This window comes from Mesoplodon bidens (genome assembly GCF_964165515.1).
Source record: "Mesoplodon bidens genome assembly, chromosome: 10".
Classification (NCBI taxonomy): domain Eukaryota; kingdom Metazoa; phylum Chordata; class Mammalia; order Artiodactyla; family Ziphiidae; genus Mesoplodon; species Mesoplodon bidens.
The window spans coordinates 49,054,138-49,115,085 of NC_138172.1; the positions used below are offsets into that span (position 1 = coordinate 49,054,138).

Here is a 60,948-nt window from a genome sequence, read left to right on the forward strand (position 1 = left end):
CCTGGGAGTGGCTCCTGGCCCAAGTTGGGTGCCCTGTCTGGTCTTAGATGGCAATACCAGACCAAGTCCCTGTGCCCCAGAAACTAACACAGGATTTACTAATTGATCCGTATAGGCAGGGACAGTCCTGAGCCCCAGCGTCAGGAATTGGGGCTGAATAGGAACAGAAGGTGATGAAGGGGTAGATATATTGGTATGGCGGCCAGAGCAGCTGGCACAGCCAGCTCAGCTGGAGGAGTGAAGGCTTGAAGCAATATAATCTCACTCTCATTCCCTTTTCTTATTTTCTCTGAGAATAGTACAAACGCTTGCACATAAAAGATTTCATCTTTCTTCCCTGCTTCTTCACAAAATAGCTGTAGTCATCCAAAAGCCACTGTAAAACCATAAATAGCAATTGATCATCTCTAACCATTAAAAGGATGCCTTTTGGAATTAATATTGTTAACAACAATCATTGTTCCATAATCTAGATTTATAAAGAAATTAGAATCCATTAAAAAAAACTAGAAATGTTGTCAAAAAAAAAGTGATGCCTTTTTGCTTTGGCATCAACCCAGTGGCATTACACTGTAACTGTACTTGATTACTGCTGTGACACAACAATTTAAGATAATTAATAAAATTATGACTGATATCATTTACCAAGATATGCAAGAATTTTAGGAGTTCCATATAATTTCTAAAATGTGTATGTTAATGACATTTACCCATATGATACAATCTAAGAAATTTTACCGCCACTTATTTGACAATGCTTCCCATGTAATTCAACATACCAAATAAGCCTAATTAGTTTACTATTTCTGAGATGGAGAGAGCACAAATAATTTGAGGGCTTCCAGGGACCCTTTGAAAAGCCTCAATATTAGCTAGAGGTCAAATGAACTTCATTTAGAGTTTGATCTTTGGGAATTTTGTCAGAAATATCAAAAAGCTTTAACCAGTGATAAAAGATCAATGACAAATACAGATCACTTAAAGAAACTTAATTACCAAACACAGTTCAGTATTTCAAGAAAACTGTCTTCTTAGAGAACCAAATTCAGGTTCTGTACTACTTTACCTTTAAAATTCATTTTCTTAATTAAGTTCAATCTCATCTTAGCCAATCCCAACCATGTACAAGACTCTTTCAGTGTTCCTCCTCCACAAACCTTCCACAATTTTCTGTGTCCATATTAATCTGCCCCTCACTTTCTTTTCCATTCAGAAACAACCAGCTCTAGGACAAAACCAGGTTTTTCCCTTTAACAAAATGCATTTTCATTCCTCATGCTCTTTGCTGAAAACAGACATCGTGCTGAAAACAGACATCGTACATCTTTGCATACTGAAATGTTTCCCTCATAATTCTTAACCTTGAAACCTTAATCTCTAGTGAAAATCAAGAAGCAAACAATCGTAAACTGTTTATCATACCTGCATTTCCTGACTAACAAGCTTATGCTTTAGTCTTCCTCTCCTGAGAAGGCAAAGGTAGGTAAACTTAGACCTGCCCAGCAAGTAATGTTCCAATATTTTATCCTATTTGAAATGACCCAGATAGTCAATGAATTCTCTTCATTTAGCTTACTTTAAAGTTAGGAAAATCTAGAGAGACTATTTTAGATAGACATTCCCAAAACATAATTATTCCTATACAGTTTACCTAAAACTCTTACCTCATTTACCTCTTTTATTTACTTAAAGTCTTTGTCATGGGACTTCTCTGGTGGTCCAGAGGGTAAGACTCCGTGCTCCCAAAGCAGGCGGTCCGGGTTGGATCCCTGGTCAGGAAACTAGATCCCACATGCATGCTGCAACTAAGGAATCTGTATGCCACAACTAAACATGCTGCAACGAAGATCCCACATGCTGCAACTAAGACCCACTGCAGCCAAAATAAATAAATAAATATATTTTAAAAATATTTTCATATTGTTATTTTCCTTGCTGACAAACTTTTTAACAGGAATAATAAAGTTTTTCTTTGATTTCTAGTAAACTTAGGTACAATGAAAGTACGATACTTAATGCTGATGACTCTAAAGACATATCTGGGGCTTCCCTGGTGGCGCAGTGGTTGACAGTCCGCCTGCCGATGCAGGGGACACGGGTTTGTGCCCCGGTCCAGGAAGATCCCACGTGCCACGGAGCGGATGGGCCCGTGGGCCATGGCCACTGAGCCTGCGTGTCCGGAGCCTGTGCTCTGCAACGGGAGAGGCCACAACAGTGAGAGGCCCCCGTACCGCAAAAAAAAAAAAAAAAGACATATCTGTATTAAACCAACAAGTTTCAGCTAACTTTAACTCCAGATATTAAAGCAATACTGAATATTTCTTAGATCACGTGAACCCAAAAGTCATTCTGGTCGGTCTCTTCCATGTTTGAGTATGAATATAAGCACATAATTTCCCTCAAGCCAATCAAAAAGAGCCCCCCAAAATCAATTTTGGCAATGTCATACATCTATAATTCACATACAAACTCAAACACAGGGACCTCACAATTCCCATTCCAAAATATCAGCCATGAATCAGGTGCAGCAATGTAAAACCCACCAGTTACAAAAGAGGTTGGATTCAAACAGGGTTTCTGGCAGATGGGACAAATCAAGGTCACCTGTTCAGATGGCTAAACCCTTTTTACTAATATTTACGGAAAAGATACTTCTATTTGTAGCATTTGGTGACTTTAGGAACCAAGTAGAACCTTTCTCTTCTTCCTGGGAATGTCCCGTTCTTGGACAAGAACAGATAGGTTTTTGGTTTTTTCGTCTGTTTCTTTCCTCCATTTGACATCAGTAAAAGTTTAAAATATCACAAAGCTGATTTGGCTGTAAATGGAGAAATAGTACCAAACAAAACGAAACAAAATCCTAAATGAACCCTCAAGTTTGGTCTTGGGTTTTACATATGCCGATGACACAGGAGACCATGAACGACGTAACTGACACAGCAAGGGTACATGGTGCATAGGGTCCCAAGGTAACCCTGCCTAAATCCCTTGTGGAGATTCTAACAGGTACTATGGCCACACATGGTTACAATGATATAAAGTATTATCTTCCTCTCACCCATGGGTTCATAGCCGTAATCAGATCACTTATCCAAAACACACCTCAGAGGACTTTCTTTAGGGATAGTTGAAACATTCCTTGTTTTTCAAGACAAATAAAACACAAACAGCACATACAAATGCTAGCATCCAAAGAAACAAACGAACAAGTTCACAAATTGCGTAAAAGTCCAACTCTTTCCTTTCTCCAGCAAGGTACATGAACAAATTGGCTTCTTCTGGAGAAAAATCTCCAAATGGAGAGGAAATAAAGTTCCTGGCTGTATACGCCAGCACAACTTACCCTGCTGTATCAAGCCCATCAGCTACCAAATGTGGATTCCTTGCCCCAACTGGCAAGAGCTGGGGCAGCTGGTACCACTTTGGAGAATTCTGAAGGGAAAATACTCAGGACAAGTGGTCCCAGTAGCTGCTAGGGCCTTACCTGAAAATTTCCCCACCAGGGCCAGCTGGCCACGAGTAGAAAGGCTCCTGGCTGGCTGGCTTGCCAAAATTTGTTACGGAGTCCAAGCTTGTACTGCTCACTGCACGACAGGCCAGTAAATCGAGAGACGAGTTATTGGAGCAAGGAATAGTGCCTTTATTAGGAAAGCCAGCAGACCAACAAGAGAGTGGACTCATACACCCCAAGAACCATCTTACCTGAGTTAGAATTCAAGCTTCTTTGATACTAAAAGGGGAGGGAGTAAAGGTAAACATTTCCTGGTTCCTGTCAGCCTCCGGAGGGGATGTGTTAATTTCTTCCTCCCTGCAGTCATTCACAGGTGGGCCTGGTCAGGATGTTTTCTGCGAGTTAAACAAGGGTATTTTAGCTTAACACTCATTACCTGGGAGGCAGGGTTCCCAGAGATGGGCCATTATGTATAATTTAAACTTACAGGCAACATCCCTTTCATGATTACCTTGTAATAGGATACAAAGGTTCTTCCCTATTACACTTTCACTTAGCCTAATTATTTTGAGTTTTATCCATTCTGTTGCATGTATCAGCAGGTCATTCCTTTTTATTGCTGAAGAGTATTCATTGGATGGACCTACCACAATTTTTTTCTACACTCACCAATTTAGGGACATTCAGATTGTTTCCACTTGGAGGCTACTACAAATAGAGCGCCTGTGAATATTTGTGTACAAGTGTGTGTGTGTGGACATATGCTCTAATTTCTCTTGTAAATACCTAGGAGTGGAATAGCTGGATTATATGGTAGGTATATGTTTAACTTTTGAAGGAACTACCAAATTGTCCTCCAAAAAAGGAATACCATTTTTACATCCCCAACAGCAATGTACAAGAGTTCCGGTTGCTCCAAATCCCCACCAATACAGGGCAGTGTCAATCTTTTTACTTTAGCCAATTAATTTTAGCCATTCTAATAGCTGTGTACTAATATTTCATTGTGGGTTTGACTTGCATTTCTCTAGTGACTAATAATGGAGCTACAACATTTAAAAAGTGGAAGACTAAACCTACTCAGAAGACCCAAAGTTGTAAAAAGAGATGTAGGGGGAAAACCAGGAAAACGCATGACTTACGGAAGCCAACTGGAGAAATGATTCAAAGAGAGAGGTCAGTAGAATCAAATGATGCCCTATGAGGTCTGAAAATTCTCTTTTGGATTTAGTGCCTTTGGTGACACTATCAAAAGATGTTCCAGTAGCAATTGGTTCCAGCTTCCAGCCTCTTTCCCCATTTCCAGAATGAGTCCTACTGTACTGCCTGTGGACAGCACCCCCTCCTCAGGTGTCTGGGTCCCAGCTCCATGGGGCCCCTCCTCGGACCCATGAGATCAAAGCACCAGCTCGTACCTCTTTGCAGTCGTTCTAAGTTCCTAGGGGGTGTCCCAGGCTCTGTTCCCTGGGAAGCCAACTCTGAGATGGAGATTAGCATGCAGAAGTTTCATTAGGGAGTGATCTCAGGGCCATCACGCCTGGAAGAGAAGGGAAAGCGGCAGGACTGGGCAAAGGGCTCAGCCAACCCCCACGGGGAGCTGTGAAGCTGGATGGCCCTTCAGTGTTGTCTGGCCGAGCCCTATATAGACCCATCATTGGATGCAGCCTATTCCCAGGAGGGGCATGTGATCCTGGGTGAGGTGACTCCTGCCAGCTAAGGGCAGTTCCTGTCCCTGGTGATTGCTGAGGGCTATCAGCCAGCATCACCCTGCAGCTCATTCCCTTCAGCCTTGAGGGGGGATCTGGGTGGCATAGTCAGAATGTGCTGCAAGGGTTTCTCCTCCAAGCTTCTACATTCGAATCGCCCCAGTCTCTTCCCTTGGCTCCTCATCTAGGAGTTACCATCTCTGAATTATTTCCTGTGTGCTTTCTGCATTTTCCAACACCTGTTCCAGCAATTCCTTATACTAAACTCTCATGCTATTCCTGTTTCCTGTCGGATGCACTTCCTCCACTGAGATGACACCTACACTGTGAGGGAAGGGATGGGAGGGGTGAGAAACCTGCACTTTGGGGCTGATTCTGTGTCCCATTGACCAGGTTACATATAACCTAGAAAGGTCAAGCTGGGAAATATCAGGATGATGTTTTGCTTCAGCTCATACATACTCCCAGGGTCATCTGTTTGTACAGAAGTCCGGAGTGAAATAACCAACATGTCCTATGCCCTCCACAGTCTGCCCTGCAGATAGGAACATGCCTGAACATTCTGAGCTCCTTCCAGCCCGGGTGTAACACATCGACTGTGTTTCCGACATAGTAATGCACTAGATGGCTCCCTTGTGATCTGAAAATGTTAACACAGTCACACCTGAGTGCCTAACTTCACATAGACGGGACTCAGACTCAAGGATCATCGGCTGAAACGCAGTCTAAATGGGTCCTGAAGGGGTGGGAATAAATCAATGATTTCTTTTTTTTTTTTTTTGGCATGCAGGATATTAGTTCCCTGACCAGAAGGCGAACCCGTGCCCCCAGCAGTGGAAGCACGGCATCTTAACCACTGGACCGTCAGGGAATTCCCAATGATTTCTTCTTTCCATTTCAGGCTGTACCAAATCTGATTTTCAGTAAGGCTAAAATGCTAGAGACCAAGACCAGCACAACCTAAACAGACCTGGCCAGTTCATCAAGGGTCCATCAGCACATTTATATGTAGTCACAGTGGTTTCGGGAGGCATGTCTGAATTGTAACTCCCTGGCTCTCATCACCAGCATTAAGAAGTAATCAGAATACAGTTACTTCAGTCATCCAGAGTACATTTTATTAACACAGAAGGACCACGATTCAGCTTATTATTCTCACAGGGGGAGTTTAGACCCTGGTAAGCACCACTCATGTAGTATACTATGAACTTGATTACAAGGAGGAAGCAAATCACATCATTATTTCCAAAAATTCCTCACTGAGAACAAGTCTCCCCCTCACCCCCCAAAAATGTATTAAAGGCTTCAAATCTAAAAATATGTTACAACATTTAACATTAAGACTCAAGTTTATTTTTTAAAATAAGCTTTAAAATATACTGAGTGTCTTCTCTCCTTCCCCTGATTCTCCAATTATGGGAGGAAGGCTTTTTCACTGTTTTTCTCCTTGACATCTATTCTTTTCTCTGTCCCCGAGCAGAACCAAGGGCTGAGCAAATGCTGAGGCCGTGACTATGATGCCTGCTCTGCAGCCCTCGAGTGCTGGCTCCGGAAGTGGTTCTCGCTGCTGGAGGGGCCCTCCTTTTGTAGCTTTGCCCTTCTGGTCTTTCCAGCAGTTTCAATCCAGGGATGCTGAAGAACCTGGTGGGCCGTGTAGCGCTTTTTGGGGTCTACCACCAGCAACCGGCTCACCAGATCTTTGGCAGCTGTTGGAATGAGAGAAGGACGGAAAAAATGAGATGCATGCAGGTGGTTTGGAGTTTTCCTTCCCCATACAGGAAATAAGGACAAACTTTCCCATTAGCACCATGGCTGGATCAGAGAACTTTCTGCCACGGTGGAAACTTTCCATATCTGCGCTACCCGCTTGGGACTACTGAGCATTTGAAATATGGCTGGTGCAACTGATGAACTGAACTTTTTTTTTTTTTGGCCGTACCGAGCAGCTTGCGGGATGTTAGCCCCCTGACCAGGGATTGAATCCGGGCCCTGGGAAGTGAGAGCACAGAGTCCTATCCACTGGACCACCAGGGAATTCCCTGAACTGAATTCTGATTGCATTTACTTTTAATTAATTTACAGTTACATTCAAATAGCCACATGCAGCTAAGGGCTACCATGTTAGACACAGAGTCATGAGGTCAGGCCTGCAACTAACACCCATGGCACTGCCCAGCCCAAGAGGACACATGGAGGCCACATAGCATACGTCTACACTTTTTTTTTTTTTTCCAGTACGCGGGCCTCTCACCATTGTGGCCTCTCCCGCTGCGGAGCACAGGCTCCGGACGCGCAGGCTCAGCGGCCATGGCTCACGGGCCCAGCCGCTCCGCGGCATGTGGGATCCTCCCAGACTGGGGCACGAACCCGTGTCCCCTGCATCGGCAGGTGGACTCTCAACCACTGCGCCACCAGGGAAGTTCCCGCCTACATATTTTAAAATTTGTAAATCAAACTATCAAGTTGTTAAATAAAATATGTCCAATCTTCTTCCTAAATTGATAAATATACCTCCAGATTGACAAAACTGAAAAACATGGGCAAAGAGATCTAAGTAGTAAATAGTGCAAATTCAAAATGCATTTCATTTTTTGCTCAAGACCATAACTGATTCTAGAGAGATGTGGTGACAGCTGGTGGATCAGGTGGCAGACGGGGAGGAGAAGAGATTTCTCCTTGGCTCGCTGGCTCTCCCAGGCTGGCTCCCTGAGCCTCTTAACCAATTACTCAAGAATACATGGGAGGGAATTCCCTGGCGGCCCAGTGGTTAGGACTCCGTGTTTCCACTGCAGGGGGGCATGGGTTCAATCCCTGGTCAGGGAACCAAGGTCCCTGCAAGCTGTGCAACATGGCCAAAAAAAAAAAAAAACTGATGTAATAAAGGCATGAATGTATATATATTTTTTTAAAAAAAGAATGCATGGGGAAAAAGATACCCATGTTTATTTACCTTTATTGGGGGATGCCTCTTGTTCAAGGCCAGCTGTTCACCCACCAATTGCCCCGCTTCTATGGCCACTGTCCAGCCACCTCTTGAGCATGGAGACCACAGGATTTCTCCTACCCCACCCCGTTCAAACTGGGCAGATTCCGCCCACAATGTACCCCTTCCCCATTCATCCCAGCATCACTCCTTCAAGGTCCTCGGAGGACTCAGTGGGTAGAAGCCCAGGTTTAAACGGAATTCTCAGTCTCACGTGCCTGTGTGTGGACAGTTGGACACCCCACCAATATGTCTGTGCTCCCCCTACGCCCCCCAAACAGCTGCTCCTTGGCAGCCTAGGGCACTGTGGGGAGGGGTTGGGAAAAGAGGTCTCACAAGCCTTGGAAGTGGGCTTGGGCCATTTGTGCAGGAAATTCTAGGGTCCTGGTTAAGTGGTCTAGAAGGGGGAGCCTGGGCTCTGGTGGGGGGCACAGCCTCTTGTCCCCAGAGTCTCCTCACTTCTGGGGAGACATGTAACCAGAGCAGACCCTCTAAGGCATGGGACTCAGGGCAGGGGCCACCATAACCAAATCTAAGAACAGTGTTGCATAGAACTTTCTAAAATGATTTTTAGTCCTTCAATTCCCAAATTGCCACTGCCTTGATCAGCTCAAGACCCTTACCCTACGGGCAGCAAGCTACCCTCTTCCCACCTTATTTAAGTGGAAAAAAATGAAGCTCTTCCCTTCCCTCAAGCCCCAACCCCAGATGAGGAGCCAGAGCTGAGGACAAGGGCAGATGAATAACTTATCTTAGATGATGTATTTAGGGGAAATTGGGGAAAAGTTATCACTCCTATTCGACTTTTTCAGCTAAAGACTCAAAAGACTCAAAACCCCCAATGATCTAGTTCTCAATTTTACAAGGGCAGTGGGTAGTACATATAAATCAGTAGAAACAAGGGGGGAAAATTCCACTTGAAAGGGCCAAAAAGGAGGAGGACCACACATGCTTCTGCTCCACTAAAAAGTACCTGAGACCTTCTCCCTTGACCTTCCAGAGCCCCTGTGCCCCAAGTATGCCCCCATAGGACCCTGATTATTCACAGGTAAAATAAGCATCTCCAGTCTGTCCAATTCCCAAACTCTTCTGTATATGAGATGGCAGATGGCTTTTTTTTTTTTGGCTGTACTGCACGCCTTGTGGGATGTTAATTCCCCAACCGGGGATTGAACCTGGGCCCTCGGCAGAGAGAGCGCCGAGTCCTAACCACTGGACTGCCAGGGAATTCCCTATGAGATGGCTTTGATCTTTCCAAATGAGGATTACACGTTTCTGATATTTTTCAGTTTATTTTTCAGTTCTGAGGTTCTTTAATTGGCTTCAGGAAAAGTATTTGGTGACTACAACTGGTGGTGAGAATCTTTCGTTATATCTCAAAGCAAGTCGTGTTTGGAATGCTATGGAAATCTACACCAATCTAGCAGGAAATAAAGGATGAAGCACAAGATGCTGACAGCCCAGGTACCATAGCGGGTTCTCTGGGTGGCGTTTTACGCATCTGACCTGATCCCCAGAGGGGCTCCGTCTCTCCATCCCCTTCCCTCCTGCCTGGGAAGCCCCAGGTCTCACCGTCAGAGATGTCGTCCCAGTAAGGAGCCAGGAACTCGAAGTGGCCCAGCTGGATGATGTTAAAAAGCTCATCCTGGTCCCTCTCTGGGCTGCGGAATGGGGGGAAGCCGCACAGGAGGATGTAGAGGATAACGCCCGCAGCCCACATGTCCACCTCCAGCCCATAACCTGTGCAGCAGAGGCAGAGACGCATTATCTCACCACTTTGGCTGCCATCTCTGTATCGAGGGGTCTCAAAAGCACACGTTCAGCCAACCAGACAACTCTGTGTATCCATCTTAATATCTCTACAGAGTCAGTGTGTTCAAAGTCTAACTCACCCCATCCCCATCTCCCAAAAGAGCTTACCTTTCCAACTCCCTGTGTTAGTTGGTGCGAGCCCTACCATCCTGACTTCCCAGAGTTCATGTAGACTATTTGCTTTCATTCCTCTCTTATCCAGCTCAGTAATGCCTCCATTAAAATGTCTATAGTCGCTCAGTACTCTCTTGTCCCACTGTCACCACATTACCACAGCTACTATGATGGCCACACCGAGTCCAAACTCACTTGTGGGGAATCCAGACTCAACCTACCCATCCAACTGCAATTCCCTCTGCTCCACTGAGGCCGGTCTTCTCAATGTCTCTACCACCCAACCTCCATGCATAGCCTAGTCTCTGCATGTTGGCTTCCCCGATGCTTCTGCTGCTGGGACAAAATCTCTCCCTCCTCCCTACCCCCAGACCTACAACCCATCCAGAGCCTTCCCATCTTTAGCTATCATAGGGTGGCTAAACTGATTTCTCCTGGAGTGCAAGGATGGCTAAATAGGCATTCACATACTTGGAGCCATATAATAATGATAATAATAATAATAATAATGATTTCCTTGTATATCCTTTACAGAGTGTGTCACTAAAATAGTCCATTGGACCCTCATACAATATACGAGCCTGTAATAAATATTATTCATTGGGTTTGAGATGGGACCTCCTTTTCCTTTAAATGCAAGGTTGGTAAAGGAATTTTTAAGCCAATTACCATAAGAACCGTTCCAATTGTCTCCATTAGAGGTAACCTTGGGTGAGTGGCCAAATGGCCTTGCTTGCTTGCGTTCCCCACCCAATACTCCACCATCTTCCATCTCACCATCCTGCCAACACATGTGCATGCGTGCGCGCACGCGTGCGCGCACACACACACACACACACACACCACAATCCCTTCTCGGTGATAAGGGCAGCCCTGGTGAGGAAAAAGTGCTTGTGCTTTGGTCAAGAAGACCTATTTCAAATATTTCCATTAACATCCAAGTACAAGCTTAGTGCCAACTCTCTGAGACTTTCGACTGCTCCATGTTGAAAAATGTAAAATTTAAATATTAAAAGTTAAACCTTGGTTAGTAAGTGAGCTGGAGTCCCACGGAGCAATGTGTAACCCTTACCTTTCTCAGAAAGAATTTCAGGAGCTACATAAGTTGGAGTCCCACACACAGTAAATATAGGTCTCACCACATGCTTTGCAAGACCAAAATCAGCCAGTTTCAAGGTGGTAGATTTGTCCTCATTTCGCTGAACCTGTAAGAAATCAAAATCCCCAAATGACCAAAATTGTGATGAGAACAAAGAAGGAAAACTAATAGGACAACAACCATGCAAGTTCAGGATAAGCGAACAATAAAACATAGGAGCTTATAGATTGACCCAACACTGACAAATCCAACTTGATCTCAGTGACATGTGCTCACTAAAGAACCAATGAGTTAGATTTTCTCTGCTGTCCAATATGGTAGCACCATATTGCCACAGATGGCTATTTATTTTAAATTAATTAAATTAAAATCTAATTAAATTAAAAATTCAGATGCACTAGCCACATTTCAAGTGTTCAATAACCATCCATGGCTAAGGGCTATTATATTGGATCATGCAAACCTACAACATTTCCATCAGTAGAGAAGAATCCACTGGGCAGCACTGAGTTAGAACAAGGTTCAGTGATATTTTTGAGCACAGACTAGCTTTAATGAGAACTAGAAAATGCCTGTGGGTAATGCAAAGTCAGAGCAGAGGAAAAAAAGAAAGGAAAAAGAAGTGGGAATTAGAATGAAAAAGTAGACAAATAAGCAGTGGAGGCTAAAATTATATAATTTACCTAGCAAACACTTCTGTTGTGCTTCTTTGATGCCAGGCGCTGTTTATAACATCTTACAAAATATTAATTCATTTAATCGTCATTGCAGTCCTGTAAGGCCATGCACATTCGCATTTTACAGATAAGGAAATGGAGGCACAGTTACATAGTAAATGGTGAGCTAGAGTTTGAACCCTGACACTTGGGCTTTAGAGTCGGTGCTTGTAACTGGTGTATGATGCCGAATCTTCCAGCAAAGGGTTATTTCTGTTGCAGGAGGCTGAGGAGGTCTCATCCAAAGGCCCCCAAAGAATCGTAAGCAGGTGGACCAGAGGCAAACCTCCACCATCACAGGGCACAGCCAGCCATTCTCAACCCTGAGTTTTACCATGTTGTTACCAAAAGGGCTTTTGCAGTAAATCCCTCAGGCTGTGCTGGGCCCAGGAGTGGTCCCTCCTGGGGGAGAGATGGCCGTGTCCCTGGGAGCATTTCTGCTGTGCGGCCAAGACCTCCAGAGCATCTGCTGGGCTGTCTGGGTTTCAAGATTAAATGAATTAATATCATAATTTTACCCTCCACAATAGTTCACCTCTGCAGAGCAGGACTGACTTCACGCAAAATAGGAAGTATTGATACAGAAAGTCAGCCTTGCTATCTTCCTCCTCCCCTTTTAGGATCTCCTCATCCAAACCAAGAGCCTCCTTCCCAGGCATGGCCCTGGTCCAACCTCTGCTGTCAAGGCTCCATCCTCCTCCCCTGCTTTACTGGGCCCGCATCTCATGGTAGAAGCTGATGGCTCAGGCCAAGGTGAGCTGAGTGGTTAATTTCAGCGCTATGGGAAACTCACTGGGATTAGCCTGGGTGATCTCATCCAAGTGAGACTCAATGGAGCCAACAGGGCTACAGGAGAAATTATCAACCTGTCTGCAGGCACAAGCCCTTGCATCCTGACTAGAACAGGGGCCAAGGTTCCCAATGCACCGACCAGCACTTGGGGGGCTGGAGGGCATTAGGCAGGGCTCCGGTTCTCCCTGTGCGGCATCAGACCCACACCTGAAAATGCAGGGCGGGCAGCCACTCCCCGATCTCCTCAGCCAAAGGTAAGTGCTCCAAACCTGCTTTTGTTCCTGCCAGAGAGTTTACATCTCTGTAAGCAGAATGTGTCTTAACTACTGAGCCCAAGTCACTGGGCAATCTAATCAATTTCTTCATAATTAACCTAACCTAATGGAAATCATAGATGTAGAACTAAAACACACTTCTGCTTTGGTCTGTGTATCGAGACAGATACAGCTCTAAAGGAGACTGGAGAGGTAATCATTAGAATAATTTACACTAGAAAATCTACTTTGGAAGGCAAGGACAAAAAAAAATGTGTGCTGCCTTAAGTTTCCAGATGGACCATCTACATGAGTCCCACTTGCTGGGTGACTGCTGAAAAAATCTGTCCCTCACAAATATTTGTAAATATTCCCAACCAAATGATGAGCATTAAAAGCATTTGGCTGATTGAATACACCAAAATTAACTATGAATCCCTATGCAAAAGGATGAGCATTTCCTTCCTCAACCCCCCCCATCCCCCCAACCCCCCATTCCAAAACCCGACTCCACTGAGTCAGGAGCAGATGAAACATGATCGAGACTTGGTCTTCTATGTATTTTGAAGTTTTTCATGATATTTATTTTGAAAATGTATTATGTTAAATGTCCAGATGCTGATGGATACATTTTCAAATACCAAATCTGTTTTTAAAAATTATTTGATGGCCTTCCTAAAATAATATTATGCTGCTTCTTGTCTGCATAGCTTTCCTCTTTGAGTCTCAGGATGATGAGACCCATAGCAGAACCCGAGGGTGGTTAGGATCCACAGAGTCATTTGTTCCTTCCAGAAAGTGAGAATGTTCTGTGTTTTTAATTCTTCTGTCTCCAGCCTCTGCTGTCAGGAGTTATGTAACATTTTAAAAATTTTATTTTATCTTTTAATTGATTTTATGTATTTGGTTGCGCCAGGTCTTAGTTGCAACAGGCGGGCTCCTTAGTTGCATCATGTGTGCTCCATAGTTGTGGCAGGTGGGCTCCTTAGTTGTAGCATGTGTGCTCCTTAGTTGCGGCAGGTGGGCTCCTTAGTTGTGCATTGCGAACTCTTAGTTGCGGCCTGCATGTGGGATGGAGCTCCCCAAGCAGGGATCGAACCCGGGCCCCCTGCACTGGGAGTGTGGAGTCCTAACCACTGCACCACCAGGGAAGTCCCAGGATTTATGTAACATTTTTCAGAGCTGTCAGTGTGCCTTGAGATTTATTTACTTCGCCTACATAGGCAGCTTAACTACATTTAGGGTCACACACTGACAGTGTGAATTTTGTTTTTGGTTTTTTTGGTTTTTTGTTTTCCAGCAGGCGCCTCACATTCTTGGCTTCAGAACAGTTCTTATCTTAATCCTTGAATTCAAGTGACTGACATCCTCCTGGAATAACTCTTCCTTCTGGTATTTGTGCAACTTTTTTTTTTAATTTAAGTATAGTTGATTGACAATGTTGTGTTAGATTCTGGTGTACAGCAAAGTGATTCAGTTATATATATATATATATATATATATATATATATTCTTTTTCATATTCTTTTCCATTATAGTTCATTGCAAGATTTTGAATATAGTTCCCTGTGTAGGACCTTGTTGGTTGTCTATTTTATATATAGTAGTGTGTATCTGTTAATCCCAAACTCCTAATTTATCCCCCCCCCACCCTTTCCCTTTTGGTAACCATAAGTTTGTTTTCTAAGTCTGTGAGTCTGTTTCTGTTTTATAAATAAGTCCATTTGTATCATATTTTCAATTCTGCACGTAAGTGATATCATATGATGTTTGTCTTTCTCTGTCTGAATTTCTTCACTTAGCATGATCATCTCTAGGTCCGTCCATGTTGCTGCAAATGGCATTATTTCAGCCTTTTTTATGGCTGAGTAATATTCCATTGTGTATATGTACCACATCTTCTTTATCCATTCATCTGTCAATGGACATTTAGGTTGCTTCTTGGCTACTGTAAATAGTGCTGCTATGAACTTTGGGGTGCATGTATCTTTTCAAATTAGAGAATTCATCTTTTCTGGATCTACACCCAGGAGTGGGATTGCTGGATCATATGGTAGTTCTATTTTTAGTTTTTTAAGGAACCTCCATACGGTTCTCCATAGTGGCTGTACCGATTTACATTGTGTGGGACTTCTGAAACCATCAAAGTCTCCACCCAAACAGGAAGCTTGTCTACAACATCTTCCCATCAGACTATCGTTCACCTCTGGTTGAAATCTCAAGATGGAAAAGATCCCATAGCTTCACATGGCAGACCATCCAGATCATAGTCAGATTAACTTGTGAGGAGGTTCACCCCACGTTGATCCAGAATTCCACCTCCACCCCTTTTTCTAAATCTGCCCTCTGGGAAGGACACACCACTTCCAAAGATGGGAAACAAGTACCAGGATTCCCCCCAGGGTGCTTCTGGTTTCTCTAACAGGCTCCCAGGTGGTACCAATGCTGCTTCTCTAAGTTCACATCCGAGAATCCTCAAGCTTATCCTTATAGGATCAGGTCTCCTGACCCATCATCCCCTTCTCGCTCCTCCCTACGCTAAGTACGGCTCTTGAACCAGCAGCACAAGCATCACTTGTGAGCTTGATGGAGACCTCAGGCTACCCCAGATCCACTGAACAGAACTGCATCTCTATGAGACCCCAGGGCGATTCTTGTGCACTGTAAAGTTCTAGATAATCCCTATTTCATTGACGCCTCTTTTAACAAAGAATGCCCAGAAATGAACACCATATACCATGTATGATTTGAACAAATCAGTGAGCCTCAGTACCCTCAGCTGTCTAGGCACTGGGTGGCCATCAAGGCAAAGACCCCAGTAAATGACCCACTTCGTCGCCACGGCCCCAGGGCACACATCTGACCTTGCCCTCACCCCACATCTCTGTTTCCCTATCTACAGGTTTATCTAAATTCACTGCTCTGGGTCACATTCATTCTGGGGCTCGTTTTCAATTGCCCTCTAACTGAAAGGGTGTTAGAGATTAATTCACATGGTACTTTAATGACTCTTGGTCCATCTGCATCCATCATCCCCTTTTCTAGCCACATCAAAGTCCCCTGCTTTGAATCCAGACAATCTACATTTACATAAGCAGCCAGATCACATCTGGACAGTCTCAAAGCTTCAAAAGGAATCTTTCCTTTTCTGAGCCATTAACAGCCTCTTCTTCAAGGGCACATCAATTTAAATGTGATCTTTCAATGATCATTTCTGAACAGCAGATGGAAGCAGAGTACAGACCAAACAGCAAGCGGCTCCCCCTAAGAAAAGGGGTAGAGCTTATTTATCTTTGTCGACTTCTTACTTGATCCTTCATACTTCCTCTGGCCTTCTCCCTCCAAGTTTCCATTTCCAACTGGCCATGAGGACGGAAATGATCTTAGAAACCAATTCACATGGAAATGCCAATGCCTAAAATCAATTTACATTTCAACAGCAAAAGATAGCGTAATACAAAGAATGACTGAAAAAATCAGTGGGGACAAAGTTTTCCCAGGACCTGTCACATTACTGGCCTGTGACATGCCTTTGGTGTCTACACATCATCACCTCTCTGGCTCCTGTTTGCTTTTCCAGGGCCCAGTCAACACCACACAGCACATTCCAACCTCTCCAAGGGAGCACATGCTGGCAGAAGAAGCAATTAACACTGATATTTCTTCAAGCTGGAAATTCTCATAATTTAAATTTTTTTTTGCAAGATTTCAGGAGTCTAAATAGCCCTAAAGGAAGAGGGGAGCTAGCATCTTATCAGGAAATGTGATCACTAGAAATAGATAAGCTCAGTAATACAGGCCTAAAATTTTACTCTAGGGCCCAATTATCAGATATAAATATTTCTGCTGGTGAAAACAACATGGTAAGCTTGCTAGATCCATTAAGAGCTCCTAGCACATTCTGGAAGTCTCTAAAAGCAGCCACAATCAGCCATGTAATCAAAAGTTAGTTCTAACATCATCCGTCTCCTAAGTTTAGCAAAGTATTGATACAGACAGTAGCCATCCATTAAAGGAAGAAACAATTATTTTGATAATACAAAAGTCAGCACAAGAGCGGAACACTAAATTAAAGTCAACTAAAGAACATTAATTGATGGACAGTAGTCACCATGGTGATATTTACTAATATTAACTCTCAGAAGACCAGCCAATTTGCAACATAATTATCCTAACAACAGGTTTAGAGATGACACCTTTCTAAACTCAGACAATGAGTCTATTGTCAAATCCAACACTCCCCAGATCTTTGTCTGAAAAACCACCAAGAACTGATGTTAGGTAGCATTTAAAGTCTGACATAACAATATATTCAACTTTACTCATCTGGAAAAAGGACAGACACGATTTAGAAATGTGACAGGCCCACTCATTCTGAAAAACACCAGCTGACAGATTATCCACAAGACAGAAAAGATGTTACCCTATGCCACCAAAGATGGCTCAGATCTGTAGCTTTTTGCAGCTTCTGAAGGAGACTTACCACCACGAAGTAAAGTTTTTTATTTAAAAAAACAAAAAGTAGGCTTTCTTGCTTGGTGCTTTGTGACCACCTAGAGGGGTGGGATAGGGAGGGTGGGAGGGAGACGCAAGAGGGAGGGATATGGGGATATATGTATACATATAGCTGATTCACTTTGTTATAAAGCAGAAACTAACACAACATTGTAAAGCAATTAAACTCCAATAAAGATGTAAAAAAAATGATACAATAAAAAAAGTGGGCTTTCTTTAAAATCAGAAAAAAAGGGTCGAAATATCAATTACAATTAACACCAATAAACAACTCATGTATTAGACTGAAAAATTATAGCTCCGCTGCAGTTTTTCCTCTCTCTCAGGACACAAACACACATACACACACACACTTCACTGCCTTTAAGGGCACTAAAACACATATGAACTGACATTTAAATCCATTAAGGTGTCGCCAAATGACTTCTCAGAGGCAGCTAGCTTGTCCACACTAAATGTATACCTTGCAATTTTTTATTTCCTGAAGCAAATCTCTCCATGCCACCTGCAAGTGCTGACTTTCTCCATTTTAAAAACTGCTGACAAGTCAGTCCCTTAACACAAGTGAGAGTCTCTATTGCCCAAGAGATGGGCCAGCTCGACAGATTGGTTCCAGGACCTTGTGGAGAAAATGCAAGCTCAGATGACTGTCCGCAAAAGAAAATGATCCTATAGGGTATAGGATCTCACTCCACATCCTCGAGAACGTGTATCACTGTTCTGATGCTTTATTAAGCACAGGCCCAAAATGTTCTGTTCATGGGACCCACCCAGGCCTCTAGTTAGAATTCCTCCTGCTTACGCAATTTGGTGAAAACATCAGAGGATCCGTAAAGAACACTGGTCTGTCACGATTCCAAAGTGCCATTGTAAACAGGGTCCGGCACATCACACATGGGGAAAACTTGGGCTCAGATCCAAAAGACAGAAACAAAAAGCAAGTGAAAAAAGGATGAGGACACTTAGCTCATGCAAAAATGGAATTCTTGGGCTTCCCTGGTGGCACAGTGGCTAAGAATCTGCCTGCCAATGCAGGGGATAAGGGTTCGAGCCCTGGTCTGAGAAGATCCCACATGCCGCGGAGCAACTAAGCCCGTGCTCCACAACTAAGCCCGTGCTCCACAACTAAGCCCGTGCTCCACGACTACTGAGCCTGCACTCTAGAGCCCGTGAGCTACAACTACTGGGCCCGAGTGCCACAACTACTGAAGCCTGAGCACCTACAGCCTGTGCTCCACATCAAGAGAAGCCACCACAACAAGAAGGCCGTGCACCACAATGAAGAGTAGCCCCCGCTCGCCGCAACTAGAGAAAAGCCTGCGCGCAGCAACGAAGACCCAACAGAGCCAAAAATAAATTTTAAAAAATTGTTTTTAAATATGATTTAAAAATGGAATTCTTAGGGAATTCCCTGGTGGTCCAGTGCTTAGGACTCGGCACTTTCACTGCCGTGGGCCTGGGTTCAATCCCTGGTCGGGGAACTAAGATCCTGCAAGCTGCGCAGTGCAGCCAAAAAACCCAAAAAACAAAAATGAAATTCTTCAAAGGGAGATTTATTTCCTGGTAATTCAGACCATTCAGGCAACCAGTCAATGATCTGCAATTCTATGAATCTGGACAAAAACAAGGCTGCTTGATTTAGGGGTCAATGTAGACCTCACTTCACCAGATAATTAGCTTGACTCACTCAGAAATCATTCTGCTTGTGGGAGCAGCTTACAGGCTGATGAATGTACTGGGATGATATTTCCAGGCTGGCTCTACAGCCATGAAATTAAAGGAAACAGGTTAACTCCTTTCCCCTCCACCGCCTACCCCCTCAAAAAAAAAAAAAAAAAACTGGCTCATGAAGATCACTGTCTCCATTTACCTCGGCTTCATGTGCAGCAATCTGGCTTTGGATTCTTCCTCGTGATGTCCACCTTAATATCAGACTCATTCCTAACATAGTAATAATGAGAGTAGCTGCCACTGATGGAATGCTTGCTATTTGCCAGGCAGCACGCTAGGGTCTGTATTCATTCTTTCATCCAACTGATATTTATTGAATCTCCACTATGTGACAGAACTGATGTAGTTTTCAAGGTACAGTCTGAATAAAACAATGTTCCTGGGGTCATAGAACTTTCCAGGAGGAGGAAAAAGAAAATAGAAGAATAAATATCAGGTGGTGATTGGGGCTACAAAGAAGAAAGTGGGACAAGGGGGCCAGAGAGTGAACACGTGAAGTGCACTGTCCTAACAAAGCCCACCAGGAACACACTTGAAATTCAGGAACACACTGGGTTGACTGACTCATTGCAACAAGGGAGATCCCCAACACCTTGGGGATCCAGGCATCTAAGTGAGAGGGTGTTCAATGAACTTGTAAGAGGTGGATTGTGTTAGGTGATTTGGGAGAGGGTTCTTGAAAGCAGGATTTTGCTCTGAACTGGATACTGTCAGGAAGTGAGGGTAATTCTATGATTGGGCATCTTGGTAATTCTTATCTAGAAAGTGGGAGGAAGGTGGGGCAGTGAATCATAGTCACCCAAAAGGGAAAATGTAGTCCCATTTGTGGTCTGGACAATCTTGTTCTTATCTGGATTTGGACATGATGATGAAGAGGTCTTGCTTTTGTCTGGACCCATCATGGTCCTAGAGTGTCCTTAGTTGATGTTGGTGCTTCGAGAGATTGTTTACATCCAAAAACAGAACAGCTGAGCTGTGTGTGCCAGGCCAGCTCCCGTGCTCAATTCTCCCTCAACCTTCTAAGACAGGTACTATTACTATTTCTCTTTTATAAGTGAGGAAACAAAGGCCCAGAGAGGTGAAAGGACTGATGCTAGAGGCTTTCGGGATCTTAGTTCCCCGGCCAGGGATTAAACCCAGGCCCCCTGCAGTGGAAGCTTGGAGTCCTAACCACTGGAGCGACTGGGAATTCCTACTGAGCCTTTTGAATTCCTGCGGCAAGACCTCTTCTGCAAAAGGGCCAGGGGGACTTTTGGTGGGAGGGTGGGCTCAAAGCCTGCAGGGGGAGCTGCTACCAGCAGACACCCCTAGCACCTAGGCCAGAGGATGTGCAAATGCCCCAGAAATGAAGTCCACCTGATCACTGTCAAGATGAAAATATTTTTCTCCCAGGCATGAGGAAACAGCTTCCATTTTGTTTAAATAGGAAGGCTTCTTTCTCAATAACTTAATCAAAACCTATTTATCTCTGCAATTTATGAACTACAACCAAAGTTTTAAATACTGAAACGAGCATGATAAAAAAAAAAAAAAAAAAAAAAAAAGAACCATAAAGGTAATGCTCTAGCGCACAAGGGTACCAGAGTAGGAGCCCGTTCCGACTTCCTGTATCCCATGTTTTATAACCTCCCTCTTCCACCGCAGCCAGGGCGGGGCTTACCAGCAGGTTTTCCGGCTTGAGGTCCCGGTGGACGATGCTCTTGTCGTGCATGTGCACGAGCGCCTTGCACAAGTCCATGAGCATGAGGGCAGCGTCGCGCTCCGGGAACTTCACACTTTCTATAATGGCATCGAAAAGGTCCCCTCCCTGCACGTACTCCATGATCAGGTAGATCTCCGCGTCCGTTTCATACACTTGATGCAGTTTCACGATGTTGGGGTGAGAGAGGCTCTGGATGATCAAGATCTCGCTATCGACCATGTCCTCCTTCCCTTTGAGCTTGGACTTGTCTATGATCTTCATGGCGTAGGCCTGCTGGGTGCCGCGGTGCCTGCACTCCTTCACCACCGCGAAGTTCCCGTCCCCGATCACGCGGCCCGGCTCGTACTGCTTGCGCACGTCGGCCGCCAGGATGCCCGCGGGCCGCCGCCTCCTGCCGCCCAGCCGCTCCGCCTTGCTCTCCTCCGGCCTCGTCTTGGGCTCCTTTTCTACCCTGGCCGGCGGCTCATCTCGGGAAACCATCCTCCTCCCTCCGGACGCACCCGGCTTTTTCTCCTTTTCCGCCTCCTGCGCATCCCCTCTGGTCCTGGGGAGCTTCTCTGGGTCGAGGTCGGCAGGATGCTCCCTCCGGAGCCAGCCTCCCTGTTTGGTCCTGCCTACGGTCCTGCTGTCTTTCTCCTCTCTTATGGGCTGGGTTTCCCCGACAACGTCCCTCTTGGCCTTGGCTGCTGCTGGGCCATGACCTTCCTGGCCTCCTGGGTCTCGGGCCTCTTTCTTGTCGGTGCTTTTGCTGGGTCTCCTCGGCTCCTGAGGCGGGTGCCCGGGACTGCTCCGGGTGCCCTCCTTCCAGCCTTCCTCCCCATCCTGGGGCTTCTCCTCAGGGGACCTCCTGCAGCTCCTGGTCCTCACCAGCCTCTCTACGTCATAGCTGGGGCACCTGCCCAGGTCCAGCTCGCTGGTGCCCAGAGAGAGCTGCTCCCTCTGCAGGCTCTGCTGGAGCTCTCTTTCCCGCTTACACTTCTCACACCTGATTATTTCCCCCGACGTCTTTTCAATCTCCACCCCCAGGTGCTTCTCTCCGCTAGCATGCCTCTCCAGGGTGGCATCCCTGGGCACCTTGCTGCTGGGTTCAGGCTCCCACTTCCCCCTCACCCACTTCTTCTGGGCCCTCACCCTGTCCTCCACGGGGGTCCTCCCCTGATGTCTGACGACAGCCTGGGACCTGGCAGCCTCACCACAGCTCTTGGTGGTCTCGGTCTCCCCACAGTGGTGACCCCCTTTCAGAGCCTTGCTATAAAGCCTGCTTCTCAGCCTTGGAGAGGGGACCCGGCTGTGCTGGGTCAAGGTCAGGGCCCGGGCTTTGCTGGGGTACAGTTCCTCTATAGCCACCTGGATGTTCTTCAGCGTCAGTGGCTCTTTGCCCACGGCTATGAAAGCATCCCCTTCCCTGAAGAAATCGGACACACTCCTGATTTCCCTGCCCTTGAGGTTGAACAGCTTCCTCACGCGGTCACTCTTCCATCTGGGAAAGCCCAGGGCCTCTGAGACGTCGGCCAAGAGCTGCTCGAAGGTCTGCACCGACCGTCTGTTGAGGAGCAGCGTGATCTTGCGGAGGGGTTGCCCACCCAGCTTGACCACGGTCACGACCCTGGGCTTCAGCAGGCTGCTGTCAGCGTGGACAGGGTGAAGGCCACCCTGGGGGCTGAACATGGGCACCAAGGAGCCTCGAGGCCCCAGGAATGGTTTCTCCAGGCTCCCTCGGCCAGCAGGCAGCCACGTGCCCTGCAGCTTCCGCTCCGTGATTCTCGAGCTTAAACATTTTAGAGAATGTTCACAGAGACCTCGATGTCCTGCAGGGGAAAAAGGACAATACAGTATTAGTCCAAGGGGTTCAAAGAGCCTTCTGGGGGCTTCCCTGGTGGCGCAGTGGTTGGGAGTCCGCCTGCCGATGCAGGGGACACGGGTTCTTGCCCCGGTCCGGGAAGATCCCACATGCCACGGAGCGGCTGCGCCTGTGAGCCATGGCCGTTGGGCCTGCGCGTCCGGAGCCTGTGCTCCGCAACGGGAGAGGCCACAACAGTGAGAGGCCCGTGTACCGCAAAAAAAAAAAAAAAAAAGAAAAACAAAAGAGCCTTCTGACCTTCCCCAAACCTTTACTAAAGATGACTGATGCTGTTACAAGTTAAAAGTGTGCTCTTTGAGGATCTGCTTGAAACAGGGGAGCCTTTACCAGTTAGGCCAAGAGAGACCAGGAGTGCAGAATGGAGTTGGCACTGGGCCCGAGGTGCCTCCTCAGGCCTTATGGGGAGCAGGGCGGACCACGCCTCGGGGGCCCCTTCCAGGCAAGGCCTAACCCTGGATGCAACTCCCGCTACCCTAAAGTAGGCTGAGCTTCAAGAATCTACAGCTGAGATAAAAGGTCCAACATTTGCTGCCCAGGAAATACCAACAAGAGGTCAGAACTTTCTGGAACTTTAAAAAACCCAAATCTTTTTGTTTCTCCTGCTAAGTCAATAAGCCTTTATTTTTTCCATTTTTAAAAAATTAAAGTATAGTTAATCCACAATGTTGTGTTAGTTTCAGGTACACAGTAAAGTGACCCAGGCACACGCACATATACGTATCTATTCCCTTCCAGATTCCCCCTCACCACTAAAGAATCCAAATCTTACCCACTTCTTTGCCAAGAACAGTTTTCTCAGCTTGACTTTCCACCCACTCAGGGTGAGGCAAGATGTGAAGAGGTTATGATCGCAGAATTTGGGACAGATCTGGATTTGAATCCTGGCATGGCCACTGATTCTTTGCGTGAACTTGGACAAATTACCCACGTTCTGGTTTTTTTTTTTTTTCATCTATGAAGTGAGAATGATAACACCTTCCTCCCAGGATTTTTGTGAAGAGTAAATGACAAAATGATTACGATTCACTTGAAGGAGTACTTGACACACAGAAAGGGCACAGTGATAGCCAGTTATTAATATTGCCCTTATGATTTTTTTAAATATAGATTTTATTCCTACAGTTCAAATTTATTTCCCGTTTTTTTTTTTTGCAATTACTTTATGTCAAATTTTTTGCCACATGGCACGTCGGATCCTAGTTCCTCAAACCAGGGATCAAACCCACGCCCCCTGCATTGGAAGCATGGGGTCTTAACCAGTGGACCACTAGGGAAGTCCCCTGTCCTTATGATCTTAATATCTCTTTTGTATGATCATTTCATTTTGGTAGCAAAGGAACTCATGGGCCAACATGACAAGGTGGTCTTCTCCAAATGGTTTTTCCTCTTGGTATTAAAAATAGGAAAGAAAGAAACCAAGGTCATATTAATATTAATATTATATTAATAATGAGAATGTGCTCATTCTCATGGTGTTCCCTGATAAACAGAATAAATGAATAAAACAAGACTGTATTTCCTGGTCAAATGTACCCAGCCTTACCTCATTTTATTGTGTTTCACTTTATTATGCTTTGAAGATATTGCATTTTTTATCAGCTGAAGGTTTGTGGCAACCCTGGGTCAAGCAAGTCTATTGGCTATTTTTCCAAATAGCATTTGCTCCTTTCGTGTCTCTACGTCACATTTTGGTAACTCTCACAATATTTCAAATTTGGTCATTATTGTTATACTTGTGATGGTGATCTGTGATCAGGGATCTTACATGTTACTCCTATGACTCACTGAAAGCTCAGATGATAGTTAGCATTTTTTACCAAAAAGGTATTTTTATATTAATGTATGTACATTGTCCTTTTCCCCAATTTATACTTTCTTTTTTAAAATTAATTTTTGTTGGAGTATAGTTGCTTTACAATGTTGTGTTAGTTTCTACTGTACAGCAAAATGAATCAGCTATAGTTATACATATATCCCCACTTTTCTGGATTTCCTTCCCATTTAGGTCACCACAAGTGCATTAAGTAGAGTTCCCTGTCTATTTTATACATAGTATCAATAGTGTATAGGTGTCAATCCCAATCTCCCAATTCCTCCCACCCCACCACTTTCCCCCCTTGGTATCCATACATTTATTCTCTACGTCTGTGTCTCTATTTCTGTTTTGCAAATAAGATCATCTATATCATTTTCCTAGATTCCACATATATGTGTTAACATATGGTACTTGTTTTTCTCTTTCTGACTTACTTAACTCTGTACAGCACTCTCTAGGTCCATCTGTACATTGTTTTTTTAAGACATAATGCTATTGCACACTTAATAGACTATGGTAGAGTGTAAACAAAACTTTTATATGCACTGCAAAATCAAAAAATTTGTGTAACTTGCTTTATTGGGATATTCGCTTTATTGCAGTGCTCAGGAACAAAACCCGTGACAGCTCCAAGGTGTGACTGTACTTGAGACAAAAGTGGTTCAATTTCCTTTTTTGTCCAGGTCAGGAAAGGAAACAGGAAAATGACAGAATGTGGAATTCAGTTAAACCATGAGAGTAGTTACTTATTAAAGTTGCCCCACAGGATCCGTATGTCATATCCTACATGCAGCAATCTGCCATTTATGCTTCCTTTAAAAAGAAGTTAAAAATGATAATTTTTTTAACATCTTTATTGGAGTATAACTGCTTTACAATGGTGTGTTAGTTTCTGCTTTATAACAAAGTGAATCAGTTATACATATACATATGTCCCCATATCTCCTCCCTCTTGCATCTCCCTTCCACCCTCCCTATCCCACCCCTCTAGGTGGTCACAAAGCACCCAGATGATCTCCTTGTGTTATGCAGCTGCTTCCCACTAGCTATCTATTTTACATGGTAGTGTATATATGTCCATGCCACTCTCTCACTTCGTCCCAGCTTACCCTTCCCCCTCCCCGTTTCCTCAAGTCCATTCTCTACGTCTGCATCTTTATTCCTATCCTGCCCCTAGGTTCTTCAGAACCAATTTTTTTTTTTGATTCCATATATATGTGTTAGCATATGGTATTTGTTTTTCTCTTTCTGACTTCACTCTGTATGACAGACTCTAGGTCCACCCACCTCATTAAAATAACAATTTCATTTCTTTTTATGGCTGAGTAGTATTCCATTGTATGTATGTGCCACATCTTCTTTATCCATTCAACTGTCGATGGACATTTAGGTTGCTTCCATGTCCTGGCTATTGTAAATAGAGCTGCAATGAACATTTTGGTACATGACTCTTTTTGAATTATGGTTTTCTCAGGGTATATGCCCAGTAGTGGGATTGCTGGGTCATATGGTAGTTCTATTTTTAGTTTTTTAAGGAACCTCCATACTGTTCTCCATAGTGGTTGTATCAATTTACATTCCCAAGAACAGTGCAAGAGGGTTCCCTTTTCACCACACCCTGTCCAGCATTTATTGTTTGTAGATTTTTTTGATGATGGCCATTCTGACTGGTGTGAGGTGATACCTCATTGTAGTTTTGATTTGCATTTCTCTAATGATTAGTGATGTTGAGCATCCTTTCATGTGTTTATTGGCAATTTGTATATCTTCTTTAGAGAAATGTCTATTTAGGTCTTCTGCCCATTTTTGGATTGGGTTGTTTGTTTTTCTGATATTGAGCTGCATGAGCTACTTGTAAATTTTGGAGATTAATCCTTTGTCAGTTGCTTCATTTGCAAATATTTTCTCCCATTCTGAAGGTTGTCTTTTCATCTTGTTTGTGGTTTCCTTTGCTGTGCAAAAGCTTTGAAGTTTCATTAGGTCCCATGTGTTTATTTTTGTTTTTATTTCCATTTCTCTAGGAGGTGGGTCAAAAAGGATCTTGCTGTGATTTATGTCATAGAGTGTCCTGCCTATGTTTTCCTCTGAGAGTTTTATAGTGTCTGGCCTTATATTTAGGTCTTTAATCCATTTTGAGTTTATTTTTCTGTATGGTGTTAGGAAGTGTTCTAATTTCATTCTTTTACATGTAGCTGTCCAGTTTATCCAGCACCACTTATTGAAGAGGCTACCTTTTCTCCATTGTATATTCTTGCCTCCTTTATCCAAAATAAGGTGACCATATGTGCGTGGGTTTACCTCTGGGCATTCTATACTGTTCCAATGATGTATATCTCTGTTTTTGTGCCAGTACCATACTGTCTTGATTGATGTAGCTTTGTAGTATAGTCTGAATTCCAGGAGCCTGATTCCTCCAGCCCCATTTTTCTCTCAAGATTGCTTTGGCTATTCAGGGTCTTTTGTGTTTCCAAACAAATTGTGCAATTTTTTTTCTACTTCTGTAAAAAAATGTCATTAGTAGTTTGACAGGGATTGCATTGAATCTGTAGATTGCTTTGGGTAGTACAGTCATTTTCACAAAGTTGATTCTTCCAATCCAAGAACATGGCATATCTCTCCATCTGTTTGTATCATCTTTAATTTCTTTCATCAGTGTCTTATAGTTTTCTGCATACAGGTTTTTTGTCTCCTTAGGTAGGTTTATTCCTAGGTATTTTATTCTTTTTGTTGCAATGGTAAATGGGAGTGTTTCCTTAATTTCTCTTTCAGATTTTTCATCATTAGTGTATAGGAATGCAAGAGATTTCTGTGCATTAATTTTGTATCCTGCTACTTTACCAAATTCATTGATTAGCTCTAGTAGTTTTCTTTAGGATTCTCTCTGTAGAGTATCATGTTATCTGCAAACAGTGACAGCTTTACTTCTTCTTTTCTGATTTGGATGTCTTTTATTTCTTTCTCTTCTCTGATTGCTGTGGCTGAAACTTCCAAAACTATGTTGAATAACAGTGGTGAGAGTGGACAACCTTGTCTTCTTTCTGATGTCAGAGAAAATGGTTTCAGTTTTTCACCATTGAGAATGATGTTGGCTGTGGGTTTATCATATATGGCCTTTATTATGTTGAGGTGAGTTCCCTTTTTGCCTACTTTCTGGAGAGTTTTTATCACAAATCGGTGTTGAATTTAGTTGAAAGCTTTTTCTGTATCTATTGTGATGATCATACGGTTTTTCTCCTTCAATTTGTTAATATGGTGCATCACGTTGATTGATTTGCGTATATTGAAGAATCTTTGCATTCCTGGGATAAACCCCACTTGATCATGGTGTATGATCCTTTTAATGTGCTGTTGGTATTTTGTTGAGGATTTTTGCATCTATGTTCATCAGTGATATTGGCCTGTTGTTTTCTTTCTTTGTGACATCTTTATCTCATTTTGGTATCAGGGTGATGGTGGCCTTGTAGAATGAGTTTGGGAGTGTTCCTCCCTCTGCTATATTTTGGAAGAGTTTGAGAAGGCTAGGTTTTAGCTCTTCTCTAAATGTTTGATAGAATTCGCCTGTGAAGCCATCTGGTCCTGGGCTTTTGTTTGTTGGAAGAGTTTTAATCACAGTCTCAATTTCAGTGCTTGTGATTGGTCTGTTTATATTTTCTATTTCTTCCTAGTTCAGTCTCGGAAAGTTGTGCTTTTCTAAGAATTTGTCCATTTCTTCCAGGTTGTCCATTTTATGGGCATAGAGTTGCTTGTAGTAGTCTCTCATGATCCTTTGTATTTCTGCAGTGTCAGTTGTTACTTCTCCTAATTCATTTCTAATTCTATTGGTGTGAGCGTTCTCCCTTTTTTTCCTAATGAGTCTGGCTAATGGTTTATCAATTTTGTTTATCTTCTCAAAGAACCAGCTTTTAGTTGTATTGATCTTGGCTATTGCTTTGTTCATTTCTTTTTTGTTTATTTCTGAACTGATCTTTATGATTTCTTTCCTTCTGCTAACTTTGGGAGCTTTTTGTTCTTCTTTCTCTAATTGCTTCAGGGTAAGGTTAGGTCGTTTATTTGAGATGTTTCTTGTTTCTTGAGGTGGGATTGTATTGCTATAAACTTCCCTCTTAGAACTGCTTTTGCTGCATCCCATAGGTTTTGGGTCATCGTGTTTTCACTGTCATTTGTTTCTAGGTATTTTTTGATTTCCTCTGTGATTTCATCAGTGATCTCTTGGTTATTTAGTAGTGTATTGTTTAGCCTCCATGTGTTCGTATTTTTTAGAGATATTTTCCTGTAATTGATATCTAGTCTCATAGCGGTGTGGTCAGAAAAGATACTTGATATGATTTCAATTTTCTTAAATTTACCAAGACTTGATTTGTGACCCAAGATATGATCTATCCAGAGAATGTTCCATGAGCACTTGAGAAGAAAGTGTATTCTGTTGTTTTTGAATGGAATGTTCTATAAATACCAATTAAGTTTATCTTGTTTAATGAATCATTTAAAGCTTGTGTTTCCTTATTTATTTTCATTTTGGATGATCTTTAGCACCCCACTAAAGTGCCCTACTATGATTGTGTTACTGTCAATCTCCTCTTTTATGGCTGTTAGCATTTGCCTTATGTAATGAGGTGCTCCTATGTTGGATGCATAAATATTTACAATTGTTATATCTTCTTCTTGGATTGATCCCTTGATCATTATGTAGTGTCCTTCTCTGTCTCTTGTAATAGTCTTTATTTTAAAGTCTATTTTGTCTGATATGAGAATTGCTACTCCAGCTTTCTTTTGGTTTCCATTTGCATGGAATATCTTTTTCCATCCCCTCACTTGCAGTCTGTATGTGTCCCTAGGTCTGAAGTGGGTCTCTTGTAGACAGCATATATACAGGTCTTGTTTTTGTATCCATTCAGCCAGTCTACGTCTTTTGGTTGGAGAATTTAATCCATTTACATTTAAGGTAGTTATCAATATGTATGTTCCTATTACCATTTTCTTAATCGTTTTGGGTTTGTTATTGTAGGTCTTTTCCTCCTCTTGTGTTTCCTGCCTAGAGAAATTCCTTTAGCATTTGTTGTAAGGCTGGTTTGGTGGTGCTGAATTCTCTTAGCTTTTGCTTGTCTGTAAAGGTTTTAATTTCTCCGTTGAATCTGAATGAGATCCTTCCTGGGTAGAGTAATCTTGGTTGTAGGTTTTTCCCTTTCATCACTTTAAATATGTGCTGCCACACCCTTCTGGCTTGCAGTGTTTCTGCTGAAAGATCAGCTGTTAACCTTATGGGGATTCCCTTGTATGTTATTTGTTGTTTTTCCCTTGCTGCTTTTAATATTTTTTCTTTGTATTTAATTTTTGATAGTTTGATTAATATGTGTCTTGGCATATTTCTCCTTGGATTTATCCTGTATGGGACTCTCTGTGCTTCTTGGACTTGACTATTTCCTTTCCCATATTAGGGAAGTTTTCAATTTAATCTCTTCAAATATTTTCTCAGTCCCTTTCTTTTTCTCCTCTTCTTCTGGGACCCCTATAATTCTAACGTTGGTGCGTTTAATGTTGTCCCAGAGGTCTCTGAGACTGTCCTGAATTCTTTTCACTCTTTTTTGTTTATTCTGCTCTGTGGTAGTTATTTCCACTATTTTATCTTCCAGATCACTTATGCATTCTTCTGCCCCAGTTATTCTGCTACTGATTCCTTCTAGAGAATTTTTAATTTCATTTATTGTGTTGTTCATCATTGTTTGTTTGCTGTTTAGTTCTTCTAGGTCTTTGTTAAACATTTCTTGTATTTTCTCCATTCTATTTTCGAGATTTTGGATCATCTTTACTATCATTACTCTAAATTCTTTTTCAGGTAGACTGCCTATTTCCTCTTCATTTGTTCGGTCTGGTGGGTTTTTACCTTGCTCCTTCATCTGCTGTGTGTTTTCTGTCTTCTCATTTTGCTTAACTTACTGTGTTTGGGATCTCCTTTTCGCAGGTTGCAGTTTCGTAGTTACCATTGTTTTTGGTGTCTGCCCCCAGTGGGTAAGGTTGGGTCAGTGGCTTGTGAAGGCCTCCTGGTGGAGGAGACTGGTGCCTCCACCAGTGTTCTGGTGGATGAGGCTAGATCTTGTCTTTCTGGTGGGCAGGACAGTGTCCGGTTGTGTGTTTTGGGGTGTCTGTGACCTTATTATGATTTTAGGCAGCCTCTGTGCTAATGGGTGGGGTTGTGTTCCTGTCTTGCTAGTTGTTTGGCATAGGGTGTCCAAGCACTGTAGCTTGCTGGTCATTGAGTGGAACTGGGTCTTAGTGTTGAGATGGAGATCTCTGGGAGAGCTTCTGCCGTTTGATATTGCATGGGGTTGGGAGGTATCTGGTGGACCAATGTCCTGAACTCGGCTCTTGCACCTCAGAGGCACAGGCCTGACACCCCACTGGAGCACCAAGACCCTGTCAGCCACATGGCTCAGAAGAAAAAGGAGAAGAAAAAGAAAGAAAGATAAAAATAAAATAAAGTTATTAAAATTAAAAAAATTTAATTATTAAAAATAAAAAATTAAAGTAATTAAAAAAAGAAAGAAGAGAGCAACCAAACCAAAAAAGAAATCCACCAATGATAACCAGCACTAAAAACTATACTAAAAAACAAAAACAAAAACAAAAAACGGATGGACAGACCCTAGAACAATAACTGTAAATACTAAACTAAGATAAACATAAAACCAAAAACAAATTAGATGCAGAAAGCAAACCCCAAGTCTATAGTTGCTCTCAAAGTCCACCACCTCAATTTTGGGATGATTCGTTGTCTATTCAGGTATTCCTGAATAGATTTGCAGGGTACATCAAGTTGATTATGGAGATTTAATCCGCTGCTCCTGAGGCTGCTGGGAGAGATTTCCCTTTCTCTTGTTTGTTTGCACAGCTCCTGGGGTTCAGCTTTTGATTTGGTCCCGCCTCTGCATGTAGGTCGCCTGAGGGCATCTGTTCTTTGCTCAGACAGAACAGGGTTAAAGCAGCAGCTGATTACGGGGCTCTGGCTCACTCAGGCCGGGGGGAGGGAGGGGTATGGAATACGGGGCGAGCCTGTGGCGGCAGAAGCCGGCATGACATTGCAACAGCCTGTGCGCCAAGTGTTCTCTCCAGGAAGTTGTCCCTGGATCACAGGACCCTGGCAGTGGTGGGCTGCACAGGCTCCCAGGAGGGGAGGTGTGGATGGTGACCTGTGGTTGCACACAGGCTTCTTGGTGGCTGCAGCAGCAGCCTTAGAGTTTCATGCCCCGTCTCTGGGGTCCGCGCTGATAGCTGCGGCTCGCGCCCATCTCTAGAGCTCCTTTAAGCGGCACTCTGAATCCCCTCTCCTCGCGCACCACGAAACAAAGCGGCAAGAAGAAGTCTCTTGCCTCTTCGGCAGTTCCAGACTTTTCCCGGACTGCCTCCTGGCTGGCTGTGGCGCACTAGCCCCCTTCAGCCTGTGTTCATGCAGCCAACCCCAGTCCTCTCCCTGGGATCTGACCTCCGAGGCTCGAGCCTCAGCTCCCAGCCCCCACCCGTCCTGGTGGGTGAGCAGACAAGCCTCTCAGGCTGGTGAGTGCTGGTCGGCACCGATCCTCTGTGCGGGAATCTCTCCACTTTGCCCTCTGCATCCCTGTTGCTGCGCTCTCCTCCGTGGCTCCGAAGCTTCCCCCTGGCAACTTCCACCCCTGTCTCCGCCAGTGAAGGGGCTTCCTAGTGTGGAAACTTTTCCTCTTTCACAGCTCCCTCCCTGAGATGCAGGTCCCATCCCTATTCTTTTATCTCTGTTTTTTCTTTTTTCTTTTGCCCTACCCAGGTACGTGGGGAGTTTCTTGCCTTTTGGAAAGTCTGAAGTCTTCTGCCAGCGTTCAGTAGGTGTTCTGTAGGAGTTGTTCCACATGTAGATGTATTTCTGATGTATTTGTGGGGAGGAAGGTGATCTCCACATCTTACTCCTCCACCATCTTGAAGGTCTCTCCCAAAATGATCATTTTTAAGTGCATTTGAATTGTAGCAGAAAGTCCAGTTGTGCCAGCATGGGCAATTTGGCCCAGCATATTGACACAGAATGTTTTTTCGTTTTTAATTATAACATACAATCTGTTCTGAGATGATTTCCATCTAGACACAGGTGTCCGATTAGATGACAAGTGGTGGCTGGTACTGATCTTCCCACATGCCGAGGATTTATGAGCTTACCAGTCATGTTTACAGTTAAACTATTTATTTATGTACATCTGTTGTTCCTTTCTTCTCATAGTCTCTCTGATCTGCCTCCATTTTTGGCTGAGAGGGCTGATGCTGAGAGAGGAGAAGAGAGGTCTCCAGCAGTCACACTAGTTCATGTTTCCTCAGGAAACAGGAAGGATGCCAAGGAAGGTAACCTTCAGATGCATGTGTGCAAAGGGACTAAGTCTTCTCATTTGTTTTCCTTAGGGTGCTTCTCACAGAGTGAGACCCTCAATACATATTTGTCAGGCTAAGGAAAGGGAAAATAATTCTCTATTCCAGGGAAGGTTCAGGGGAGAACCAGGAGGACAAAGGAACATTCTGTGAATAACCTAGGGATGCAGGGGAGTTTAGCATGGAAGGGGGCTCAGGAGGGGCCCAGAGGAGGTCCAAGATGGGATGTCAGGAGACACACATCAGTACTCTTGGAACAGGACAGACACTGTGGGTCACATGTTGAGTGGTGACTTAGGACAAAAGAGGCAAGTCGTGATGAGACCTCAGGGTCCCAAATAGTGAAACTGCGCAGTTTGACTGTAATGACAGATGACTAGGCCCTGTGGTACCCAGAGTCTGAGGGCAGTGGTGGGGGGGAGGGATGGGCACGCTCTGGGATGCTTGTGCCCAGCCAGTTTCTGCAGACCCTAGCTCAGAAGCTGTCCTCATTCCCGGCGGTTAGGAGAGCACTCTGGGCACACTCCATCCCTGATCCAGGAGAGGCTCCACAGGAGTGGCCCCATCCCAGGGTGTGGACACAAAGGATCTGAAGACAGTGCAGCTCAGCCTCTATCACCACTGTCACGCATGCGCAGCCCACACTGCCCAGGCATTCTCAAACTCACTTAAAGCCTCTGTAATCTGGGGCCAGAGTGAGAACTCGGTCCCTCTCCTTCCCAACATAATTAGGAGCTACAGGAATGGCACTTCTGGCTCTGTCTGCATTGTGCTACTGGGGAGTCGTGGGAAAACACAACCTCAAGATGCAATTATTATTATTATTATTATTATTTTGGCCACGCCATGGGGCCTGTGGGATCTTCGTTCTGCGACCAGGGATCCAACCGCACACCCTGCAGTGGAAGTGCAAAGTCTTAATCCCTGGACCACCAGGGAAGTCCCAAGATGCAATTATTTTTATCCTCTCTTCTACAATCCTCCTTCCTCCTTTAAAGTTCTTGGTCCAGAGCAAATTTTTCTCCTTTAGAAAAAAAATCAGGAGATTCTGAATGCCTGGTCCATAGGCAGGGAGAGCAAATATTAGGGAGAGGAAGAGCCTGGCACGTCCCTGGGGCCCTGGGCTCAGTCTCCAGGAACAGTCCCATCTCCCAAGGAAAACAGCACCCTCAAGGCCTTTGGGGCTGGCTGTAAGCAGCACTATCCCAGGACCTACCCAGATAACCTGACTGTGTCCACTCGTCTCCAACAACAACTTACAAAATCAATTAAGTGGAACCATATGAAATTACCAGTAGTTCTACCAATTACCCCAAAATGGAAATTTCATAGGGCTCAACCTAACATGATCTAGGATAATAACTCCTCCTGTGTCCCTACACCAAAAATAAATAGTTAATTGAGGTATAGACAGTAAAAATTAAACATCCTAGTTCCCAGTCCTCAGCCACTAGGCAGCAGCTTCCAGGAAAGGGTACAGAAAAAGGTGCTTTTGGGCTTCCCTGGTGGCGCAGTGGTTGGGAGTCTGCCTGCCGATGCAGGGGACACGGGTTCGTGCCCTGGTCTGGGAAGATCCCACATGCCGCGGAGCGGCTGGGCCCATGAGCCATGGCCGCTGAGCCTGCGCGTCCGGAGCCTGTGCTCCACAATGGGAGAGGCCACAGCAGTGAGAGGCCCGCGTACTGCAAAAATAAATAAATAAATAATAAAATAGGTGCTCTCGTAGCATCATTTTTTGGTTAATTTCGCACAGCAACATAAATTGACTCAACTTGACAATACTGCTGGTTTTGCCTCAAACGCCCCCAATACAAATGTCTACAGGGTTTTTCCCAGCACCCATCAAGCCCGTGCATGCAGCAGAACTTTCACGAAGCCACTCCTCTGCTCAAGAGCCTATGGTGGCTCCTTATTAACAGCTTTGAGGGCCAAACCCTTGACATGGAAGGTGCTCCCTCATCCAGCAGCCCCTCACCCATCCCAGCCCGACTCCACTGTCACTCTCCCACCCATCCAAGCCTCACCATCATGTAAGACCTGAGACCCATGTCCACCACCAAACCTTCCCTGACTTCACAAGTTCACAGTCAGAGCTCCCTCGTCTGACTCTCTGTTCATTCATTAAACATTTCATTTGAATGCTTGAGACCCTTCCTTTTGCACACCTCAGCTCACTGTTACTTTATCTTCAAAGGTGTAAGTATTCTCAACCAAATTCAGGCTCTCCAAAGGCAGAGACTATGGATTATGCAAACTCTCTTCCTCTGTCCTAGTACATATTGATAAGCACATGAGATTTGGGAAACCTATTTTCAGTCCTAACATCAGCACATATATCATGTCTCAGGCTTCTGGCTCTCCTTGTAAATAATTGAGTGTCATTAGTTTCCACATTGGTAGACATCCCACAACAGACCTTAACTAGATGAAACAAGTAACGTTGACAGAAAACACGATCACAGATATCCACTGACTGCCAGTAAATGTACCAAGGTAGCATTTGTCAAGAACAGCTAATACAGGCAGGGAAGAGCAGTGTATTTCTTCAGAGTTTTGTGAAAGCTTCATTTTAGAGTTGCACAAAGAATGTGAACATGGGGTCAGAAGCTCTAATTTAAATCCTGGTCCTAAAAGGCTCTAAGTAGCTGTGTGACCTTGGGAACATTATGTGATATTTCTGAGCCTCAGTTTCTACATGGGCTAAATTTGGTACCTCACCCCTGCCTGCTGCTTAGCATAGAGTGGGCACTCAGACTGTGTTTATTTTCTTCCCTCTCCCTCTCCAACCTCTTGTAACCTTGGGTTTCCCCCAAATCCACATACATGTCAAGGGCAAAGAGTACACGATGCTAAATGTGACTCAGCAGGGTGTATTTGTCATTTATGTAGTGACTGAAATAGAAAACCGGATATTAAGAGAAACACTTGGGCAGATCTAAGCGTATGGCTCTTGTGGGGAGAGAAACTTCACGTTCACTGATCCTAGAATTACCTGACTGGTGTGAGCCAATAAGCTCAGTTACTGAATAAGCATTTTGCTGTTATTACCTCTAATGGGTTTGGCTCCTAGCAACTGTGCCTCCTGATACCACAATTCAGATGAATTAACATAACCCAGTTTCACGACGGTCATCTCTATGTTTTTCCACTGAAAAGGCTACCAAAACGACTGGAAATCACATGAACCCAGTTTCTTTTCTAATCATTTATTATTCCTTTGTTCAGGCTGCTAATCATCAAGTTTAGGGTCAAGACAAAGTAATGAAAATATTCTGCTAAAATGAATCTTTTCCTTATCTTCTTTCATCAGAACAAAGGGAGTGTACCTTTTCCTAGCCATTTTTTAAAAATTATTTATTTATTTATTTATTTTATTTATTTGGTTGCGCCGGGTCTTATTTGCAGTAGGTGGGCTCCTTATTTGCCACACTCAGGCTCCTTAGTTGTGGCATGCAAACTCTTGGTTGCGGCATGCCATGTGGGATCTAGTTACCTGACCAGGGATGGAACTCAGGCCCCCTGCACTGGGGGCGTGGAGTCTTAACCACTGTGCCACCAGTGAAGTCCCTTCCTAGTCATTTTTTAACCATAACCCATATGCCTAATTACACCACAAAGAAAAACTACCTCCAAGGTCAGCATCCACTTTTGAATTCTTGACTTGGCTCCTATAATAACATGCTAGAAAAAGAAATGGGAGAATCACACCCAAATTGCTATAGGATATAAATAATACATAATCACTCTTTAAGCATTTCCTAATCCTGAGTATTAAAAGAAATGGAAATTGGTGTTTTAAAACATCTGGTAATATGCAATGCAACAACACAAAAATGCCTGGAAAATAAAAGTCAATATAATGCATCTAATGACATGTAATCCCCCTTCCTAGCAGGGAAGCTCCACTTGAAATACTTTCCCTTCTATCAGCCTTTCATTCCTTAATGGTGTCACCAGACTTATGGCCTCAGTAGGCAGAGCTAAGAGACGATTCACCTCCATTCTTCTGTGGGAGATGGAGTGGAACTGGCTGAAATCATTTTCCTTTTCACTGAGTAATCACTTGTCCTGGGCTTTTTCCAGGGCTTTGGGAACAAACTCATTTTGCTCATATGCAAATCTGAGGCAGGAGAAACATTTGCGAACTTACATTTGATTATGGAAACATCCCAAGGAGGATTTCCTAAACAAATAAAAAATTGGAACGCAGCCCTTTACTAAGCCTGGAAAATGCTACTGTTTCATAACTGGGAGGCCTGGCCAATGGCTGTATTGATCAAAACTGGGGAAATTAACAAGGGTAAGGTAATAAAATGAAATGCCATGCTATTTATTGTCTGTCATCACTGATGACACTCTAATTAATGTCATGGCTACCTAATCTTCTTTATTACCAGCAGGACATCAACCAAGCCATCAGAAACAGAGTAATTAAAAAGATGTTTTCCAGTTCTCATCTCAGAGGTGCCCCAGTTTTGGGTTGTTTTTTTTTTTTTTTTTTCTTTTTTTTCTTTTTGCGGTATGCGGGCCTCTCACTGTTGTGGCCTCTCCCGTTGCGGAGCACAGGCTCCGGACGCGCAGGCCCAGAGGCCATGGCTCACGGGCCCAGCCGCTCCGCAGCATATGGGATCCTCCCAGACCGGGGCACGAACCCGTATCCCCTGCATCGGCAGGCGGACTCTCAACCACTGCGCCACCAGGGAGGCCCTTTGGGTTGTTTTTTATCTGCTGACCTTCCCATGCCAATTCCCCAAGTGCCTCTCAGCATGTTAGCACGAGAGCCCTCTATGGTCTCCCAGTGAGGAATGTTTGTCAGTCCTTGTTACAACAGATGCCTGATACATGTTTTCTAAGCTACTGGCTGATTTAACGATGACCTTTACTGTCCCAGCTACCTTGAAATTGTGATGCATTTTATGCAGTGCCTCTGTTGTTTACAAGGGGATTCTAAAGTGAACCAGCTTACATGTCGTTCCTCGTTTTCAAAGCTAATCTCTGACGACCCTCAATAATTCTCATCCTCCCTCCCTCAGTCTTCTGCTCACCCTGATCTGGTCTTGCATATGCTACCCATCTCATAATCACATCACAGTTTCCACTTCCTCCTCTGCTAGTTTCATTTTGTCTGAAGAATCTTCATGCTCCATGCAAGGCAGAAGGTATTCTCGTCTCTCCTCAGACGTCCCAGGTCACACCAAGACAAAGAAGACTAACGACCGAAGTACGAACTTTTCCCTGTTGTCACTCACCTGCCTCCTTTGAGCATCCTGCTAAAGTGGCAAAGCCAGCACCTCCCATTTCCGATATACCGTGTTCTACAGGGCAGGGCTTCTCAAATGCTATTGTGCACACACAACACTGGGGACCATGTTGAAGTGCAGGTCCCAATTCAGTCAGTCCAGGTCGAGGGTGGGGCTGAGATTCGGCAGCTCTAACACGGTCCCATGTGATACAATGCTGCTGGCCCAAGGACCACACTTTGAGAAGCTAAGCTATAGAGAGAAGTTCCAAGTATCCTTCCAGGAATGCTGGTCAACCATTAGCATTTTGAAAGCGGCCCATAAACGATTCCCTAAAGTAGTGTTATAACAAACAGTATCTTTATTTTCATAATGCAGATAAGTGATATGTGATAGGTAATCAAAACAGGACATCACCCGTGCAGTGGAACACAAAATCCACTCATGATTTCCTTGCCAAACGGTTTTCTTTCAAGTACAGCAAACAGAAACGGGGGAGGGAGTGATGAAGGATTTGACTACCCAGAGTGGACCAGCAGCATCGGTATCCCCTGGGAGATCATTAGAAATGCAGAATTTCAGACCCCACTCCAGACCTACAGAATCAGATTCTGATTTTTTTTTTTTTTTTTTTTTGCGGTACGCGGGCCTCTCACTGCTGTGGCCTCTCCCGTTGCGGAGCACAGGCTCCGGATGCGCAGGCTCAGCGGCCGTGGCTCATGGGCCCAGCCGCTCCGCGGCATGTGGGATCTTCCCGGACCGGGGCACGAACCCATGTCCCCTGCATTGGCAGGCGGACTCTCAACCACTGCGCCACCAGGGAAGCCCTCAGATTCTGCATTTTAACAACATCCCCAGATGATCCGACGCACATTGAAGTTTGAGGAGCACTGCTTTGGACTGTCTCTTACTTCATCAAACCAGTTAGTGGAACCAAAATATACAGAGCACAGCGGGAGGGATCCGAAGGTCCTTGGACTAGTACATGTCCATTTGATTAACCCCGAGAGCATGGCAGTGTGACCCAACCAAATCCAAACTGGGATCCAAGGCAGCCAGTGGCCCAGGGCTGGGACCTATTTGCACCAGTTGCCAACTGGGCAGGAAGGGAGTGGGCGAAGGAGGCAAAGGAGATGTTCTGTGCCCAGGTATAATGGACACCTGGGAGGAGATCAGGCCTAGGGGCAATGACAAAAGGGGACAGCTTGGCATCTATGCCCTGCCCTCCAAGTCTTGGAGCACAGGGTTAAGGATGGATGCTGAGGGAGATGTGTTTTGAAAGCCTGTGTGAGGCACTGGGACCCAAATGCGGAGGTACAACAGAGTAAGCAGAGAACCAGCCCCTTGCCTCCCCAGCACAGCAGGAGGGGGCAAGGCGGTGCCCTGGGGACACATTGGCAGCCAGGGGACAGCAAGGCCAGGGGAAGTGAGGAGTGACATCATGACTGGAGGAAGAAGAGGAGCCACAGTGCACCTGAGCACAGGTGACGTCCTCCCCGGGGGACTCCGAGGACTTGGGCTGAGGTCCTGTGAGAGCAGGCGGGGCCGCTGGGACTCCACGCTGGGCATTAATATTAACATGGCCTCGTTTGCTCCCAGGCTGGTGAGGCCTCGGACATGCCAGTGACCACGACAATAACCTCTCCAACTGCAGGTCCTCCAGATGAACCCTTCTCCCGCCTTCTGACTATTCCGTCACACGAAGCCTTCACGCTCCTCTTTTTGCTTTGCTGCCCTGGGTGCCACTGTTGTCCTTCACGTTGTCCTCCTTTGTGACATCCGATACCGGTTTGCTTTGACTGAAGCTTCCCTGGGGACAGCTTTTCTTTCGGTCTGACCCCTGGGTTTAATGTTTCCTCCCAACAGTTGCCAACTCATCCATGATCGCATCCCTGGGATGTCACCACTCACTCAGTAAAATTCCAAGAGGGCATGGCTGCCAGGCCGGGCTGTGGTTTCCTATGATCTGGATTTTTAACCCCAATTGTCTGTTACAGATCAGAGATTCATAATAACCTTGATTTGGGCTGAGTTTTGCCTTTCTCAGTACTGTTCAGGGAGCCTCAAGGGGGTGTGTTTATTTGGACAGGGAGCACTAAAGTACATCCCACCTTGGGACCTGTCTCCAGCTGACTTGATGCCTGCAAGCCTTCCTATTTTCCTTCTTCTGTCTGATTATCACACCCCAAGGCCTTCACCAGCCTACTGATCTCCATGGGACTGTGTCACAACAACATTCAAACACTGGGCTAGACAGAGCTTTACCACACTCCATCCCTACAGGTGAGGTTGAAGAAATCATTCTAAAAGCAAACTCCTCCATCATCTTTCTTGTAGAGAGGTGAGCACTTCTCATTCTTTTCTACTTCTCTATGCTTTGGTTGAACGGATCTTAGATTGATGTAAAGACACCTGAAATATTTGCACCATCTGCCAGTGCCTCCCTGCAGACTCTCACCCCTCATTATCAGATGCTTATCTGAGGGGCAGGCACAGAGCTCCACTATCCATTATTGGGACTTCCCTGGCAGTCCAGTGGTTAGGACTCTGCACTGTCACTGCCAAGGGCTCAGGTTCAATCCCTGGTCGGGAAAGTAAGACCTCACATGCTGTGTGGTGTGGAAAAAAACAAAAAACAAAAAACAAAAAGCTGCCATTATTGTAAGGACAGAGGAGGCAAAGAGCTTGTGGATTCTTTAGAAAGTGGTTTTTAAACGATTTTGACTTCTTGGTAAGACAACCTCCACGTACAACGTATAATTAAATAGCAAGCGAGTAAAACAATTTAAGAGGAAATGTTACAAAAATATACATGGTTTTCATTCATATTCAGAAGTGACACATTTGGAAAACACTGGGGCTGCTCATGTAAAATAATAATAAAGGAACATGACGAATAATTTTGAGCCAATAAATAAGACAACTTAATGAAATGGATGGATCCCAAGAAAGATACATATTATCAAAGTTCACTCAAGAAGAAATAAATACCCTAAGTATCTGAGGTTTAGATACATCAGGCTGAGGAAGAACTGTACATAAATATTTAAGGCATGGTCATTACATGATTGATTGGATTTACTGGTGAATTGCTTACGTGGAAATATGCATCCTTTGTAAACAAAAGTAATGCCATGGATCCAATCTAAGAAAGATGCAAAGGAGGATCTTAAGAAGGACCCGTGTGTTGGACGCAAAGCCTGTGTGGGTGAAAATCTTTGTGTGTTCGATCTGAAAGGGCTGGTAGCCCAACACCCTCAATTTTTAGATACAACTGCTAACCAGAGAGAGTAAGCAATTAGCCCAAGGCCACACGGCTAGTTAGTAAGAACTGAAAGGATTCTTCCACAGATCCTGAATCTTTTGGAGCAATGGTTCAGACAGGTTTGGGGGAGTCATTTGTAACCATGGAATAAAGCAAAGCTCACGGGATCATCCAGAGGAAATGGAGCCGGACTCAGACTCATCAACAGGCAACAATACCTACGCAAAGCAGACTCACTTTAGCTTTACTCCAATTATTAAGCCATCCAGCATCCCAACTTGGTAAAATAAAGTCACCCAGTGTTCCTGCAGCTGGCAATAAACAAGTGAGCTTGTCCCTGATGTCCCTGTAGACAGGATGATCTAAAAAAACAACTCCCTGAAGTGAATTAAGATTCCAAACAAAGAAGAGTGATGTTAGGGGAAAGCAGATTAAGGTACAAACTTTTCTTCCTTTAGGGAATTAAAACTGGGTTTGGTTTTCCTCTCATTGGAAAGTAGGGGAAATCACAGTGCCAAGACCCTGACTGCATCCAACAGGTTCTGTAAAGCTCTATCAGTGGCCCCAATATCCACCCTGAGTGCCAGAGCCAAGGGGGGCCTCTCCTACACCTCTGCTGGCAGAGTACCTGGTGGTCCTCACTGCCATGGGAGCCTGCACGGCCACCACCAGCCCCACCTCCCAGGATGGCTACAAAGACCATAGCAAGATGACAGGCAGAAGGTCACCTGCATATAGTAAGCATTCAGTCCCTCGTGGTTAAATCAGATTGACAACGGCGGCACCAAGGCTACAGCTCTTCTATTAAGAAGCCAATCTCAGTGCGCAGAAACTTAGGTGGTTCACTCAAAACAGACCGACTGCTGCATCTAGGCTTTTTTGCGGCCATGGCTCACGGGCCCAGCCGCTCCGTGGCATGTGGGATCTTCCTGGACCGGGGCACGAACCCGTGTCCCCCGCATCGGCAGGCGGACTCTCAACCACTGCGTCACCAGGGAAGCCCTGCATCTAGGCTTTTTGAGAGCATCATTTACAAATATTTCCACAAAGACTGCTGCCTTCCGAGCCTTGATAGGGGTAGACCTTGGCAGTTCTGGCTTCTCTAGCTGTGGTTAAGCTTCTTCAGGATCCCCTGCAATGCTATCTCTTGGCGTTTGCCCAAAAATATACGATTTGCAGGGGTGGAGTCTACTAAGTAAATGGGCCTTGCTTGGCAAGATTCCAAACACCCAGCCCTGATGCCAGGCATGTGTGGTAGACCGTCCATAAACAGGTATTGCATGAATGAACCCAGTAAATCCATAGTCATGTGCAGGAAAACAGCCTTGCAGTTGAGTTCACAATCCTCAGAATGTGCCGGGTGATCAAATCCTGTACTCAGGATTTTTCAGCTGTTTCTGCCCCCAGTAGCTTTCTATCGAAAGCTACTCAGTCATCAACACACTATGGGGTCAGCACAGTCATGGACCCTGCAGGTGCCCACCCAGATGCTCTTAACAGGGGGCGGCTGCCACTCACCAGCTCTTATGACTGATGACGACAGGAAGGGTACAAAAGACGGGCTCCTTAGCCCACGGTAAGACCAGCTCCTTGGTGCAGTGAAAGCCCCAGAACTCCCAGCTGAGACCACATCCTTGCTTAGCTGCGTCTCCCACTCACCTCACTCCCCAACCCCCTTCTCCTGCCGGCCCTCCCCCCAAAATCACATGCACAAGAATCCCAATCTCAAGTTCTGTTTCTAGGGAACACAGACCCACACCACTGCCCCAAATTATGAGAGGTCTTTATATTTTATTATTTTATTTTATTTTGGTGGGGGGCCACGCTGAGAGGCATGTGGGATCCTTATTTCCCCAACCAGGGATGGAACCCTCACCCCCTGCATTCAAAGCACAGAGTCCTAACTACTAGACCGCCAGGGAAGTCCCAAGAGATCTTTAACTTAAAAAAAAAGAATGAACACTAAGTGTTTTGTGTTTCGTGGCATTTTCCGAATTCGTAAGTAGAAGGCATTCCTTCTCTTCTGTTTCATTAAAAACAAAAGGCAATTAATTACCCAGAGATGCCTGGAGTGTCTTCAAGCTATTTCTTTCACACACCATTCTTAGCTTTGTTCAGGTCTGCGATGGATCTAATATCAATTCTCCAAGAAGCCTTCAACCCACTCTCAATATGTATGAATATGTATATGTAACATGTATGAAGACCCTCAACTGGGTCCACCTCCCTTCTTCACTCATCTTGCTTCTTCTTCATGGAAACTTACCACTATTGGTGTTACAACATTTGCTTTTGCTCTACAACATTCACAGATGCTTTAATCTGTCTCCCCAGCTCTCTAGGTCTGTTCTGATACAATAGCCATCAGCTACATGTGGCTATTTTCAATTTAAATTGAAATTAATAAAAATTGCTGTGCCTACCACAGTGGCATATAGTAGACACTCAATAAATATATGTGAGCCAAAAGAGAGGGTACAAATGAACTTATTTACAAAACCGAAGTAGAGTCACGGATGTGGAAAACAAACTATGGTTACCAGGGGATGGGGGGGGAGGGATAAATGGGGAGATTGGGATTGACATATACACACTACTATATATAAAACAGATGACTAATAAGAACCAGCGGTATAGCACAGGGAACTCTATTCAATACTGTGTGATGGCCTATATGGGAAAAGAATGTAAAAAAAAAAGAGTGGATAGATGTATAACTGATTCACTTTGCTGTACACCTGAAACTAACACAACATTGTAAATCAACTATACTCCAATAAAAATTATAAATAAATAAATAAATAAATAAATAAATAAATAAATAAATAAAGGTAAGTGAAAGAATGGTTCCTGGTGATCATCTGTGATTTCCTAATATCTAATTTTGTAACTTTTTACACTTTTTATGCTTTATCAGAACAGGATGGAGAAATGAAGGATGGGCTAACTTATGTGTTGGCACCCCACAGGGACAGGGCTGATGCTATGTGTCAGGTAGGTGCCTCAACTGATAAATGCCAAGAAGCTCAGTGGCTACCATAATAAAAGGTTCTTGTTCCTATGAAATCTCATGTGGACTAAGCAGCCTTCCTCCATAGCACATCCTCCTGGGTTGCCGCAGTGGTGGGAGAGACAATGGCAGTGCCTGCTTTCATGAGAAGTGACACACAGCACCTCCACCCATAGTCCAGTGGCCCCAACCAACCCAAAGGTCTTGGGTTGGACTCTCCCCAAAGCCGAGGCTGGGGAAAGGATTTGGGTTTATTGGGGAGGTGATGCTGGGATGTACTGGAGGAGGTGAAAGAAATGAGGCAGTACAGCAGCATGAATGAGCAGGTTACTGCTGTGAGCAACCTGGACTCAGCTCTGCTGGGAACCTCTGGGGAGAACAGTAGAGCATGCCCAAGGGTTGGCCCACCAGTGGGGCAAGGAAACTGTGATATGTATCCACCCATTCCCCTCCATCAGTGGTTCAGGGCTGCTTCTAGGAGCACTAACTGCCCAGAACTTCTGGCTTTCCCCAAGAATGGTCCAACCATGCCCCTGCAACCAGAGAAAGCCCTCCAGTCGGATTGCAGTGCATTGTAGGGGAAACATCAGAACGAGGACTGTGGGCAGGGACTTATAGCATCTGCTAAAGAAGGGAAGCATGTGGATATCTGGAGAGCACCAGCTGTCTCTATATAAAGACCCAAGCTCCAGAGGATTCTGGTTGTAGCCAATTCGAAACCAACACAGCATGTGAATGAAACTGAACAACCAGCTTCATCCAACCCATTCATGGAAAGACACTCCTAAAACCAAGGCTATTATTGCTGGGAGATCTGCGCATCCAATCGGCCCTGAGGTCCAAAGATGCTCCTTGAAGGGTGCCCTGGACTAGTTTGTGGGTGTGGAGATGGCTGTTAGGAAAAATGCTCCACAAGTTTGGGGGGATTCCAAGCCTGTTCACAAGTAGCATGTGGTCTCTGGGGATGACCGGTAAGCACTTGCTTACAAACCATTTATCACAAGTTCCAAAGAGACGGAGCAGAGGAAGGGCACATGTATCCCTGGAGGGCCTGGGAGGTGCTGCCATGAAGGTGATGCCTACGAAGAGGCCAAGAGACAAGTGGAAATTTGTCAGGCGTGAGGACATGCAGGATGGAAGCCACTTCCAGTAGCTTGGTCCCGTTGGTGTGTTAGGTTAGTAATTCACACAAAGAGGAAATACCAAGCTACCTTTTAAATTAATTAATGCTGAAAACTTTCATTAACACAAGATTTCACTCTAACCACCAGAGATTTGTTTCTGTGACATTTTTACTTGTGTGTGTGGGTGGCCTCGTGTTTTCTGCCCTCTGCTTCAACAAAGTGCAGTTTCCATACTTCTTGTTATGTTATTACCTAGAGACCATTTAACTGGCAGCACTCCTGCTCTCTCCTCAGAGAATTTTGAGCTTCTCTGTCCAAAAACACAGAGTGGAAAGTGAATCGTTGGTGCTCTTAAAAACGAAGGCAGGGGGCTTCTCTGGTGGCGCAGTGGTTGAGAGTCCGCCTGCCGATGAAGGGGACGCGGGTTCATGCCCCGGTCCGGGAAGATCCCACATGCCATGGAGCGGCTGGGCCCGTGAGCCATGGCCACTGAGCCTGTGCGTCCGGAGCCTGTGCTCCGCAACAGGAGAGGCCACAACAGTGAGAGGCCCGTGTATCGCAAACAAACAAACAAACAAAAAACAAGGCAGATCACTAAGCTCACATGATATGGGATGACAGCTTCAATCTCAAAACCATCCCCAATTTTTCAAATGTTTTTCACTTTCCTCAGACATACAGAAGACAAAAAATGTGTGTGATTAATTAGGCAAAGTGTTGCCAGAGCCCTCTCCCACGGGTCAGAAGCAGAGACAGGCTAACTCAGAGCATCTGAATGAACCCTAACTAAATGTCCTGGCTAGGAAAAACAGATACCCCAAGATGCAACAGCTCCTCGGAAACTGGTTCAGGAGGGCTCAAGTCAGTTAGCAAAGGTGGGATGGTGGATATGGCTGAACAAAGCTCTGCCCTAAAGCTCATCTGTTCTTCCCGTGGATGCGTGTGGTGCTCCCTCTCCTCGCCCTGGGCAGCGGCACCATCAACCCTGTCCCCTGCCCCCCCCCAACCAAGAGTCAGCTGGGACTCCCATTCCCTTCCTTCACTGCCCACATCCAGTCAATCTCCACTCCAAGTCCTGGAGATTCCATTTACTTTTTTTTTTTTTTTGGGCCACGCCACATGGCTCACGGGATCTTAGTTCCCCTACCAGGGATTGAACTTGGGCCCTCAGCAGTGGAAGTGCCAAGTACTAACCACTGGGCCGCCAGGGAACTCCCTCTACTTCCTAAATGTCTCTCAAATCTGACACCTCCTCTCCATTCTCTTAACTACTTGCTGCTTGAATGCCCCCTCCTCCACCATGACATCGGACCTGAACCATCTGTCTCTGGCTTTTCTTCCTACCCCTCACCTACCCACACACCTGGACAAAGTGAGGTCTCTAAACTATAAAGTGGGTCATCTTTCCCCTGCCCCAACTAAACACTCCAGTGGGTTTCCACCTGTTTCTCAAATTCTGGGGGATCCTCAGACATATCTGGGGGTTCACAAGTTGTCCAAAATTATTTTTTGTTTAACTTTGTGCTTTCACTTTAATGAGCATCTTTTTTTTTTTTTTTTCGGTACGCTGGCCTCTCACTGCTGTGGCCTCTCCCGTTGCGGAGCACAGGCTCCGGACACGCAGGCTCAGCGGCCATGGCTCACGGGCCCAGCCGCTCCGCGGCATGTGGGATCTTCCCAGACCGGGGCACGAACCCGTGTCCCCTGCATCGGCAGGCGGACTCCCAACCACTGCACCACCAGGGAAGCCCAATAAGCATCTTTTTAATAGAATGTCAATAGAAACATATTCTGGAACATCCAAATGAGCATGTTATGACCAAGTGCTGCCACATAATTCCACTGTGTGTATTACTGCATTTATGGTATAGTTGGCAATAAGAAATATGATGATTATTATTATTTTAATTGCCATAGGCTAATGAGAAAACAAGTCAGACTTAATACAGACAAAGGAAACTGATGAGAAAATTGAGGCATCATATAACCTATGTGGTACGGCACACAGCCTCCCATAAGAATGGAACAACTGTTTTTAGACCCAGAAACAGTAATTTGGTTTTAGCAAGAATGACTTCATCCATCACATTAAATTCATGCAGTTAATCTGAATTTACTCGATTTGTAGCTGTGTTGATATTTTGTTCATATATTTGTTTTGGTTTTATGGTCATATGAGAGCTCTAAATATAAAGTGCTTAGACATATTTGAATTGCACTATAATAAAAATAATTTAAGCCACCACTAGATGCTATAAGATTTCTTTTTCCTTTAAATAAATTCACATATTACTCCCATTTGAGAAACTCGGGCTTTCAGAATGAGGTTTAAGCTACAAAACAAGGCATACGTGGGAGAGACAGTGACATTCTCTGAACTTTCATCCACACACCCCTCATTGTTTCCCAGCCTCCTCACCAATGGTTCTGGCCAATGGGCTGTGGCATAAGGAACGATGCATCAGCTCTAGGCTGAAACACAGAAGAGCCAGAGAGCAACTCTCCCACGATCTCTTCCTGCACTGGTGACCACATAGGCCAATTTTTCCAAATGGTGTGGCTGCAAGATGGGAAAGCTCTGTCAGCTTGGCCCTCCACTGACCTATGAAGGACACATAGTGGAAGTGGGAAGTAACTGTTGTTGTGTGAAGCTACTAGATGATGAAGTTGATTTGTTACTGCAGCAGAGCTTAGCCTATCCTGACTAATACATCTTCAGGAACAGCAATCTACCTCACTGACCAAGCCCTTCCCATCATACTCCAGGCTGCAAACAACTTTTAGTTCAATGACTTGAACACATCAAGTTGTTTCATGGCACCACCTTACATTTGCACATGCTTCTCCTTAATCCTAGAATGCCATTCCCCACACTCTTCTACCCTCTTCCCTATCCTGCCATTGTGATTCATCCTTCAAAACTTAGTTCAGATATAATTACCACCAGGACATTTTCCTCCCTTTTCCAACCCTCTTCCCCCCTTCACCATTACCCATTAACTCTACAGAATGCTTATCTTGCCATGTGATAATTACATGTTTACATGCCTGTCCCTACCCTACCTCCAAACACACTGTGGCAGGGTCAGTGGCTTATTCATCTCCACACTATCAAGACCAGCATGCAGCAGAAGTAGGCAGCATTTGGCCATTTGGCCAGGAAGAGCTTCCTCCAGGGGGCTGGTCCTAAGGCACTGGAAGGAATTTAAGTTAGATCCATCACACCCCTGGAGGAAACACCTGACTCAACAGCAACAAGTCCAGTGAGTCTCAGCTGTCTCTGCCCCAGTCCCAGGCCAGATACGCCAAGGAATCCTGAACCCACCCCATCATCTCCCCAAACACATTGCTCTTCAGCCCCCAGGAAGGACTCAGACTTTACCTGGGGCAGTGGGGTTGGGGGACGAGGGGAGCAGCATAGGGCCTTGTACTCAAAGTGTGGTCCACACTTAAGACCTGAGGAGCTAGTGAGAAAAGCAAAACCTCAGGTTCCATCCTGACTCCTGGGTCAGAATCCACATTTTAGCAAGATCCCCAAATGATTCATATGCCCAATAACATTTGAGAGGCACTGGCCCAAGGCACCCAAACAGAATTGCTCCAACCTGAAAGGTAACTTTAATAACAATACTTTTATACACTGATGTATGCAATTATATCTCAATAAAACTAGAAGAAGAAAAAAACTCATGAAAAAAATAACAATACTTTCTCTTTGTTATAATATCTGAAAAGTGCTTTACATCAGTGGTCTCCAGCCTTTTTGGCACCAGGGACCAGTTTCATGGAAGACAAGACGGGGGGGCGATGGTTCAGGCAGCAATGCGAGCGATGGGGAGCAATGGGGAGCGGCAGATGAAGCTTTGCTTGCCCGGCCCACCACTCACCTCCTGCTGTGCGGCCTGGTTCCTAACAGGCCATGGACCAGCCTTTTCAAAGAACTCCCCCACATACGAATCTTCAAAAGGGGCTCTGTGTTACCACCAGATGGTTTAGGCATTAACAGGAGGCTACCAAAGGAAAAAGTGGGAAACTCTGGGTACCAGATACAATAGCCCCCTGGATGCAAGGAAAGGAAACATCATCAGGCAAGAGCCTCTGACTAACGAAGCCCATCCAAGCCCCTCACAATGACCCCATGTCAAGGCAGAGGCCCCCTGGAAGGCCAGGCTGGTGGAGACACACCCACGCTCCCTGGAGTCTGTGGTATTGTGGTTCCACTGATCAAGACAGCCCTTTCTTTCCCTTTATTGTCTTTAGAAAGAAGCTAAGACATTTAATCAGCTCCACGTGTAACCAGAGAAAACCAACACACCTGCCTGAAATATTCAAATATTTAGGAAAACATAGGAGGGAAATTTCCCTTGAACTGGTTAAAAGGGGGATGAGAGAAGCCAAGAGTGAGATCTTGGGACAATGAAGCAACTCTCCATTTTGTTTTGCTTTTCTGAGCATTACACCCAAGCACCATGCCACCCACTGGGCACCGCCGAAGGCACCCAGATGAGAAGTTAACGGCCTGGGCACAGGGTTCCATCTGCTAGGAGGCACCTTGTGAAAATTCACACCAAGGCACTCTGCAGGCTAGCGCAGGCTACCCAGTGCTGATGATACAGCCCTACTCTAGAAATGTTTGATTGGGTTCCCTAGAATCAGATCCTGAGATAGGAATCCCTAGGAAAGTGTTTTATTGGGAAGTATTCCTAGGAAGAAACTGGTAGGGGAGTGAAGAAGTGAGTCCAGAAAGAGAAGCAAGCCCAGCAATGACCCCTGGAGATCAATGTGACACCACTCCACAGTGGGTTTCTACAGACAGAGTATGTCACACCCGGCTGTGTCCCAATCAAGGGCAAGGGAGCGAGACTATATACACTCCGCCACCCATCAGGCATTGGTTAGGGGCTGCCCGCAGGGGAGATGGCAACTCCCAGGCCCGCCTTGCTCTCAGCTCCTTCAGACCAAGCAGACTCCAGCAGCCCCAACAAAGATGGTCATCCTCCAACGAAGGGGAGGGGCTGGCGGCTGGGAGTGAAAGCACCCAGGGTACCAGCGTGCACAAAGGGCTCTGAGGGGACACTGTGTCACACTGAAGAACCTGTGACAGTCCAGGGTCCAGTATTCCTTTCTCCAAGTTTTGCCCAAAGCCTGACCATGATAACGCTGACTCCATCTCAGCTATTCTGCGGCCTCACGGGGTTCTCACATTTCTCTGAGCTCACCATTAATGTACCTGGCTCAAAGACCTTTCAGACCTTCATGGAATGAGTTACAGAGCACCTTTCAGATATCGTTTTCTGCCTCTCTGTTCTTTTTCCAGGGAAGCATTTTCTGGCACCACCCAAAGCAATCCAAATATTAAACTGAAATGCTTTTATGAAGTTGGGCTGCCAAGCAAACCCAACATCCTTTTCCTTTTTTTCTTTCTTCCTGGGGCCCCTGTTTCTTGCTACCTTGCCCCTTAAGGATAAGCACAATGCTTGGCTACTACTCTAGATGCCCCATTCACTGTGATTGTGATTGTCAGCTCAACACTAGCCAACAGATCACCGCTGTAAGCAGTGACATGGACTAACTTCACAGCTCCTAACACAACCATAAAGGCCCAGGACCACTTAATGCCAAGATAATCAGGAAGGAAGGACCCAGCTTCAAGTTGACAGCTGTCATCTTGGACAACACAGCAAGTAAATGAAAGGAGATGGAATCCACAGGGAAGGGGTAAGACAGAGGGAGAACTAATGTTGGAAATGAATAACAGCAGAGTTCTCTCCACAACTTCTCCTCACCCCCCACTCCCAGCAGGCGGATACCCCGAAAAGGTGTCTCCAGACGCCTCTGCCCAGCCCTGCACAGTCTTCTCCCCACCTCACAACACCTCGCCTCCAGAGCCAGACACCCAAGGCAGTAAAAATGCTGTCCTATATTTGAAATTATTGATGGGATATTTCATGAACTCATTTTCTTTTTTCTGTTCATGCCCAAATGCTCTGCCTTTAGCCTTTTCCTCTATAGTCTTTAGTTCTTCTGTGTGTTTCTTTATCTAGTTCTAAGGAGAATTTCCTTTCCTTTAGCTGGGTCACAAGAGCTGTGGAAACCTGGGTTCAAATCCCAGCTTGGTCGCTATTAAGCCATGTGACCTTGGGAACCTCTGTTTTCTCATCTGACAAATGGGGATAAATCCATCTTCCTTACAGGTCTGTGGAGAGGATGGATGAAATGAGGTCAACTCTAGGTAAAGCACCTGACATGTCGACATGCTCAATAAAGCCCGGCTCCCTCGCGGGCGCCTTCCCTCTCCCACAGCCCCACCGCACCTCCCAGGATGCCCCCGCGTTTCCCAGGCCGGCCCCTCTGGACAGCGAGGGACAGGAACCCAGATGGGGACAACGTTAACCCCGACCCCAAGCAGGCGAGTTTCAGCTGGTGTGGCCACACACACACACACACACACACACACACACGCACCGCGCTTGCTCCGGGCACCCCCGCGGGACCGGCACTGAGGCCCCACAGCGCACGGAGCGGGGTCTCGAGTCGGGAAGACAGAAAGGCTCCCCCTACCCCGGCGGCGGCCCCGACCTGGTGGGCGCCAGAGCCCATGGCACTTACCCGGGGCGGGTCGAGCGGGGCAGCTGGGGGCGGGTCGTGCCGGGGGCGGAGGCGGGCGCGGGGCGGGCGCGGCGGCGGGCATGGCTCGGAGGCCCGGGAGCTAGGCGCGGGTCTTGGAGGCGCGGTGCCGCGGCTCGACGACGGGGCGGGCGCGGCGTGAGCGGCGAGGAACCCGCTCCGCCCTCTCTCCTCGTTCCCTCCCGACGCCCGCCCCGCGCCGCGCAGCGCCGGGCAACAGCCACGGGGAACGTCTCTGGGGGCGCCGGCTTAGCAACCGCGAGCCGCTCAGCCTCTCTCCCCGCACCCGCACCCGCCCCTCCCTGCTCCGCGCGCCGAGCCGGGCGCTGCAGGTGGGCGGGGCCCGCTTTGAACTTGCTCCCGCACCCCCAGTCTTCTCCAGGGAGCGCCCGAGGTGGCCCTCGGGGACCCCTCCGCAGCCCGCCTCTCTCCGCTCGCAGGGCGTGCCCTAGAGCCAGGCGTGGTCGGGCTTTGAAACTGAGCCTCGCCCACGTTCTCTGTGGGTGGCGGACCAAAGGCGTCCCCAGGACCCGGGCAGTCCTCGCCCCTCCTGGTCGTTCAGAGACCAGGCTTCCCTCACTGATCCCTTCCTCCTACGCCATCCCCGCTACGCTCACACATTGACCCTGCAGCCGTCCTATATCCTGCTTGCCCCACAGATTCAGAGAACTGCTCACACGCCGTCCACACCCGTTACCTCAAAGATACAGCCTGCAAACCTCCCTCCAGCCTCACGTCTTCCTGGTACCATCTAAAAGCTGCTCAATGGCCCTTGCGTTGTTTTACCCCTTCCAAGCCCACCACATATCTAATCCTCCCACTTGCAGATAGATCCCCCATGTCTGCAGTCACAATCCCATCTCCTCAAAGACTGGCTCCCAGGCCCCTCCTGGGAGAGATGATTAATGCTGGGAAGACTATGCCCATGTAGGGGAGCAGAATTTGCCACCCCAAACGATGTCTTTTTGGGATATTATTTTAAGCTGGTTGTTTTCTGAGAAACAGCAGACATGGGGAAAACTCCGAAAACCAAGTAGGAGTTACCCCTGTGTAAGAAACATTTACATTGTAAAGGAAATCTCCATTTATTAGGTGTCTCCTTCACTGTACCTGGAAGAGGAGAAGAACCAAATCTCTCAAAATTCTTTTTTTTTCTTTCATTTCTAAGTCTTTCCTGAGTATTGTCACCTCATTTCTGAGTTTTTATTTTTTTATTATTATATGAAACATATATTGTTATTTCTCAACATTTTTAAAAGGCCTTGATATAGAGCAAGTATTATTTTCCAAAATTATTTGAGCACACAGTTATATTAATATATCATGAAGAAATGGTTCTATAGAAGGAATAAAAGAGAGTTCATGTGCAAGAACTAAGGAAAGGTATTTAAAGACATTTTTTTTTCCCCTTTGGTCCACTCTGCGAGGTTTGTGGGATCTTAGATGAGCCCCAGACCTCAACAGTGAAAGCACGGAGTCCTAACCACTGGACCATGAGGGAATTCCCTAGAAATTCTAATCAGTGGAGAAGGCAATGACAAATCTGCATCACAACCTTCCCCTTGTTTACTGTGCTTTTCATGGTAACCTCTACACCCTCAAGATCCTCTTTTGTCTTTAGTTGAGGATGGTGTTTAAGGTGAGGGCTTCAGCCATTTGGAAAGTTACTCAAGTTCTTCTGGGGCTCTCTCATGTATACATGTTATTAAACTTAGCTTGATTTTTCTCCTGTTAGTCTGTCTCATGTCAATTCTGAGACCAGCCAGAAGATCCTAGAAGGTAGAGGAAAATTTGTCTCTCCCCAACATCCACATCTCCACATGGCCACTGACATGATTACAGCAATGGTCTTGATGTTGCCTTGATCCATCAGGTCACAGAGTGGCCTTGTCTGATGCTGGTGTTTTGTGAAATTGTTCACGTTCTGCAGAACACTAAGACTGAGGCCAGATCTGCTCCCGTATGTCAGGGTCTGTCTTTCTCTTCCTCACACATAACAAGAAGTCTAGGAGAAGGCTATTCTGCGCTGGTTCAGCATCTCAGGGGTAACCTTAGGTATAAATCTCTTTCCAGGCTTCCACATGGCCCCCTTCAACATATTGCCTTTTCCCCTCAGACTCAAGACTGTTGCCTCAGGTTCACAAAATGGCTGCAACAACCTCTGGAAGCCATTGTGTGCAAAGGAACTTCTGCTTCCAGCTGGTTGGATGGCCAGACAACCCAAAGTGATCATCAAGGACCATTTTCAGCAATCCAGTTCACCAACAGTGAACAAAATGACAAAGGACCTGCCTCCCAGTCGCTCCCCTCTAGTCAGGGGAGGCAGGTAATGAATTAGCAAGTATGGTGATAAATGACATGGAGAAAACAAAGGAAGGAGAAGGGAATAGGGAGTGGGGACTGTTGTTATTTTAAGTTGGGCAGACAGGAAAGGCCTCACTGACAAGGTGACATTTGAGCAAAAGCCTGAAGGAAGAAACTATTTGGAAATTTCTCTTGGAGGTAAGTGCCCCTCAGCTACTTAAATATTTCCTTTTTAGAAACCATTGCAGCTACTCTTCCTGGCCCTATGATTTAGGAGTAAACAAAAGTTTTAAAAACTGAGTTTTAGGGAAAGGTTTAACTCTCATGGAGGAGAATTCAGATGACTTGTATTTTCTTTCTTGAAAAGCAGCAGTTCAGCAATGTTTAATTACTGACTAGATAATCATTTATATGTTCATTATATATACACATCAAACATACAAGGAACAACTTAGTTCAAGTTATCAGATTACCTCCCAGCAGTGAGGGATAAACATGATACATCGTTTTTTTTTTTTTGGCCACACCGTGCAGCGTGTGGATTCTTAGTTCCCCGACCAGGGATTGAACCCATGCCCCCTACAGTGGAAGTGTGGAGTCTTAACCACTGGACTGCCAGGGAAGTCCCTAAACATGATACATCTCCTCGAACACTGGAAGAAAATGCTAGTTACCTACTCCTATTCTCCCTTTCTGACCTAGTAACAGACCCCAATTTTAAGCTGACCACACTGCAACCTAGAATAAAGAATAGATTTTCTAGCCTCCCTTTGTTACCGAACCAAACTAGGGTCTGCTCACCCACCATGCAGCAAAGACAATTTATTGACACCAGATTGTGATGAAGGAAAGTACAGTGTTTATTGCAGGACACCACACAAGGAGAATGGGCAGCTCATGATCAAAAGACCTGAACACCTCCATGGCTTTTAGGGAAGGGTTTTCAAAGGCAACATTTGGGATGAGGGTTGCAGCTCGTGGACTTTCTTCTGATTAGTTGGTGGTAAGGTAACAGGGTGATTTTTCAGGAATCTTAATCATCAACCTTCTGGTTCCAACCCATCTGGGGTCTTCTTGCTTGAGGTCAGCATGTAGTCACCATCCTCCACCTGGGTAGTTGGTCTCAGTTTCTGCAGAACAATTTAAAGATATGCGTCGGTTCCTTGTGCTTGGTGGCCACGGCGGCAACAGCAGCAGACATTGGCAGCCCAGCTGCTAGGATCAGTTCCCCTGGGTTTCACCATCCCAGACTTCCTTCAGGGTGCCCCAGGCAGCAAACCAAGATGGAGTATGAGTGGAAACCTAATGAGCCAGGGCTTTAGCAGATCCTGCAGCTGCTGAAGGAGTCCCAGTGCCCCGACACCACCATCCAGAGAACCATTCTAGAAACTGGAACAACTCAATCAATATCCAGACTTTAACAACTACCTGATTTTTGTTCTTACAAAATTAAAATCTGAAGATGAACCCACAAGATCATTGAGTGGTCTCATATTGAAGAATAACGTGAAAGCACACTTTCAGTATTTCCCAAATGGTATAACAGACTTTATTAAGAGTGAATGTTTAAACAATATTGGTGACTCTTCTCCTCTGATTAGAGCTACTGTAGGCATTTTGATTACAACTATAGCCTCCAAGGGAGAACTGCAGAATTGGCCTGACCTCCTACCAAAACTCTGTAGCCTGCTGGATTATGAAGATTACAGCACTTGTGAGGGAGCATTTGGTGCCCTTCTTTGTGAAGATTCGTGAAGATTCTGCTGAGATTTTATTTTTTATTTTTATTTTTTTATTTTTTATTAGTTTCTGCTTTATAACAAAGTGAATCAGTCATACATATACATCTGTTCCCACATCCCTTCCCTCTTGCGTCTCCCTCCCTCCCACCCTCCCTATCCCACCCCTCCAGGTGGTCACAAAGCACCGAGCTGATCTCCCTGTGCTATGTGGCTGCTTCCCACTATCTATCTACCTTACGTTTGGTAGTGTATATATGTCCATGCCTCTCTTTTGCTTTGTCACAGCTTACCCTTCCCCCTCCCCATATCCTCAAGTCCATTCTCAGTAGGTCTGTGTCTTTATTCCTGTTTTACCCCTAGGTTCTTCATGACATTTTTTTTCTTAAATTCCATATATATGTGTTATCTGCTGAGATTTTAGATAGTGATGTTTTAGATCGTCCTCTCGACATCATGATTCCTAAATTTTTACAGTTCTTCAAGCACAGTAGTCCAAAAATAAGGCCTCATGTTGTTGCATGTGTCAATCAGTTTATCATCAGTAGAACTCAAGCTCTGATGTTGCACTTTGATTCCTTTATTAAGAATCTCTTTGCATTGGCTGGTGATGAAGAACCAGAGGTACAGAAAACTGTGCCGGGCACTTGGGATGTTGCTTGAAGTTTGAATGGATCGCCTGCCTCCTCACATGCATAATATAGTTGAGTACATGCTACAGAGGCCCCAAGATCAAGGTGAAAATGTGGTTTTAGAAGCCTGCGAATTTTGGCTTACTTTGGCTGAGCAACCAATATGCAAAGATGTACTCATAAGGCATCTTCCTAAGTTGATTCCTGTGTTAGTGAATGGCATGAAGTACTCAGATATAGATATTATCCTACTTAAGGGTGATGTTGAAGAAGATGAAACAATTCCTGATAGTGAACAGGATACAAGGCCACGTTTTCATCGATCAAGGACAGTGGCTCAGCAGCATGACAAAGATGGAATTGAAGAGGAAGATGATGATGATGAAATTGATGATGATGATACAATTTCTGACTGGAATCTAAGAAAATGTTCTGCGGCTGCCCGAGATGTTCTTGCAAATGTGTATCGTGATGAGCTTTTGCCACACATTTTGCCCCTTTTGAAAGAATTACTTTTTCATCATGAATGGGTTGTTAAAGAATCAGGCATCTTGGTTTTAGGAGCAATTGCTGAAGGTTGCATGCTGGGCATGATTCCATACCGACCTGAGCTCATTCCTCACCTTATTCAGTGCCTCTCTGATAAAAAGGCTCTTGTGTGTTTCATAACGTGCTGGACTCTTAGCCGCTATGCACACGGGGTAGTCAGCCAGCCCTCAGACACGTACCTGAAGCCATTAATGACAGAACTGCTAAAGCGTATCCTGGATAGCAAGAAGAGAGTACAAGAAGCTGCCTGTAGTGCCTTTGCTATCCTGGAAGAGGAGGCTTGTACAGAAAGTGTTCCTCACCTTGCTTATATACTTGATACCTTGGTCTTTGCATTTAGTAAATACCAGCATAAAAACCTGCTCATTCTTTATGATGCCATAGGAACGTTAGCAGATTCAGAAGGACATCACTTAAACAAACCTGAATATATTCAGATGCTAATGCCTCCACTGATTCAGAAATGGAACATGTTAAAGGATGAAGATAAGGATCTCTTCCTTTTACTTGAGTGCCTATCTTCAGTTGCCACAGCCCTGCAGTCTGGCTTCCTTCCATACTGTGAACCTGTGTATCAGCGTCGTGTAAACCTAGTACAGAAGACTCTTGCACAAGCAATACTGAACAATGCTCAACGAGATCAGTATGAGGCTCCAGATAAAGATTTTATGATAGTGGCTCTTGATTTACTCAGTGGCCTGGCTGAAGGACTTGGAGGCAACATTGAACAGCTAGTAGCCCGAAGTAACATTCTAACACTAATGTATCAGTGCATGCAGGATAAAATGCCAGAGGTTAGACAGAATTCCTTCACCCTGTTAGGTGACCTGACAAAAGCTTGCTTTCAGCATGTTAAGCCTTGTATAGCTGATTTCATGCCAATATTGGGAACCTACCTAAATCCAGAGTTGATTTCAGTCTGCAATAATGCCATATGGGCAACTGGAGCAATCTCCATTCAAATGGGTATAGAGATGCAGCCTTATATTCCTATGGTGTTGCACCAGTTTTGCACCAGACCCAACACACCAAAGACGTTGTTAGAGAATACAGCAATAACAATTGGTCGTCTTGGTTACATTTGTCCTCAAGAGGTGGCCCCCATGCTACAGCAGTTTATAAGACCTTGGTGCACCTCTCTGAGAAACATAAGGGACAATGAGGAAAAGGATTCAGCATTTTGTGGGATTTGTACCATGATCAGTGTGAATCCCAGTGGAGTAATCCAAGATTGTATATTTTTTTGTGATGTTGTTGCATCATGGATTAATCCAAAAGATGATCTGCGAGACATGTTCTGTAAGATCCTTCATGGATTTAAAAATCAAGTTGGGGATGAAAATTGGAGGTGTTTCTCTGACCAGTTTCCACTTCCCTTAAAAGAGTGTCTTGCAGCTTTTTATGGTGTTTAATCTCATACACTTATGCTGCAGTCCCATAATTAGGGGTCCTTCAGTCTTGGAGACTATGAGGGAGCCTCTGCACCCAGGGAAGATGTTACCCTTTACAGGGAGGAAGGGTAAACCAGTAGGGAATACAGTACAGTCCCAGCCCTACTGGGAGGGGCTGGAGGGAGGTGTTGCCATCACTATATTAAGTCGCTGTTGGGAAATGTTTTAACATCTGGAGCCTTTGTGGGTGGAAATCTGTCTCCAATTACAACGCTGCACTAGATGTGAAGAGGCAAAAAAAAAAAAAAAAAAAAAAAAGTTATTCAATCTACTCACAAAACAATACATCCTGGAATATTATGGGGAATTGTACCAAAACGAGAACCATATAAATGATGCATAGGGATGAGAAAGAGGAAAAATTCTATAGCACAATAAAGGAAACCTAAGAATGGGGATTAGAAAACAGTAAAGTTTTTTTTTTAATTTAAAGGTTTTTATAAAATTTCCCACATGATGGGGACTTGTTTTTGCATACTGATGAAGAACTACACAAATGAAAGCTAATAAGAGTTAAAATCAGCTTGCCTACCCATAGTAGAAGTAGGTTCTTGGAAGTTACAATTTAAGGTACCCCAAAAAGCTAGAAATAAAACAAAACAAATTTAAACAATGAAGCACCCTGTGAAATGCCAAATGAGTCACTCCTTTTACCTCTGTGGGATGGGCAGGGAGGGAGGAATAAATGGGACTGGACATATCGAACTAAAGATTGACATCTTGACTTTGCATTAAGACATTAATGTAGTGGATATAATTTGATGGTTGTACTTCATTAGATTTAATTTCTCGGCCAAGAGGTCATTTTTAAAGTGCAGTTTAAGGTTCAAGCATGCATTCTGGCTCACAGTGATTGAAAGTACTTTAAATTAGTGGGAAAGTAGCATGCTTGCATCACATAGAGTGAGATTGGTATTCAGTTACCTCTGTTGTGCCAGTTTGTGTTGCAGTTTACCAATTCAATATAGCCCTGCATTTAAAATTCCTTTTTAAGATTTGTGGATTTTATTTTTATTAAGAATACAGATAGAAAGTACTGTAGTTTACAGCTAGGCCTTGAAATATCTTTTTAGGATCTGTTAGGAATAAGATTGATATTGTATTGCGCGTAACCTGCACAATGTGGAAAGCTGATAAACCTGTGCAAAATCTTTGCCTCTGTGCTGTCAGTGTGATGTGCTTTCTGCATGGCTATATACTACTAGTGATTTTATCAAAACTTCTAAAACTTAAATTACATGGTAAAGGATCTGTAAGAGGCTGCATAAATGTTAGTTGGCACATAAACACAATTGTAGAAGTTGAAGACATGATTGCTATATTTCAATGTTTATTCCCACTCAACATATTACCTTCTAAGCTTTCTTTTTTTGTTCAAAGCATGATCTTAAAGATATGTTTAAGTTAATGGATGTAATGTAGGGTTCCTACACTGTACTGGCACATGTTGGTGGCCCTCTGTGCCCTAGATATATGTACACAGGGTGCAAGTAAAAAGCTACAGAGTGAAAGTTGGTTTGGATCCTCTTCATTTCATTTGTTTAGCTTTTCTGTTATTTTTCTCTACTTACATGTATTCCTGTGAATAAATCGTTGTTAAGTTAAAAAAAAAACAGATATGCGTCAGATTGTTATATATATTCCTTGAGGAAGAACCCGGGCTCTGTTTTATCACTGAATTATTGTTTAAGCTCTCCTTACTTTTCTTGCTTGACTGCTTTTCCTTTGTTTCTGCATTCCCTCACGTCCCTAATTAGTAACTGCTTGAGTCCACTTTGGAACTCAGGAAAAGCCTAGGAGACTAAAGCGTTTTTCTGCAAACAAGAAACAGGGGACCCAGGGGACTTTTGAATCTGGAAAGGGTCCACAGGGACCTGCTCAGTGTTACCCTCCCCCACCTTTTCTTTAATACTCCTCCATCCTGAGGGGTACAGGGGCGGGAGAAGAAAGGGAATTAAGCTTTGGATAGAAACTTAGCAGGGGAACTCCATTTTAGGGGGACTCAGTTTCACTGTCTACCTCTCAGCCCTCACCTCCTGCCAGTCCTCCAGGGATGCTCTGGGCTCCAGCTAGTGC

General features: G+C 45.0%; 2 protein-coding genes across 2 annotated transcripts; one reads left to right on the forward strand and one right to left on the reverse strand.

Moving 5' to 3' along the window:
- Positions 1-6,669: 6,669 nt before the first annotated feature.
- On the reverse strand, positions 6,670-52,261 carry DCLK3 (doublecortin like kinase 3; the record flags this gene model as incomplete). Its single annotated transcript, XM_081245532.1, has 5 exons — positions 6,670-6,863; positions 9,713-9,880; positions 11,139-11,271; positions 20,834-22,683; positions 52,180-52,261. The coding sequence occupies 5 exons, from the start codon at positions 52,259-52,261 to the stop codon at positions 6,670-6,672; spliced, it is 2,427 nt and encodes an 808-aa protein (XP_081101658.1).
- A 4,393-nt stretch (positions 52,262-56,654) lies between these two features.
- LOC308623737 (transportin-1-like) lies at positions 56,655-59,267 on the forward strand. Its single transcript, XM_081246433.1, is given in 3 exon segments — positions 56,655-56,872; positions 56,874-56,907; positions 56,911-59,267. Coding segments are annotated over 3 exon segments (2,133 nt in total). The 5' UTR covers positions 56,655-56,696; the 3' UTR covers positions 58,834-59,267.
- Positions 59,268-60,948: the final 1,681 nt, after the last annotated feature.